Genomic DNA, 70,789 nt, shown 5'->3' with positions numbered 1-70,789 from the left:
ACTTTTAGAAGGCATCTTAAGGCAGCCCTGTTTAGGAAAGCTTTTAATGTTTGATGGATTTCTGTATTTTAATATTTTGTTGGAAGCCACCCAGGGTGGCTGGGGGAACCAAGCAAGATGGGCGGGGTATAAATATATTATTATTATTATTATTATTATTATTATTATTATTATTATTATTATTGGTGCTGTTATCCAGGGTCCCCACATCTTGATAAGGATTGGATGCTCTCCAGAATTGCTGCCACAATTAAGTTAGGGTGATGGCAAACCATGTCTGATCAGTGTTACATACGTGGGAGAGTGAAGGATCTCCCAAATTAGGAAGTGGGGAAAGGATGGAGCCAGCTCAACTCAAGATATCCTGCCATAGCAAGGAGTGAACTAGATGACCTTGCAGGTTCATTCCTTACCTATGGTTTTGTGGTGTGACAGATATACTTACAATGGCAGATCCAGCTTCCAGTCTACCAGCTGTGGGAATAGAAGTGTTTGGATTAACCATCTGCAGTCTGGGTTCAGACCATTCCTCCTTGGCTCGGAAAAATGGTGAACACTGCTTTTTTACTGGAAGCCGAATCACAGGTCAAAGTGATGGAGTGACTTTTGGAAACTGTGGGATACCGCTTCTCCCAGGGCATGATGAGAACAATCAACAGCTGTAGGAATGCAGGATACAATAGCACAGGCATGGCCAACAGGTAGATCGCGATCTACCGGTAGATCCCCAGGACGTTTCTGGTAGATCCCGGGTAGATTGTGGGTTCCTTAGTGATCGCCAGCCTAAAGAAAAGAAAGAGCTCTCCCCCTAAAAAAAACCCTCAAGAACTCTTGTCTCTCCCCCACAAAAAAACTCAATAACCATGGGCAATTGCAGGGAAAGCTCCTTCCCTTTTTCCGATACAGATCTTACCAGTATGTGTGTGACTGTTAGTGCATTGCACAGAATGGCTGGATTGCTCCCCATCCCTCTTGCCTGCCTGGAGCTCCCCGGCTCCTCCTCCCTCATGCTGGCAGAGAGGGAGGGGTGTGTGTGAGTTTGCATGCGTGCATGGCATGGCTCCACTTTCCTCAGGACGTAACAGGGCCTGAGTGAGTAGCTGGTGGAAAGCGGGAGCCCCGACTCACAGAGGGATTCCCCCCCCCCTGCCCCTGTCTCTTTGAGCCACTGGGAGAGAGAGAGAGAGAGAGAGAGAGAGAGAGAGAGAGAGAGAGAGAGAGAGAGAGAGAGAGAGAGAGAGAGAGAGATGTTCCTAGCTGGCTCCCAGCTAGGGGGGTGGGAGAAAGAGAGAGGGGGGTGGATGGGTGCCCCTAGCTGGCTCCCAGCTGTTGGGGGGCGGAAGAGATGGGTGCTCCTAGCTAGCTCCCAGTGGCTCAAAGGGGTAGGGAAACCTGGTATATACCAGCCCCACACGTCAGCACATTTGCTTTCATGGGAATAAACTACCTCCCAGCTCCCCACCACCACCAAACAATAGCCATAGGTATCAGGGCTGAAATAAGTGCTGGAAATCATGATGACCTCTGAACTTGAAAGTGCAGCTGTTAGAACAGGGCCTACCGTGTATGAGGGCCTGGGGGGAAAACCCAGAAAAATGGGAGGAAAAACAGGTCCCCCCCCCATTTTCCTCCAAAGCAGTTTTTTTAGAAGTCCATGGGAAAAATGACAAAAAGGAAGAGGAAGAGAAAATGGAAAATGATAGCAGTAGTTCAGAAAATGAGATAGAATAAACTGCATGTATATGTTGTGTCTTCTGTTTCTTTTTTAAAACACTACTCAAAGGGTAGACCTTCTATGTAGCTTAAATATTGAGGTTTTCTTTTCCCAAGCAGAGATAATGTGTAAGCGTGGTGTCAGCTCCCTAAAAAAAGGTCAACAACTCTGGGGAACCTTTCCTTAAAAGTCAACAACTTTGGGGTCCCCCCCCCTTAAAAAAGATGATGAGTGGTTGTTTGATCTGGCTTTCCTTCCTGATTTCACAGGTAAACTTAGTGATATGACCCTTGAGCTACAAGGTAAAGGTAAATGCATTGGCGGCATGATTAAAATAGTTTCATCCTACAAAACAAAATTTAAGCTAATGATGGCTGACCTTACAATCAAAATTTTTGATCACTTTCCTAATATGCAGGACCATCTGGGGGGGAAATCCTGACTTTGTTTTTCAAACAGAGAAGTATGTGGCTGAAATTGGTTCTGTTATTCTGAAGTTGGAAAAAAGATTTGGCGACTTCCAAAAAATTGAATTAATTGTAGAGTACATGTCATTTCCATTCAAATTTGATTTGGACATTAAAAAATTGCTGTCATTCATTGTGGAAAATATCTTTGAAAATGAGATATTAACTCTGAAAAATGACATTTTTCTGAGGGCCCGTGCAGAAGAAGAATCATTTTGGAAGTTTGTGCCCAGACAGAAATTAATTTTACACTCATGTTTTGGTTCTACTTATTTGTGTGAATCTGCATTTTCATATTTAAAAATGACAAAGAGTATGCAACATTCAAACATGACAGATGAGCACCTTAAGGATTTCCTGAAGCTGGTCCTGACACAGTACTCACCTGACATCGAACAGTTGGTTAACAAAATGGTGATGCAGGTGTCAAATTAACAATGGATGAAGGCATGTATTTTTTAAGAAATCTTGATAGGTAGGTTAATGGAGTGGGTAAAGGAGTTTGTGAGTGCTTTTATGCAACTCTCTCCCAAGAAATCTCTAAAAGTTTCTGTGGTCCCCCGTAAGAAAAGTATTTGGACAGTGCTCCCCCCAAAAAGGTTACCAAATCTGGTCACCCCCCTTTCTTTCTGCCTAAAAAAGCTCAACAACTGAACCCCAAAAATAGGGGTAGATCACCACCAGATTTTAATTCTGAAAGTAGATCACAGTCTCTTGGGAGTTGGCCACCCCTGCAATAGCATATATGGACGGGAAAACATCATGGGGAAAACCTGTCACATGCAGAAAAGAATAAGGAATACAATTGGAGTTCCGCACTTGAAACTTTATATAAATTACCCAATATACCAAGACAAATAGAAATCACAAGACTGTAGCTATAAGGGATTATATTTTTTTTGCATGGAATGTACGGTAATGAAAATTATTAACATAGTGGAACACAAACAGAAAACGAAGAACTGAAAATCAAACAAGCGGACCTTGAAGATCGGAATAGACGCTGCAACATCCGCTTTCGCAACTTTCCGGAAAAAGCGGAAGAGAAAAGCCCAGCGCACCTAATAGTAAGCTGGCTAAGAGACACAGTGCCAAACCTGAAAATCGAGATAGATGACCTGGAGAGGGCACACAGAGCTCTAAGACCCATGCCAGAACCCGGCGAACCCCCAAGGGACATCATCGTGTGCTTCGCACGATACAAGAAGAAAGAAGAAATCTGGAACCACCTTAGAAATTCGACCAACCTTCAATACAAAAACAACAACATACTGGCCTTACAAGATCTGTCCCAAGATACCCTAAACCGGAGGAAAACCCTACGCCCATGCACCCGAAGTCTCCAAGAAGCAGGGATCAAATACCGATGGGGCTTCCCCTTCCGCCTCATTGCAACAAAAAACGCAAAACAACACACAGCTACCAACAAAACGGAAGCCAGGCAGCTACTGAAGGACCTCGGACTCAACATCCCACTGGAATGGCTTCAAGAGGACCCACCAAGCGACAGCCAAGACCAAGACAACGAAACAACAGCAAATGGCTGGACGAAAGTCCAGAACAACAAGAAGAAAAAGGCAAAGAATCAAGAGCAACACAAAGCACGCAAATACAACCAAACAACACCATCATGCGCGAAACCATCCGGCCGACCATACGACACAAGAAGCCTGACCAAGACCGACTAAGTCAACACAGCACAGAGGAATGACCCTACTGCAACAACAACTGCAGCAAAATGAAGCAGCCGGAAAACATCTCAAGCGGAAGGACTGGTGACTCTCCCCTCCCTCCCCCCTTCCCTCTAGGCTATGAAAAGCACTGACACCAACAACATTCCCCCCCAGCCCCACACCCCCACAGAAACCGCCACTCCAACACCAGTCCAGACAATCTCAACCACACACCCCACCACCCAACAACTCATAACACACACCCTCAACACACACACCCAATCCATTCTAAGGAAAAATAACAAATGCAACCTACACTACCCAACCTACGATCAGGCTAAAAGATAAAACCCAATCAGCACAATGGTGGCACCAGAGAGCGCACCAACACTCACACCGACACCCTAACACAAAAATGATGTTGCTATTAATACTGGCAACATTGTTCCCAAACCCTATGCCTGACATCCATGCCACAAGGATGCTTTACATCGTCTCGCTGATCACCCCCCCTCGTAATCGACAAGGGGGAAGGCCTGTCTCTGGACACGGCCCTCCACATCAGCTGAGACCCAGGGCCAACAGGCCAAGGGCCGAACGGCCCAAAATACCCCAAACGAATGCCTATAAACCTACACATAGGAAACTCTATACAACTTACCCCCCACTCTCTAACCCAAACCTAACTCCAACCCCATTAGCCCCCTACCCACCACACCCTAGGTCAGCGAAACCCCAATGGTTCAGCAAACAACACATAGTGAGAGACACAGGACAACCTGGACGGGTTGGCAAGGATTTGCCTTACACAAGAGATAGACATGATGGCTAACTTAAAAGCGATTACATTAAATGTGAGGGGGTTGGGAAACCCCATTAAAAGAAAACGCATTACCTCATACATAAACACCATGAAACCACACATCACCTTCCTACAAGAAGTACACAACCCCCCCAAAGGGAACAAACTTCTGAGCGACCCCCGCTTCAGTCAACAATGGGTGGCACAAGGCTCAGGAAAGGCTCGTGGAGTTGCTGTAATACTTAATAAAGACCTAAACTTCAAAGCCACAACAGTCCTGAAGGACAAAAAGGGCAGATTCATTTTCATCAAAGGAACACTAGATGGCAAAATTAAACTGACAATCGGCTCTATATATGCCCCAAACTCAAAACAACTAGAATTCTTCCAGAAGACATTGAACAAACTTCTCTCCTTCATGGAAGGGGAAGCCATCCTAGGAGGCGACCTCAACCTAAATATGAAAGGCATATCCCTAAAAAACATCCAATCTACAACCCCATGGGCAACTTTTCTTCGCGGAAAACCCCCAATAACTAGGGACTCTTACAAGTTAATAAAGCTGCTAAAAGACAGGGGTCTCTACGACATTTGGAGTGAACAAAACCCGGGAGACACTACACACACATTCCAATCTGGACGACATGGCACAACGTCCAGATTGGACAGCATTCTGCTCACACAGAGTCTAATCCCTCAGGTGGAATCATCAAACATAGGCAACATTAAAATCACAGACCATGCCCCAGTAGAAGTCACCATTAAAATAGGAGAGAGAACACATAGTACCCCATCATGGTCCTTTAGCCCCATCCTAACCACAAACAAACAAATTAGAGAAAGTCTCACAAAAACCCTTCAAAATTACTTCAAAGAAAATGATGTGAACAACATAACAACCCCCCTCCTATGGGACGCAATGAAAGCAGTCACCAGAGGAGCTTGCATAAAAGAGAAAACACTCCTTAAAAAACAAACCTCCACAAAGATTAGTACAATGGAACAAGACATTACAACCCTCTCATCTTGCTACAAACAAACAGGATCCAAAAAACTTCTTAAACTCATAGAACAAAAGAGAAGGGAAATAGACTCCCTAGAAATCAACAAAACAATGATCAGCATTCTATATTCTAAACAACGCTTCTACGAATATGGAGGGAAAAACTCCAGACTATTAGCAAATAGATGTAGGAAAAGAACACTCAAAACAAGAATACACTGCATCACCAAAAAAGACGGCAACACAACATTCTCCCCCAAAGAAATAACTTCAGAATTTGCAGAATTTTACTCCAATCTATACACTTCCTGCAACCCACCTGAGAAGGAAATAAAAGAATTCATAGCAGGAATGACCATGCCTACCTTAACAGATGAAGAACAGGAATACATGGACAGGCCCATCACCCCAGACGAAATAGACGAGGTCCTCAAAAACCTGAAACCACACAAAGCCCCAGGCCCAGACGGCTTCACAGCAGAATTCTATAAGAAATTCAAAGAACCCCTAATGCCACACATGACCCGCCTATTTAACGACATCATGAAAGGGGGGCCCATCCCCCAAACCTGGACCCACTCCAAAATAGTCTCCATCCCAAAACCACTGAAGGACAACCTCAAAGTTGAATCATATCGCCCAATCTCATTAATAAACCAAGACTACAAGATATTCACATCAATCCTGGCCAACCGCCTAAAAAACTTCTTACGCAACTTAGTAGCCCCAGATCAGACCGGCTTCGTCCCCGGTCGCAATATCACAGACCCCATCAGGAAACTGCTGAACCTAATCGAACACAGCAAGGCAACCAAAACCCCACTGACAATTATGTCTCTAGACATCCTCAAAGCCTTTGATTGCCTAGAATGGAAATACCTGTTAGCAGTACTAACTAGCATGAAATTTGGCCCAAACTTTCTACAAATCCTCAAACAAATATACTCCGAAGCCTCAGCAAAATGCAGAATCAACAACATAGACTCGAATAACATAGAAATCCAAAGAGGCACAAAACAAGGATGCCCACTATCCCCCTTCCTATTTATACTAGCCCTAGAACCGCTAGCAATCCGAATCCGCGCGGCCACAGACATCAAAGGAGTGGAAATAAAAGGCAGAACATATAAATTAGGGCTCTTTGCAGATGACCTAATGGTCACAACATCAGACCCCTTAAACACAGCACTCTCCCTAACCAGAGAACTCAACACATTTGCAACGGTGTCAGGCCTGCGAGTAAACTTTGCAAAATCAGAAGCCATGTGCTTCAATACCCCTCCCCACACCCAGAAAGAACTCACTAATATCACCAAAATAAAACTCTGTCACACCAAGTTCAGATACCTAGGGGTACAAATAACCAAAAATCTCAACAAATTATACCTACACAACTATAAACCCTTGTGGCGACAAATAAACAAGGACCTAAAGAAATGGAACAACAAGAACTTCACCCTCTCAGATAGAATGGCAATGATCAAAATGATCACTCTCCCCAAACTAACCTACTTATTCCAAACCCTCCCAATCTGGATCCCCCCAATCCAACTCCGCAGATGGCAGAGAAAACTACACTCCTTCATCTTCTCACATAAGAAACCAAGAATAAGCACCAAATACCTGCACCTCCCCACCTCACAAGGAGGATGGGGAATCCCTAACATAGAAACATATTACAGGGCCAACCAAATTCGACATATAATCCCATATATACTGGAAGACGAGACAAAACAATGGATACACCTAGAGAGAGACACAATTGAAAGTACCTGCACCACAGCATACCCATTTCTCCCAAACAAACTAAGAAAGATCCCCACAACACTTAATAGGTACACACAAACCATGTTCAAGGCATGGAAAACAGAAACGGACAAATTATCCCCAACCACATCCCCACTACTCCCCCTGGTCTACCATCCGTTATTCCACCATGCAGCACAAAACATCCAAACTAAAACTTGGCAAACCAAAGGCCTATACCGCCTAATAGACTTTTACAAAAATAACACACCTCTGACAACACAAGAAATACAAGATAAACTAGAAGACACCCAAATACCCTGGTTAGCACAACACCAATTACATGCCCTCTTAAACAAGCCAGCAATAAAACTAGCAGCAACAAGACCCCTGACACCCTTTGAAAATCTCCTCCTAACAACAAAGGGTCACGGCAAAGGGATGGTATCTGCAATATATAAAATACTGCTCCAAAATCCCACAAACCCCCCAGACACAATAAAAAAACAATGGGAAGACGACATAGGCTACGAGATTAACCCCACTCAATGGACCAGAATGTGGTCTAAACCCCCCTTTAAATCCATATCAGCAAAAAGGAAAGAACTCACTCTGAAAACCATCTACAGGTGGTACCTAACACCACGAAAACTAGCACTAATACGCCCAGGAACCTCATCAAAATGCTGGAGAGGATGCACCTCAACAGGCACATATTTCCACATGTGGTGGGAATGCCCCAAAACCCAACAATTCTGGAGAACAACCGTAAGAGAAATAGGTAAAATAACCCAACAAACATTAGAACTTACCCCAGAACTGGCCCTGCTAAACATCTTCCAGGACAATAACGCCTATCTACATCACAAAGAACTCATAACCCACTTACTCTCAGCAACCAGAAGCACCATAACCAGACACTGGAAAGACCTGTCAGGAGTAAGCATGGACCAATGGTACCAGGCGGTATGGGAAACAGCCCTACTAGAAAAATTAACCAATAAGTTGAAATTGACACGGGGACAAATAGAAGAAGACGGCTTCACACCAATATGGCTCCCCTTCATCACATACACAGCCCAACAAGAAAATGACAGAAATCCACCAACAGCATACAAATCAATTTGGCTAACCTGACCCAGAACACCCACCCACCCCACTCACATAAAACAGACCACCACAGCCAACCACAAAAGAAAACTATATCCTAGGCCAACCCCAACAACTCTCACCACCAAAGGAAAACAAATGCACAACAAAGAACCTGCACAACCGACGCTGACAACCCCCCCACACACACATTAAGTAAAACAGAAACATTGCCACACCCCCTTCCCTTATCTACCGCTCCCCCCTTTTCCTCCCCAATGTCTCAACAATTGAAACTGATCTGTAAAAATGTTATGAGAGACATTGTACACGTCTTTGTAAACTGAGAAAACCGTTAATAAAAATATATGACATCAAAAGAAAAGAAAAACATAGTGGAACACAGAAATAATGAAGAAGAATGAAGCCATCAGATCTAGAAAGCAAGGGGGCCAGTTTAATTAAATTATATAATTTGACATTTGAAAAATTGGCATTCTTAATTGCATTAATTAGATAAAATTGGTATTGTTAAAATGAGGCTGCTGTTGGAACAATACTGGTAAATCAAGAAAATATATATTTAGAAAATAATAATAGTTATATTTTGGCAGTTCCCCTACTACTGATGCGCCATAGAAGAGAAAAACACTGCACAAGTGATTTTCTCCCCTATCATTGTGAAAATTACAATAATTAATCCGCCTCACAGAACCTCCAGATGTCAGAGTAGAAAAGAAGAATCAACAAGCAAGCCTGAAATGATTATAAGCTCCTCAGTGCTCCATAGACAACTAGGCTGGGCTCTGTTACTTATCAGTTATCAGTTTCCCTCTTTCATATCAAATCACTGTATCTTGTTTGGCATCCAAGGCATTCTGTTGTGACAGTGTTCAAGTTAACAATAAGGTGGATACGTGTCCCTTAAAGTGCTAAATTGACAGAGTCAGCTGCCACCCAATTTGTTTTATTCAGATCAGGTAGAGGAGAGTAATAATACTCTAGGGAGAACCAGGGGAGTCCATGCACACAAGAGTATTTGCCATCAGGATGTTGCTCCTGCTGCTCCTGCTGCTCCCCAATCTGGTGTCCCAAGTACAAAGTGTTAAATGCACAACTAATAATCCTGTCCATGTTCCACATGAGTGGCATGAGCCAGGTGACCTGGTCATTGGGGCAATGGCATCTCATATCTATTACGTAGTCCGTGAATTATTCTTCAAGAAACACCCTTCCAAGGACTTCATTGATTCTCCACTGTAAGTAACCAGTAATTAATATTATTGTAATTATTCCTTATATGCTATATCTGACTAAAAATAACATTGATTGATTTGAAGGGGGGATAGCTTTATAACTTTATTTTTTTAATGTGTGGAGAGATTTTATATATTTTATATATCAGCATACTGTCAATGAACAATAAGCTTTTTTGAGTCTAATTGTGTAAAGAGAGATAGAAAAGGGAATAGGAGAATGAGAAAATAGATGGTATAAAAAATAGGAAAAGCATATAGCCAAATAGTATGGCACTTAACTTTGTTGATGATACCCAAATTTTCAAGCTGGTGAAAACAAACATGGGTTGCTGAAGATATAGAAGAAATGCGCAACAGCTTTTTTAGTGGCACAGTATTATTCTATTGCCTAAATAAATAAATAAACTTTGCAGGCTTCATCCTCTCTTTATAGGCAGGCAGGTGAATTTTTCATATCTAGATTCTGTGTCCTGTTTAATTTCCCCATCAAACAAAATCTCACTTCATTTGCAGGGAGGTGACAAAGTTCTACCAGCACATCCTGGCTTTGGTGTTTGCTGTTGATGAGATCAATGAGAATCCCAGGATGTTGCCCAATGTCTCTCTTGGGTTCCACATCTATGACAGCTATTTTGATTCAAAGATGACCTACCGAAACACTCTGGACCTGATATTTAAGTCACATCACTTTGTTCCCAACTACAGATGTGGCATCCAGAAAAATGTAATAGGAGTCATTGGGGGACTTAGCTCTGATACTTCCTGGTGCATGGCAAACGTCTTAGGTCTTTTCAAGATTCCACAGGTAGAATGTGGCTTTTGAAAAACAGATTTATTTATTTCCTTGCATTAGGAATCTACAGATTCATATATATGGGAAAATGTAACTCAATGTAAGGATGAATGGCAGAAGAAGCTAATAGAATTTATGGAACTGTTTGAGCTGACCGGGAGACTCCGGGATCGGAGTGAAGCAGCAGTGGAAGAAGATTGGAAGAAATCTAAAATTTATTTAAAGAATAAGCGTATAATAGAAGAGAATCAGTGGAAATGAGTTAGATATAAAGAGGTTGTAGATAATATAATGGTGTGAAATAAATATTGTTAGAAGATAATGATAATTTAATTAAGAACTAAGATATAGATAGAGTGTAAAAGGATAAGATGTAAAAGATAGAGAAATAAGGTAATATTAAAGTAATAATTAGAGTTTATATAAGATGTAGAGATTACTAAGGATGATATGCAAAGAATCGCAGAAGGAGGTGGAATGAGGAAGTCAATAGATTAGAGATAAGGGTTATAAGTTAGAATTTTTGTTTTTGTGTTTTTTGTATTTTGTATTTTTTGTGTTTTGTATTTTCTTTTTATGTTTTGTATTTTTGTTGTTTGAAAAATCTTTAATAAATACATTTTTTAAATCTAACTAAGTGTAAGTAACAGGGGCATTATATGCATCTCCAACAATGTGTGTAAGAAGGGTAATTTGTTTTTAATAGATGTAATAGAAGATTACTGTAAAGCTGCCAAATTTGTAAACGAGGCACCTAGACTGATTCATATACATCACTCCACTTGGAAACATTTGGCTTCTGCTTTTTCCAGATTTCATATGGTTCATTTGAACCAGCCATAAATGATGGAACCAAGTTTCCTTCCTTTTACCGCATGGTCCCCAATGAGGACCTTCAGTATTGGGGAATTGTCCAGTTACTTCTGCATTTCAGATGGAAATGGGTTGGGCTCATCACTTCAGCTAACGAAGCAGGGGAACGTTTCTTACAGACAATTGAAAAAATGTTTTTCCAGAATGGAATCTGTTCGGCATTCTCAGAAAGACTTAACTTCAATATAAATTATAACAGTAACTATCTAGAAATGCTGGAGGAATCAAGGATTTTGTTACCAACTTTCACAACCAGTAGAGCCAATGCAGTTCTTTTATACGGAGAAAGTAGATTTATTTTATGGTTGTCAAGTGCTTTAAGCATAATGGAGTTTACTCAGTTACTATTTCCTCAGAAGAAGTCACATGAAGGAAAAGTATGGATTACAGCTACCCAAATTGATTTCACATTATATAGCCTTCCAATACAAATTAATTCTAATATACGAATGTTCCATGGTGCTATATCCTTTGCTATTCACTTCAAGGAGATTCACAGCTTTAAAGACTTTCTTCAGAGTATACGTCCTCATTGGACAGAGACAGATGGTTTCATCAAAGATTTTTGGGAAGATGCATTCAGTTGTTCACTTTCAAATTCCACTCTCTCAAAAAACATGTGCACTGGAGAGGAGATGCTGGAGAGCCTCCCGGCACCGTTTTTTGAAATGAGCATGACCGGCCATAGCTACAGTATCTATAATGCTGTCTATGCTTTGGCACATGCCTTAAATAGCAAGCAATTGGCTGGAGCAATCAGCAAAGGAAGAGATGCTAAGGGAAAACTTTCTCCTCAGTATGTAGAACCTTGGCAGGTATTGTTCCCTCCTACAAAGCATTCACTGCATAGATACATTATGTGAGTTGGCATTTAATCATCAGTAAAGAAATAAAGGAATAAAACTTAAGAAATTAAAAATAAACCTTAAGAAATTTTATCCTAACAAAAATGGGAATTAGATTATATCCTATAATGATACTAAACAGACTTCAGATGACACAGAAATTCATAAGCAAAATTCTACCAACAACTACAGGTAACTGCAGCTTTGCCAACCACCTTCTCCACACTGTAAACCCCTCCGTTTTCTCCCCATATCCCTCCAGAATTCTCTGTCTCTCTTACCAGTCCAATTACCCAGCAGTGTAAGATTGTAGGCCAGGCTCTTAATTCTGAGGGAGCACAACCAGGACCCCAACCCCAGGCACTGCCTTTTGCAGGGATCCTCATACCCAGGAGAAAACAGAAGAGCAGCCCATCAGGGAGCTGCCACTACCTGGGCACATCCTGCAAGGCCAAATCCCAAAATCCTCATCTTTCCCTGTCTGCTCACCACTAGGGGTTTCTGGGCCCTGAGGCCTCACTGGTAGGTCCCCACTATTAGGTTTTTCTTTAAGATTGACATGGTCAATGGTGCTACTCAGAGATGTGTGTTTGTAGCTAGCCCTGATCTGAATGACAGCACACCTGTGAGCTTTTGATAATTTGAAGAATTGGAGGTGGAGTTTCCTTGCTGCACTGAATGTGGCAAGGTGATTGGGTATTTGATTATTTTGAAAATTGTATTTAAGTTACCCAACTGTTTCATGAGTTTGTGTAGTGTGAGGTATAGAGGAATGGTGGTGTCTCTTTTGGTTTCCCCAACTTCTGTTTCCTACCACTCCACTGCATCCAGCAAGTCCATGACACCATGCTCAAGTCCACTCTATAAACTAAGGAAAGGTACAGTCAGACATTCTCATGTTGCCTTCCGATGTTTTGAATATTGAATATTGACAAAGGCTGTTCTCAAGCAAGCAGGTCTATGGTCTCATCTCTCCATAATATCATTATGCAAGTCTGTTGACTGTTGAATTGGCACTGATTCATGATTTCCTACTCCTCCTGTATGTGCAACTGAAATATGGATGCTCTCTGTTGTGAACTGAAGTGTTTAACTTTGATTCTCGTTCCACTTAGCTCCATGCATTCCTGCAGAGAATCTCATTCAACAACAGTGCTGGGGATGAAATTACATTAAATGAATATGGAGAATTAACAGCTAGCTTTGATATTACCAACTTAGTCACTTTCCCGAATAGATCATACATCAGAGTCAAAGTGGGAAGGCTGGATCCTCAGGCCCCTCCTGGCAAAGAGCTCACCATTAATGAAGACGGAATCAGATGGCACAGACATTTCACTAAGGTATGGGCATTAAATGCACAGTCCCTGAAAACCCATAATTGTGGTTATCCACAATATGGGATGCAACAAAAGCACTTCATACATTATTAATTTTGAAATTCATTAGCATCTGAAACCACTTCAGACTCTAGTGATGAGTTAGAATAGAGTAGTGCTCCCAGACCTCTTGCTTCAAACAGAATGCAACTCCCCCCAGAACAGGTCAGGCATAGGAACCACCCACACAAAGCATTTCTCTCTGAGACAGGATGTGGCCTAAGAGAAAACCACAACCCAAAAGACATGGAATGATTTCCTAGAAGAAGAGGAGTTTGGATTTGATTTCCCGCTTTATCACTACCCGAAGGAGTCTCAAAGCGGCTAACATTCTCCTTTCCCTTCAAGAAGTACTATTTTCTTGTACTGACCCTGCAGGTAGGAGCAGAACCACTATAATGGCTTACCTTTAATTCCTTGAGCCACCACAAAAAAACACCACTTGAACTCCTTGAAGCAAATGCTGTTAGGTAGTGACTCTATCAAAAGTCAAAGCCAGGGGTGAAATTACACCGAATTCTAAGACAGCTGTAAGGTCCAGGTTTGAATACTGAAATCTTCATGTGTTTGTATGATGCTTAGAACAGCAGCTTTTGACCACACTGTATGTGCCATTTGTGTACTACATATGGATCATTTCACGCTATTAGTCCTCCTATTTACTGTTAAATCACCTGATATTGGATATTTGATAAATTCACAAAACAAGATCTTAATATTAAACTCTTCCTATCTCTTTGTATAGGTGCCACCACTTTCTATATGTAATGCCAACTGCCTTCCTGGTTATGGGAAGAAAAAGAAGGAGGGGGAGAAGTTTTGCTGCTATGATTGTGATCAATGTCCAGAAGGAATGATTTCAAATGAGAACGGTTAGAGATGACATCTTAAGATAATGCAAAAGCTCTGGGCTCCTGTGAATATTTTTGACATTAAACTGCTGCAGGAGAGAAGTCTTAAATTATTATTATTAGTAGTAGTAGAAGTAGTAGTAGTATTGAGAGAAGACTTAAATAAACAGATGTGTTGTTCACATTGTTTATAAATAACATTGATATATTTTTATCTTTAAAACATCTTGAAGATTTCTTTTTTGAGTGGAAGCTAATGTATTTTATCTCCAAATTCTACAAAATTAGGGTGGGCTAGAAGTGGTGCTTTCTACTCTAAGAATTAGGTTGTTTGACAAGAGGGTGAAAGTCTTATTAAATGTGCCTTTCTGGGCTCCTAAAATTTCAGCTGTAATTTATTTCTTCATCTGCTGAACAGTTAATTTGGTTCTAAGAAAAAGCAGGGGAACTGTAAGAGCAGATGTCCTCCAAGTAGAAAATTCCAGATTTGATTCACGAGATTTATTTTTGATGCCTCTAGGTTAAAATCATTTGGGCTTGAAGCTCTTAAACCTTTTTAGGTAGAAAACACTATGCTAGATGGATTATTGATGAAGAAATTCTTTAAAATAGTTTTTGGTTACTTCAAATTGTCATGCATTTTTTCTTTGTTTTCAGACATGGAAACATGTATCAGTTGCCCAGCAGATGAGTATCCAAACAATGACCAGGATCTATGCATTCCTAAGATTCCAAACTTCCTATCCTTTGATGAAACCCTGGCCATTGTTTCAACTTCCTCTGCACTTCTATTCTCTCTGGTCACAATTCTGGTGCTTGGCATCTTCATTAAGCATCGCAATACAGCCATAGTCAAAGCCAACAACCGAAGCCTCACCTATGGTCTCCTATTCTCTCTCCTCTTGTGTTTCCTCTCTTCTTTGTTGTTCATCGGAAAACCTAATAAGGTGACTTGCCTTCTCCGACAAAACGCTTTTGGCATTGTCTTCTCTGTGGCCCTCTCAAGCATCCTAGCCAAAACCATCTTGGTGGTTTTGGCATTCATGGCTACCAAACCAGGAACCAATATGAGGAAATGGGTAGGCAAAGAACTGGCTTATTCCATTGTCTTTTCTTGCTCCATTGTTCAAGTAGGAATCTGTGTCCTCTGGCTGGCAACCTCTCCCCCATTCCCAGATGTGGACATGCATTTAATGACAGAAGAAATCATATTTCTTTGTAATGAAGGGTCAGTCCTCATGTTCTATTTTGTTTTGGGCTACATGGGCTTCCTGGCCACTGTCAGCTTCACGGTGGCCTTCCTAGCCAGGAAGTTGCCTGACACTTTCAACGAAGCCAAGTTCATCACCTTCAGCATGCTGGTCTTCTGCAGCGTTTGGCTCTCCTTCATTCCAACCTACCTGAGCACCAGAGGAAAATACATGGTGGCCGTGGAGATCTTCTCCATCTTTGCTTCTGGTGCTGGGTTACTGGTTTGCATTTTCGCCCCTAAATGCTACATTATTGTGGTGAGGCCTGACCTGAACAACAAAGAGCACCTAACGCAAAGAAAGGTATAAATGAAAGTGGAATTTGTAGTTCTGTTGGGTCTGAGAATACATGGACCTGCTGGCTGGTATCACTTTCCAGGTGCCTACTCCGGATATTTGTAGAGTTTGGTCCTTACCTTTTTCATGTCACAAAGATTTTTTGAAGGCAATGGGTACAGATTCATTCTTAGGCTCTACTGCCAAAGCCCTTTTCACAAAGGAGTAAAGCTGTAAAGCAGTGGTGGTTTAAGTCCAAAGTTTCCTTCTCCTAGATGGGCTCCCTTCCTAGGTTTACGAGACCCATCTGCCCCTCATTTCCCTCTGCAGCACCTGCAGTAGCCACCTTTTTGAGCATTCGACCCACGTTCACTCTCACCCACTCAATCAGTCTGAACCTGGTTTTGCATGCAGAGAAATTCCCTAACTCACTGAGGATTTGAAGCCCATTGTCTCCCCTCACCTGGTTTAGGCAGCCAGTTGGATCTGTTTTGTGGGGTGTGGCTGCTGTTGCATCTTGACAGCTTCTAGGATCCACAGGTGAGAGCTGAGTGCAGGGTGGGGATCAGAGGTAGACAAACTACCCCAGAAGGAGCATGACCTGTTCCCCACTAGAGTTATTCTCCATCCCCTAACACTCTATACACCCTTGATATGTATTACTGTGTATTTAAAGCAAATGGAATCTCAATAGCAAAACTGTCAGCCTTTTAATTTAGAAATGGTTCAGTTGGTGTATGTTGTACATATATGGATTTTGATTGTTAATAAAAAGTCTCTTATTAGTTACTTCGTGGAATCTGCAAATTCATTTTGAAGACAACATACAATAGGGTACCATAATCAAAATGCATTGTGAAATAGTTGAGGGCTCTACAATCTTTATTTTTCTCACACCAGGTAGTTGGGGAATAGACGAAGGAGAAGTTTAAAACAGCCTTTGTCCCCTTGTTTTTTTTAAATAGCTTTAACAAGGAAAAGTAACAGATATATGCAACAATATCTGGACAGAAACACATTGGATATTACTAACCCTAATAGGACAAGCCTTTTAGTTTTCTGAAATACACTTCTAATGAGACTCATAACTTATGCCAAATTGCTTCAGAGAATATAGATATGTTGTTTCTAAAGTTGTTTGTAAAGTATATTAATGCTTTTATCCAGGGTCGCCACATCTTGATAAGGCAAGGATGCTCTGCAGAATTGCTGCCACAATTCAGTTAGGGTGATGGCAAACCATGTCTGATCACTGTCACATAGGTGGGAGAGTGAGGGATCTCCCAAATTAGGAAGCGGGGAAAGGATGGAGCCAGCTCAACTCTAGATATCCTGCCATAGCAAGGAGTGAACTAGAAGACCTTGTAGGTTCATTCCTTACCTATGATTTTGTGCTGTGACAGATATACTTACATTGGCAGATCCAGCATCCAGTCTACCAGCTGCAGGAATAGAAGTGTTTGGATTAACTATCTGCAGTCTGGGTTCAGACCATTCCTCCTAGGCTGGAAAAAATGGTGAACACTGCTTTTTTAGTGGAAGCCGAATTACAGGACAAAACGATGGAGTGACTTTTGGAAACCGTGAGATAACCGCTTCTCACAGGGCATGATGAGAACAATCAACAACTGTAGGAATGAAGGATACAATAGCATATATGGATGGGAAAACCTGTCATGCAGGAAAGAATAAGGAATACATTTAGAGCTCCTCACTTGGAAACTTTATATAAATTACCTTATATACCAACACAAATAGAAATCACAAGACTGTAGCTGTTTTATATGGGATTTTTTTTATTTGCATGGAATGTAATGGAAATTATTATCATAGTGGAAAGCAGAAATAAAGTAGAAGAATGAAGCCATCAAATCTAGCATGCAAGGGGGCCAGTTTAATTAAATTATATCATTTGACATTTGAATTATTGGCATTCATAATTGCATTAATTAGATAGAATTGGTATTGTCAGAGGCTGTTGCGGCTACTCTAGAGTAACGACTCGGCACCTGCTTGTCTGTAAACAATCTTTATTGGTGCGCTCTATGTACAGTGTAATGGGATGTCAAGAAACATGTCTCCTCAGTCCGATGCAGAATCCGGGACTGCACCCCTGCGCCCCCTTTTCCAACATAAAAGGCGCGGCGCGGACAGTCTCCTCCCTTTCCGTCTTTTCCTTAATTCCGGAACCGGGGGGGGGGGGGGACAGGTCTGCACTCCATGTTTTCCCTTCCCCCCCTGCTCTCCTCCCTCCGTTCCTGGCTGTGCTGCTCATGCTCTCCCAGGCTGTCAGAGCCCCGGCCCCCTCTTCCTATTTCCTGCCTAGCCTCTGCCGAGACTGCGCTCTCATGACTACTAGTCGATGAGCTGCTCCTGATTAGAGGAGGGGGTTCCCTGTACTCCCTTCCTCTTACAGGTATTGTTATAATGAGGCTGCGATTGGAACAATATAGCAAAATCAAGAAACTTTTTTTTTAAAAAAAGTAATATTTTAGCAGTTTCCCTATTGCTGATGCGCCACAGACTCCAAAAACACTGCACAAGTGATTGTCTCCCCTATCATTGTGGAAAATTACAATAATCAATCCACCTGAGGGAACCACCTGATGCCATAGTTGAGAAAAAGAATCAACAAGCAAGCCTGAAATGATTATAACCTCCTCAGTGCTCCACAGACAACTAGGCTGGGCTCTGTTACTTATCAGTTATCAGTTTCCCTCTTTCATATCAAATCACTGTATCTTATTTGGCATCAAAGGCATTCTGTTGTGATAGTGATCAAGTTACCAATAAGGTGGATACGTGTCCCTTAAAGTGCCTAATTGACAGAGTCAGCTGCCACCCAATTTGTCTTGTTCAGATCAGGTGGAGGAAAGTAAGAATACTCTAGAGAGAACCAGGGGAGTCCATGCAGAAAAGGGAATTTGCCATCAGAATGTTGCTCCTGCTGCTTCTGCTGCTCCCCAATCTGGTGTCCCAAGCACAAAGTGTTAAATGCACAATTAATAATTCTGTCCATGTTCCACACGAGTGGCATGAGCCAGGTGACCTGGTCATTGGGGCAATGGCGTCTCATATCTATTACATAGTCCCTGAATTATTCTTCAAGAAACACCCTTCCCAGGTCTTCATTGATTCTCCACTGTAAGTAACCAGTAATTAATATTATTTTAATTATTCCTTATATGCTATATCTGACTGAAAATAACTTCGATTGATTTGAAGGGGGGATAGCTCTAGAACTTTTTTAAAAAAATGTGTGGAGAGATTTTATATGGCATATAAGTGCCTACAGGCTATCTGCATACTGTCAATGAACAATAAGCTTTTTTTGAGTCTAATTGTGTAAAGAGAGATAGAAAAGGGAGTAGGAGAATGAGAAAAGAGATGGCATAAAAAATAGGAAAAGCATATAGCCAAGTAGTCTGGTACTCAGCTTTCTTGATGATACCGAAACATTGCTAAAGACATAGAAGATATAGAAGAAATGGGCAACAGCTTTTTTAACGACACAGTATTATTCTATTGCCTGAATAAATAAATAAACATTGCTGGCTTCACCCTCTCTTAATCAGAAGGCAGGTGAATCTCTCATATCTAGATTCTGTCCACTGTTTGATTTCCCCATCAAACAAAATATCATTTCATTTGCAGGGTGGTGACAAAGTTCTACCAGCATATCCTTGCCTTGGTGTTTGCTGTTGATGAGATCAATGAGAATCCCAGGATGTTGCCCAATGTCTCTCTTGGGTTCCACATCTATGACAGCTATTATGATTCCAAGATGACCTACCAAAACACTCTGGACCTGATCTTTAAATCACATCACTTTGTTCCCAACTACAGGTGTGGCATCCAAAAAAATGTAATAGGAGTCATTGGGGGACTTAGCTCTGATACTTCCTGGTGCATGGCAAACGTCTTAGGTCTTTTCAAGATTCCACAGGTAGAATATGGGTTTTGATAAACAGAGATTTCATACTTTCCTTGCAGTAGGAATCTACTGATTCATATATATGGAGTGAAAAAATAGACAAAGGGGGCATAATATGCATCTCCAACAATGTGTGTAATAGATATAACAGAAGATTTCTGTAAAGCTGCCAAGTTTGTAAAGGAGGCATCTAGACTCGTTCATATACATTAGTCCTGACTGCACTGCACTGGCTTGCTGTGAGCTTCTCAATATGTGATTTTGACATTGGCTTCATAGCCAAAAATAACTGAGAACACATTAACTAAAAATGTTCCTCCCCTTAAAAATCAAGATAGTCCTTTCCCAAAGTATGATGTTAATCAACATTGTTTACTTTCAGAGGCTAATTGAAAACACTCTTTTCTTGCTATTGTTCTGGCATTTGTCACCTGTCATTTCAGACAGTTATATACATAATGGTGTCACTATTGTGCTGCATTGTTGGATTTACTTTTAGTTGTTTTAATTAGTGCTGGCACAGTATTTTGTATTTTACTGATATTTTATATGATTTGGTTTATCGTGCTCAGAGAAGAATAGCATATACTATTTAGTGCAAATCTTCAGGATTTCCCAGGAAATCTTCCCAAGAGAGTTCTTAGTAGATAGAGAATCAACCTACCCCTACAATGAGCAGAGCAAAAGTACATGATCAACAATTTCTATCACTCCACTTCCATCTTGGAGTTTTGTTTAATCATCCACTTAGTATATTAACATTAGCCATGATAAATCCTCTCCTATTCCTGGATACAGAGGGTCGTCGTGGCTACTCTAGAGTAACTCCGCTTGAGTCTAGTTTGTCTTTAAAGACTTTTATTGTGCATAGTATTTACAGTGCATGACCTCTCAGTCCGAACCAGAATCCGGAAATTGCGTACGTCTCTTGGGGCACCCCAAAACGCCTCCCCCTTGACCTGCGTCACGGTCCTCTCCTTAACTCTTGCGCCGAAAGGAGCGATACCCTCTCAGCCTCCTCCTGGTCAAAGCGGTGTAATTGCTCTCCAGCATCCTGGAGCCCTTGCCTACATCTCTCCTCCCCTGAGCTTTCCCATCGTTCTACACGCTTGCTTCTCTCTCCCTCCGACTCCGAGTCTCTCCCTTCCCCCCTGGCTGCTTCAGACCCACTGCTGCTCCCTGTACTTGGCGAGGTGGATGTTAGGATGATGGGGGCTGGCTCCCTGTGGGGAATCACGCTTACACAATCCATATGTACAAGAATGAAGCTGTGATGATTCCACAATAATAACAATAAATATCTACAGAAACATTGAGGAAGGTTTTCTGTGTTTTCCTATAAAAGTTGGGGTTGGTGCTGTCCCTAAACTTGGTAAACGTTGGATAATAGATTCAATATATATCCAATATTTAAGTCTGTGCATGTGTGTGTGTTTATATTTGAATAAATTGGAATATCATGAGTTCTTGTTTCCACTTGGAAACATTTGGCTTTTGCTTTCTCCAGATTTCATATGGTTTATTTGAACCAGCCATAAATGATGGAACCAACTTCCCTTCCTTTTACCGCATGGTCCCCAATGAAGACCTTCAGTATCGGGGAATTATCCAGTTACTTCTGCATTTCAGGTGGAAATGGGTTGGGCTCATCACTCCAGCTAATGAAGCAGGGGAACGTTTCTTACAGACAATTGAGAAAATGTTTTTCCAGAATGGAATTTGTTCGGCATTCACAGAAAGACTTAACTTCAATATAAATTATAGCAGTAACAAACTAGAAATGCTGGAGGACTCACAGATTTTGATACCAACTTTAACAACCAGCAGAGCCAATGCGGTTCTTGTATACGGAGAAAGTAGATTTATTATATGGTTGTCAACCACTTTAAGCATAATGGAGTTCACTCAGCTACTATTTCATCAAAAGAAGTCACATGAAGCAAAAGTATGGATTACAGCTACCCAAATTGATTTCATATTATATAGCCTTCAAAAACATGTTAATATACGAATGTTTCATGGTGCTATATCCTTTGCAATTCACTTCAAAGAGATTCAGAGGTTTAAAGACTTTCTTCAGAGTATACATCCTCACTGGACAGACACAGATGGGTTTATCAAAGATTTCTGGGAAGATGCATTCACTTGTTCATTTTCAAATGCCACTGTGTCAGCAGGTGTTCGCGAATGTACTGGAGAGGAGATGCTGGAGAGCCTCCCGGCACCATTTTTTGAAATGAGCATGACTGGGCAAAGCTACAGTATCTATAATGCTGTTTATGCTTTGGCACATGCCCTAAATAGCAAACACTTGGCTGGAGCAATCAGCAAAAGAAGAGATGCTAAGGGAAAACTCTCTCCTCAGAATGTAAAAGCTTGGCAGGTATTGTTCCCTCTTACAAAGCATTCACTGCATTGATACATTATGTGAGTTGGCATTTAATCATCAGTAAAGAAATAAAAGTATAAAACTTAAGAAATTAAAAATAATCCTTAAGTAATTTTATCGTATCAAAGATGGGAATTATAATATTTCCTATTGCATGTTGAGGTACCTAAGACTTCCCACCAATAACTCACACTTCACACGGAATTTAAGTTTAAGGTTTTTGGCATTAGTTTTGGCCTCAACTTTATTTAAATACAACTGATGTGAGTGGTTGCTTAGGCATTGGTTCCCATGCCATCTGTCCCCCGCCTGGGACAGATCTGACTCCCCTAGCATACTGGGGAAGTCAGGATAGGTAAGCACCCTCTGAGAGAGGCCGGGGCAGGGTCACCACGCCCTTGACCTCTCCCCCAGATGCTGCCCGAGGCTCATGCGCAGTTCTAGCCCCTACTGGGGGTACGGACAAACATGTGGAGCCCTAGGATTCCTTTAACGGAATACCCCTAAAGGCAGCAGTAATTTTGAGGGGCAGGCCTAGCCAAATCCGTACCCCTCCACCATCCAATTTGAACCAATGCCTAACTGCCAACGACCTCCTAGAGCACGCCGCCAAACCACTCGCATCCCTAACCAATTCCTCAAGCTCCTAACTATATCCTGCAACCAAGCATCACTCCCCTTAGGTGACAGATGAACCCCATCATCCTGGAAAACTCCTTCAGCCTTATCTGAAATCTGCGGATGCTGAATAACAGACCCCCCTAATTCTAAGACACGCTTGGCCGCCGTGCTGGTGGTGCGCTTCCTGGCCTTTTCTGTAGCAGCTGGGCAATGGCTGCCCCGCCATTCTTTCTGTTGCAAAAAAAATGTGACCAGAGAATCTTAGCATCAGGCAAGATTGTGGTGCACAAGGAAAAACAATTGAGAGCAGGAAAATCATTCTCCCCCAAATGAATCACTATGGCAGCAGTGTGACCCTCTAGGACCACTTGATTCCGAATCAGCGGGAGAAATTCACCCCACTGCATCCTGCAAGTGGCCATCCAAGACACTTTTATGTGTTGTGGGAAGCCGAGACCCGGTCCCAGGCTGTACTCCCTTACTCGAATGCCAGCCCAGTGAACGATGCTGTGCCCCATAATCCAGATCAGCATTGGTGCTAAGCCTGAAGAAATGATAAAGCACAAGAACAACAAATCAACGACTCTTCTGCCCATAACGTTTATAAGCATCCGACTTCCTACGCCCCATATTTTTGATCCTGTCAACAGAAAGGCCCCAATGAGCAGCCGTTGTGGCCGCCCCAATACGAAACGAATGTGGAGCATAGTCTGAAGCAGGGAAACCACAGGCAACAATTACCTTGCACATCACCCTAGCAAATTGTTGGCACCCCAAAGCCCGCCCATTTTCATGTTTGAAAAATGGGCCATCGCCTGGAGGTCTCAAGGCCAAATATCGGTGGACATGCTTGACAGGACAGGGGCTCTCCTGACCAGTGGCTGGCAAGCGAATCAGCGCGCCTCTGCCAATCTGGTCTGTTTTTGAGCGCCGGACAGTAAGGGAAACTTCCGACTGAGAGATGCAAACATCCTGAAGGAGCAAGCCCCTGGGGGGGCCCGCCCTTGACTCCTCTAGTACCACCTCACCTACCCTCAGGGCTCCAAAAAATGCTACAGAAAAGGCAGCAGAGAAAAGCCTGGCCTCATATTTAGACCAACAAACGACTTTTAGCTTTGACCGCATCTTCGACAGCAAATGAAAAGTTGCCTGGCCGGGGTCCGAGGAGAGCATAGCCTACCCCAACCTTCTAACGCATTGCGCACTACAAATTTGGAGCATGGGTCTTTATTTAAAAAGGACTCAGAGAAAAAAGAAATAGCCACTGACTGAATTCTCAGGGTCCTCACAGACCGGTCCAACTGAAAAAGGTGTGCCAAATATTGCAACACCTGAGCCATGGATGGGCGGGAATCGACCCCCACGGCTGAGGACCGCGAGCGAAACGCCAATAAATCAGCCCAAGCCTTCTGATAGGATCTAAGGGTAGAAGGGGAAATTGAGGCCGCTACTCCCTGCAAGACTAATTGCTGCCAAGGTTCCAAAGATGTTCCGGGAAATACTCCAGTTGCGGTTGGGCATCCGGAGCCAGGGACCAGAATTGCTCCATCTGAAAACGGGACAGAGCATTGTCAATCTCATTAGACACACCCGGAATGAAATGAGCCGAAAACACTATATTGCAGCGCAAACATTGCAGCACAAAAGCCCGTAACAGTGCAGAGACCCTGCCCGACTAAGTGGACTGCTTAGCCAGCACATTTACCACCGCCTGGTTATCAGACCAGAAACACACGCGATGGTTCCTGAAGTCCTCTTCCCAAATATGAACATCAACTGCAATGGGGAAAAAACTCGAGAAAGGTTAAATCCTGCGTGACGGCCCCGCCCTGGCACTCTGCAGGCCAGCGCTGGGCACACCATTTCCCATTCCAGAACAACCCAAAACCCAAAGATCCAGACACATCAGAATGAATCTGAAAATCAGCATGCAGATTCAAAGTGTCCTGCCATAGGGAAATGCCATTGAAATCCCTCAGGAACTCAAGCCACATTCTAAGGTCTGCCTTCTCCCCACTGGACAGGCACGCCCTATGGAATGGTGCCCGAAGCCCAGCCGTACGTCTGCTCAGGCGGGTGCAAAAGGGGCGCCCAGGAGCCAACACCCTACAAGCAAAGTTTAAATGGCCCAGCAAGGACTCAGGGTCACCTTGGGGAGCAGGAGTGTTTCTTCAATCACTCTTTTCGAAGTTCAGATCTTATCCTCGGGCAATCGCGAAGTCAGGGCCACTGTATCCAACTGGATACCTAAATAAACCAGGAGCCCATCCAAACCGGATCCAAAGCGAGCCAAGGCTTCCGGGTCCCCGGCAAGGCTCACAATGAAGGACTCGACCCAACACAGGAACCAGGGGTGCGGGCAAACGCAAGTCCTGTGATGGACCCCTGATTGGTCTCTTCCCCAAACTAGAAGCCGCAGGCTGAGTCACAGCCTGCTTCAACACCATACTAAAATATATAATAAAAAGGGTTAGGCTAGCAAAGCAATCAAGCCAAACTCAGAAACGAAGGAGCCAACCGTCAACCATAAAGAAATACAACAGATCATGCTTCCCCAAAACTCCTACCTAAATCCAGGAACCAAAACAAGTTAATTTCTAGAAAAAGGTGCAATAACTCAACTTGCCACCAGGTGGTACAATGTGACTCCAACAGCACAAAAGGGCGCTCCCGCCAAAACTGCCCAGCAGGGTGACTGAGCAGAAGCCAGCAGACCCAGCCAGAGGCCCCAAAATGGCGGAGCCCCGGATGGCCAAGCAGGAGGGGACAGAAGGCCTCAAGGAGGGGGGGGAAACCCTTTTTCTTTCTTTAAAGCACAGAGGAGCAGGAAGAAGAGCTCCCCAACTGGCTGGTGCGTGCGTTCGCCGAAGCCTCCTGCACGCCCCACAGAGCTACCCGCGACCCCTGGGTGCAGTGGGGGGGTGGACTAGCTCAGCAGAGCCTCCACAGGCGACCCCCCACCCCCAGGAAGCCTCAAACCCCATCAGGGGCTCAGGGGTGCAGGAGAAGAAACAGCGCACGGCACCAAGGAATGCAGCCGCGTGCTCGCCTTCTGCCCGGTCAAGCCCCGCTAAAACAGCCCAGGAGGGCCAGAAAAGCCCCCGGGTGGCCCCTCTACCTGGTCAGGCTCCAGATGAAGGAGCCCTGAAGCAACCCACCAGCCGGGTAAGCGAGCCGGGGGCAGGGGGGAAGGGGTGAGGAAAGGTCCACAGAGAGGGGGGAAAGGCAAACTCAGACTTAAAAGAAAGCCTAAATTTTGAAATAAAAGAACCAAAGGAATTGGGTATTATTTTAATTTAATAGGGAAAGAGGGAAGGCAATGCACGGGTAAATTGCAATCATTGCAGTTACAATACATCCATCTCCAGTAGAAGCAATGAGATCTGTTGCAAGCACCAAAAGCGAAAGCTGCTTGCCCCAGTATATATAGGCTGTGGCTGTCAATCAAATAATTGCAACATAACATTCTCCCCAGCAACAATACCCTCAGTGGCCATCCAAACTGACCCGCCCAACAAACCAGGGAACGTCTTATTAACCCTTCCGCAACCCATGCTCTCCTTAAGGGGAGAACCTGCTTAATGATACTAAACAAACTTCAGATGACACAGTCTTTCAGAAGCAAAGGTCTACCAACAACTACAGGTAACTGCAGCTTTGCCAACCACCTTCTACACCCTGCAAACGCCTCCGTTTTCTCCCCTGTTGCCTCCCCATATCCCTCCAGAATTCTCTCTGTCTCTCTTACCAGTCCAGTTACCCAGCGGTGTAAGGTTGGAGGCCGGAGTCCATGGCCCCAGGCCCATAATTCTGAGGGAGCACAACCAGGACCCCAACCCCAGGCACTGCCTTTTGCAGTCTTCCTCATACCCAAGAGAAAACAGAAGAGCAGCCCATCAGGGAGCTGCCACTACCTGGGCACATCCTGGAAGGTCCCGTCCCCAAATCCTCATCTTTCCCTGTCTGCCCACCACTAGGGGTTTCTGCGCCCTGAGGCCTCACTGGTAGGTCCCCACAAGAGGCTAGCAACTGTGTGATCACTGTCTCTAGACCCTGATTTTATCCTCTTGTGCCTCTAAGTCTGGATTGCAGTCTTCCACAGCCTCTTCCTGCTCCCTTAACCCTGTTGCCTCTTCTGTTTCTGACACCTCCACCTCCCAGTCTGCTCCCCCTTTCCCACTGAACACTCCTTGTCATCCCACCACCAATCCCCTGGCTTTGAGCCTCCTTTCCTTGGGGTGTCCCTTTGGGTTTCCCCAGCTTCTGCTTCCTACCACTCCACTGCATCCAACATCCAACCATGCACAAATACACTCTATAAACAATGGAAAGGTCCAGTCAGATGTTCTCATGTTGCATTCCTGTCCTTTAGGATTATAAACTCCCATCTCTTCTCTTACATGACTTCTCAAATTCCTTCCCTTTCTTGGATATTGACAAAGGCTGCTCACAAGCAAGCAGGTCTATGCTCTGAGCTCTCCATAATATCATCATTATGCAAGTCTGTTGATTTTTGAATTGGCACTGATTCATGATTTCCTACTCCTGCTGTATGTGCAACTAAAATATGGATGCTCTCTGTTGTGAACTGAAGTGCTTAACTTTGATTCTCTTTCCACTTAGCTCCACTCATTCCTGCAGAGAATCTCATTCAACAACAGTGCTGGGGATGAAATTACATTAAATGAATATGGAGAATTAGCAGCTGGCTTTGATATTACTAACCTGGTCACTTTCCCAAATAATTCGTATGTCAGGGTCAAAGTGGGAAGTTTGGATCCTCAGGCCCCTCCGGGCAAAGAGCTCACCATTAATGAAGACGGAATCAGATGGCACAGGCGCTTCACTAAGGTATGGGAAATAAATGCACAGTCCCTGAAATGCCATAATTTGTGGTTATCCACAATATGGGATGCAACAAAAGCACTTCATACATTATTAATTTTGAAATTCACTAGCACCTGAAACCAGTTCAGACTCTAGTGATGAGTTTGAATAGAAGAGTGCTCCCAGACCTCTTGCTTCAAATAGAATGCAACTCCTCCCAGAACAGGTCAGGCATAGGAACCACCCACCCAAAGCATTTCTCTCTGAGACAGGATGTGGCCCAACAGGAAACCACAGCCCAAAAGTCATGGAATGATTTAGAAGCAGAAGAAGAGGAAGAGGAGGAGGAGTTTGCATTTGATTTCCCGCTTTATCACTACCCGAAGGAGTCTCAAAGCGGCTAACATTCTCCTTTCCCTTCCTCCCCCACAACAAACACTCTGTGAGGTGACTGGGGCTGAGAGACTTCAAGGAAGTGTGACTAGCCCAGGCTCACCAAGCAGCTGCATGTGGAGGAGCAGAGACGCAAATCCAGATCCTCAGATTACGAGTCTACCCCTCTTAACCACAACACCACACTGGCGCTCCTAGTACTAGTTTCTTGTACTGACCCTGCAGGTAGGAGCAGAACCACTATAATGGCTTACCTTTAATTCCTTGAGCCACCACAAAAAACCCCACTTGATCTCCTTGAAGCAAATGCCGTTAGGTGGTGACTCCATCAAAAGTCAAAGCCAGGGGTGAAATTACACCGAATTCTAAGACAGCTGTAAGGTCCAGGTATGAATATTGAAATCTTCATGTGTTTGTATGATGCTTCGAACAGCAGCTTTTTACCACACTGTATGTGCCACTTGTGTACATATGGATCATTTCACGCTATTAGTCCTCCTATTTACTGTTAAATCACCTGATATTGGATATTTGATAAATTCCCCAAAACAAGATCTTAATATTAAACTCTTCCTATCTCTTTGGATAGGTGCCACCACATTCTGTATGTAATGCCAACTGCCTTCCTGGTTACGGGAAGAAAAAGAAGGAGGGGGAGAAGTTTTGCTGCTATGATTGTGATCGATGTCCAGAAGGAATTATTTCAAATGAGAAAGGTTGGGGATGACATCTTAAGATACTGCAAAAGCTCTGGGCTCCTGTCAATATTGTTGACATTAAACTGCTGCAGGAGAGAAGTCTTAAATTATTATTATTATTAGTAGGAGTAGAGGTAGATGTATTGAGAGAAGGCTTAAATAAACAGATGTGTTGTTCTCATTGTTTATAGATACCATCAATATATTTTTATCTTTAAAACATCTTGAAGATTTCTATTTTAAGTGGAAGCTAATATATTTTACCTCCAAATTCTACAAAATTAGGGTGGGCTAGAAGTGGTGCTTTCTACTCTAAGAATTAGGTTGTTTGACAAGAGGGTGAAAGTCTCATTAAACGTGCCTTTCTGGGCTCCTAAAATTTCAGCTGTAATTTATTTCTTAATCTGCTGCCCAGTTAATTGGGTTCTAAGAAAAAGCAGGGGGACTGTAAGAGCAGATGTCCTCCAAGTAGAAAATTCCGGATTTGATTCATGAGATTTATTTTTGATGCCTCTAGTTTAAAAGCATTTGGGCTTGAAGCTCTTAAACATTTTTAGGTAGAAAATACTATGCTAGATGGATTATTGATGAGGAAATACTTTAAAATAGTTTTGGATGCTTCAAATTGTAATGCATTTTTTCTTTGTCTTCTATCTAATATGAAATCAATTTGTTTTCAGACATAGAAACATGTATCAGTTGCCCAGCAGATCAGTATCCAAACAATGACCAGGATCTATGCATTCCGAAGATTCCAAACTTCCTAGCCTTGGATGAAACCCTGGCCATTGTTTCAATTTCCTCTGCATTTCTATTCTCTCTGATCACAATTCTGGTGCTTGGCATCTTCATTAAGCATCGCAATACAGCCATAGTCAAAGCCAACAACAGAAGCCTCACCTATGGTCTCCTTATCTCCCTCCTCTTGTGCTTCCTCTCTTCTTTGTTGTTCATTGGAAAACCTAATAAGGTGACCTGCCTTCTCCGACAAACTGCTTTTGGCATTGTCTTCTCTGTGGCCCTCTCCAGCATCTTAGCCAAAACCATATTGGTGGTTTTGGCATTCATGGCTACCAAACCAGGAACCAATATGAGGAAATGGGTAGGCAAAGAACTGGCTTATTCCATTGTCTTTTCCAGCTCCATTGTTCAAGTTGGGATCTGTGTCCTCTGGCTGGCAACCTCTCCCCCATTCCCAGATGTGGACATGCACTCAATGACGGAAGAAATCATATTTCTTTGTAATGAAGGGTCAGTCCTCATGTTCTATTGTGTTTTGGGCTACATGGGCTTCCTGGCCACTGTCAGCTTCACGGTGGCCTTTGTAGCCAGGAAGTTGCCTGACACTTTCAACGAAGCCAAGTTCATCACCTTCAGCATGCTGGTCTTCTGCAGCGTTTGGCTCTCCTTCATTCCAACCTACCTGAGCACCAGAGGAAAATACATGGTGGCTGTGGAGATCTTCTCCATCTTTGCTTCTGGTGCTGGGTTACTGGCTTGCATTTTTGCCCCTAAATGCTACATTATTGTGGTGAGGCCTGACCTGAACAAAAGAGAGCAGCTGGCCCAAAGAAAGGTATAAATGACTGAAGAATTTTTCTGTTGGGTCTGAGGCTACAAGGACTTGCTGGCTGGTATCACTTTCTGGGTCTCTACTCCAGATATGTGTAATGTTTACTCCTTTCCTTTTTCATCTCCCAAGGATGTTCCGAAGGCAACGGGTGCAGATTTTTTCTCAGGCTCTACACCCAAAGCCCTTTTCACAAAGGAGCAAAGCTGTAAAGCAGTGGTGGTTTAAGTTCAAAGTTTCCTTCTTCTAGATGGGCTCCCTTCCTAGGTTTACGAGACCCATCTCCCCCTCACGTCCCTCTACAGCACCTGAAGTAGTCACCTTTTTGAGCATTGGACCTGTTATTGCTCTCACCCACTCAATCAGTCTGAACCTGGTTTTGCATGCAGAGAAATTTCCGAACTCATTGAGGATTTGAGGCCCATTGGCTGCCCTCTCCTGGTTTAGGCAGCCAGTTGAATCTTTTTTGTGGGGTGGCCGCTGTTGCATCTTGACAGCTTCTAGGATCCACAGGTGAGAGCTGAGTGCAGCGTGGGGATCAGAGGTAGACAAACTACCCCAGAAGGAGCATGACTTGTTACCCGCTAGAGTTACTACCCTTCCCTAACACTCCATACTCCTCTGTCGTGTATTACTGTGTATTTAAAGCAAATGGAATCTTAATAGAATAACTGTCAGCCTTTTAATTTAGAAATGGTTCAGTTGATGTATGTTGTACATATATGGATTTTGATTGTTAATAAAAAAGTCTCTTATTAGTTACTTCGTGGAATCTGCAAATTCATTTTGAAGACAACATACAGTAGGGTACCATAATCAAAATGCATTTTGAAATAGTTGAGGGCTCTACAATATTGATTTCTCTCACACCTGGTAGTTGGGGAATAGAAGAAGGAGAAGTTTAAAGCAGCCTTTCCCCCCTTGTTTTTTTAAATAGCTTTAACAAGGAAAAGTAACAGATATATGCAACAATATCTGGATGGAAACACATTGGATATTACTAACCCTAATAGGACAAGCCTTTTAGACTTCTGAATTACACTTCTAATGAGACTGAAAATTAATAACTTATGCCAAATTGCTTCAGAGAATATAGATATGTTGTTTCTAAAGTTGTTTGTAAAGTATATTAATGCTTTTATCCAGGGTCTCCACATCTTTATAAGGCAAGGATGCTCTGCAGAATTGCTGCCACAATTCAGTTAGGGTGATGGCAAACCATGTCTGATCACTGTCACATAGGTGGGAGAGTGAGGGATCTCCCCAATTAGGAAGCGGGGAAAGGATGGAGCCAGCTCAACTCTAGATATCCTGCCATAGCAAGGAGTGAACTAGAAGACCTTGTAGGTTCATTCCTTACCTATGATTTTGTGCTGGGACAGATATACTTACATTGGCAGATCCAGCTTCCAGTCTACCAGCTGCAGGAATAGAAGTGTTTGGATTAACTATTTGCAGTCTGGGTTCAGACCATTCCTCCTAGGCTGGGAAAAATGGTGAACACTGCTTTTTTACTGGAAGCCGTATCACAGGACAAAGCGATGGAGTGACTTTTGGAAACTGTGGGATAACTGCTTCTCCCAGGGCATGATGGGAACCATCAACAGTTGTAGGAATGAAGGATACAATAGCATATATGGATGGGAAAAGATCATGGGGAAAACCTGTTACACGCAGGAAACAATAAGGAATACAATTGGAGTTCCTCACTTGAAACTTTATATAAATTACCAAATATAACAACACAAATAGAAATCACAAGACTGTAGCTGTTCTATAAGGGATTATTATTTTTGCATGGAATGTAATAGAAATTCATAGTGGAACGCAGAAATAATGTAGAAGAATGAAGCCATCAGATCTAGTAAGCAAGGGGGCCAGTTTAATTAAATTACATAATTTGACATTTGAATAATTGGTATACATAATAGGATTAATTAGATAAAATTGGTATTGTTAAAATGTGGCTGCTATTGATTTCCCTAACAATATAGGGAAATCAAGAAAAAAAATTAAAAATAATAATAGTCATATTTTGGCAAATCCCCTACTGCTGATGCGCCATAGAATCCAAAAACACTGCACAAGTGATTCTCTCCCAAATCATTGTGAAAATTACAATAATCAATCCACCTGACTGAGCCTCCTGATGCCACAGTGGAAAAAGAGAATCAACAAGCAAGCCTGTAATGATTATAACCTCCTCAGTGCTCCATAGACAACTAGGCTGGGCTCTGTTACTTATCAGTTATCAGTTTCCCTCTTTCATATCAAATCACTGTATCTTGTTTGGCATCCAAGGCATTCTGTTGTGACAGTGTTCAAGTTACCAATAAGGTGGATACGTGTCCCTTAAAGTGCCTAATTTACAGAGTCAGCTGCCACCCAATTTGTCTTGTTCAGATCAGGTGGAGGAGAGTAAGAATACTCTAGAGAGAACCAGGGGAGTCCATGCAGAAAAGGGAATTTGCCATCAAGATGTTGCTCCTGCTGCTTCCGCTGCTCCCCAATCTGGTGTCCCAAGTACAAAGTGTTAAATGCACAACTAATAATCCTGTCCATGTCCAGTACGAGTGGCATGAGACAGGTGACCTGGTCATTGGTGCAATGGTATCTCATCTCTATTACATAGTCCCCGAATTATTCTTCAAGAAACACCCTTCCCAGGTCGTCATTGATACTCCACTGTACGTAAGCGGTAATTAATATTATTTTAATTATTCCTTATATGCTGTATATGTCTGAAAATAACTTTGATTGATTTGAAGGGGGGATAGCTTTAGAATTTTTCTTAAAAAAATGTGTGGAGAGATTTTATTAGAAATCTCTGTACATATAGGCTATGTGCATACTGTCAATGAACAATGAGCTTGCTTTTTTTTTTTAGTCTAATTTTGTAAAGAGAGGTAGAAAAGAGAGTATGCGTAATAGAAAAGTAATGGCATAAAAAATAGGAAAAGCATATAGCCAAGTAGTCTGGTACTCAACTTTGTTGATGATACCCAAATTTTAAAGCTGGTGAAAACAAACATGGGTTGCTGGAGATATAGAAGAAATGTGCAACAGCTTTTTTAATTAGACAGTATCATTCTATTGCCTAAATATATAAATAAACTTTGCTGGCTTCATCCTCTCTTTATCAGATGGCAGGTGAAATTCTCATATCTAGATTCTGTGCACTGTTTAATTTCCCCATCAAAAAAATCTCATTTCATTTCCAGGGTGGTGACAAAGTTCTACCAGCACATCCTTGCTTTGGTGTTTGCTATTGATGAGATCAACGAGAATCCCAGGATGTTGCCCAATGTCTCTCTTGGGTTCCACATCTATGACAGCTATTATGATTCCAAGATAACCTACCAAAACACTCTGGACCTGATCTTTAAATCACATCACTTTGTTCCCAACTACAGATGTGGCATCCAGAAAAATGTAATAGGAATCATTGGGGGACTTAGCTCTGATACTTCCTGGTGCATGGCAAACATCTTAGGTCTTTTCAAGATTCCACAGGTAGAATATGGGTATTGAAAAACAGAGATTTCATACTTTCCTTGCAGTAGGAATCTACTGATTCATATATATGGGGTGGAAAAATGGACAAAAGGGGCATACTATGTATAATATGTATTTCCAACAATGTTTGTAAGAAGGGAAATTTGTGTTTTTAGTTGTTCTAATTAGTGCTGGTACATTATTTTGCATTTTACTGATATTTTATATTATGTGGTTTATTGTGCTCTGAGAAGAATAGCATATACAATCTAATGAAGAGCTTCAGGATTTCCCAGGAAATCTTCCTGAAAGTGTTCTTAGCAGATAGAGAATCACGCTCTGCCTACGATCATTATAAAGGTTACAGAGTAGAAGAGCAAGATCAACAATTTCCATCACTCCACTTCCATCTCGGAGTTTTGTTTAATCATCCACTTAGTATATTAATATGAGCCTTGTTAAATGCTCCCTATTCTTGGATACAATCAATGTGTACAAGTATAAAGCAATAATGATGACAAAATAAAAAGAAATAAATATCTACAGAAAACATTCAGCAAAAATATCTCTGTTTTTCTATGTAAGTCCCTAATCTTGTCCAATTGGGATATATATATTCAGTGTGTGTGTGTGTGTGTGTGTGTGTGTGTGTGTGTACGTGCGGGTGTGTACATGTGTGTGTTTATATTTAAATAAATTGGAATATCTTGAGTTCTTGTTTCCACTTGAAAACATTTGGCTTTTGCTTTTTCCAGATTTCATATGGTTCATTTGAACCAGCCATAAATGATGGAACCAAGATCCCTTCCTTTTACCGCATGGTCCCCAACGAAGACCTTCAGTATCGGGGAATTATCCTGTTACTTCTGCATTTCGGATGGAAATGGGTGGGGCTCATCACTCCAGCTAACGAAGCGGGGGAACGTTTCTTACAGACAATTGAAAAACTGTTTTTCCAGAATGGAATCTGTTCGGCATTCACAGAAAGAGTGGAATTCAATTTAAATTATAAGAGTAACAAACTAGAAATGATAGACAAAAGGGTTTTGTTTTCAACTTTAACAAGCTACAAAGCCAATGCAGTTCTTGTATATGGAGAAAGTAGATTTATTATATGGTTGTCAAATATTTTAAGTTTAATGGAGTTTACTCAGCTACTATTTCCTCGAGAGAAGTCACATGAAGGAAAAGTATGGATTACAACTGCCCAAATTGATTTCATATTAGATAGCCTTCAAAAAATTATTGATATTAATATACGAATGTACCATGGTGCGATATCCTTTGCAATTCACTTCAAAGAGATTCACAGCTTTAAAGACTTTCTTCAGAGTATACGTCCTCATTGGACAGACACAGATGGTTTTATTAAAGATTTTTGGGAAGATGCATTCAGTTGTTCACTTTCAAATGCCACTCTCTCAACAAACATGTGTACTGGAGAGGAGATGCTGGAGAGCCTCCTGGCACCGTATTTTGAAATGAGCATGACCGGCCATAGCTACAATATCTATAATGCTGTCTATGCTTTGGCGCATGCCTTGAATAGCAAACACTTGGGTAGAACCATCCATAAAGGAAGAGAGGCTATGGAAAAAATCTCTCCTCAATATGTAGAACCTTGGCAGGTATATTTTCCAGTTAATGCTTTGTATTTACTGCATTGGTCATTATGTGAGTAAGCATTTAATTATGAGCAAACAATAATAGGATAAAACTTAAGAAATTAAAAATAAACCTTAAGTAAATTTAAAAGATGGGAAATATAATATTTCCTATAATAATACTAAACAGACATTAGATGGCATAGACTTTCACAAGCAAAAGTCTACCAATAACTACACGTACGTGAAGCTGTGACAACCACCTCCTCCACACTGCAAACCCTCCAAATTCCTCCGCAATTGTCTCTGTCTCCTTATCCTATCCAGTTACCCAGTGGTGTAAGGTTGGGGGCCAGGAATGCATGGCCCCAGGAAAATAATCCTCATCCTGTCCAAGAGAAAACAGAAGAGCAGTCAATCAGGGAGCTGCCGCTGCTTGGGCACATCCTGGAAGGCCTTTTCGCAACTCCTCATATTTCCCTGTCTGCCCACGGCCAGGGGTTCCTGGGCCCTCAAGCCACATCTGACTTCACCACTTGCTCCTCAGAAGATGCTAGCAAAATGTGTGATCACTTTCTATAGACCCTCCTTCTCTCCATCCTACTCTCCTACCTCTGAGCCTGGATTGCTGTCTGCCTCTTCCTGCTCCCTTAACCCTGTTGCCTCTTCAGTTTCTGACACCTCCACCTGCCAATCAGCTCCTTCTTCTCCCACTGACCACTCACTGTCAACCCACCACCAATCCCCTGGCTCTGATCCTCCTTTCCTTGGGGTGTCCCGTTGGGGTTCCCCAGCTTCTGCTTCCTACCACTCGTCTGCACCCAGCAAGTCCATGACACCATGCTCAAGTCCACTCTATAAACTAAGGAAAGGTCCTGTCAGATGTTCTCATGTTGCCTTCCGATGTTTTGAGAGCATGATCTCCTATCTCTTCTCTTACATGACTTCTCAAATTCCTTCCCTTTCTTGGGTCTTGACAAAGGCTGATCCCAAGCAAGCAGGTCTATAGGCTTAACTCTCCTCAACATTTCTTTATAAAAGTCTCTTGGCTGTTGAATTGAGACTGATTCATGGTTTCCTACTCTTCGTGTACATGCAACTGAAATATGGATGCTCTCCATTGTGAACTGAAGTGTTTAACTGCTACACGGAAAGGGTTTGATTCCATCTAAGGATGCTATCCAACCATCTTAATCAGACTATAGAGTTTTTGATTATCTTTCCACTTAGCTGCACTCATTCCTGCAGAGAATCTCATTCAACAACAGTGCTGGGGATGAAATTGCATTAAATGAAAATGGAGAGTTAGCAGTTGGCCTTGATATTACCAACTTGGTCACTTTCCCAAATAGATCATACATCAGAGTCAAAGTGGGAAGGCTGGATCCTCAGGCCCCTCCTGGCAAAGAGCTCACCATTAATGAGGACAGAATCAAATGGCACAGAGCCTTCACTCAGGTATGGGAAATAAATACAGAGTCCCTGAAATGCCATAATTTGTGGTTATCCACAAAATGTGATGGAACAAAAGAACTTAAGACATTAGTAACTTTGATATTCACTATTGAAAATATTTTCTAAAATAAGAAGATTTCAATCTACATGAATACTACTTTGATGGAGAGATACTCTATTGGTAAGAGTGTCTTTTCCTCTATGTTTGCATCCATCATCTTCTAAGGCCCTGCCTGTTCGACTGCATACATGATAATATATTGCATGTGAGACTGAAATTCCCCGTATTTTTATTTTACACCTATAAACCATCTAGGAGAAAACATTGTTTTATAAGAAGTACTGTAAGATCTATCAGTACATATTTTTTTTAAATCAGCCACAATACCAAAAAATCAACAGGCACAGAAGACATCTCACACTAAGAAGGAAGAATGGCTATCAGAGAGTCCAGCATTGGCCAACATGACTGTTTGTGGAATCCCTGAGGCAAATCTTCAGTTAGTGGCATTAGATTGAAGACTAAGTTAGGGCTGAGAAGGAACATTAAAATCTGCCTGAGTTTGTATGATGCTAATTTCAGGGTGCATACATCTTGGAGCAGTTGTAGCTGGTGAACAGGTTTAAGGTGGAAGTCAGCCCTCCTAGCCACAGAAGCCACTCAAGACTCTAATGGTGAGTTAGAATCAAGGAGTACTCACAGACTTAAGAACCTCTGGCTTCAGAATGAGTGCAACCTCTCCCAGAACAGGTCAGGAGTAGGAACCACTTACCCAAAGCATTTCCCTCTTATCAGGATTCAGCCCCCATCCAATCCATCACTCTCTTCAGACAAATGTACAGTACCTTCACCACCTCCTCTCCTTCCAATGGAATGGAGAGATAGAGCTGCAGATCATCAGCATACAGATGACACTGTGTTCCGGATTATTATTATTATTATTATTATTATTATTATTATTATTATTATCCCACCCATCTTTTTTTAAATAATTTTTATTGGTTTTATATAATAACACAAAAGAGACAAAACATAAAAACATGTCCATCCACCTTCCCTCCTTCCCCCCCACAAGTCCCCTTCTGCCACAAGTAGGTCCTGTGGGTGTTGGGAGTCGAAGGTAGTCCATTTTATAGCTGGGTTTGTCCTCCCCCCCCTTCCTTGACCCCTGATCCCCCCCTGCCACCAAGAGGCCCCAGGATACAGCTATTTATATATAGTCCGCCAACATAACACACAAACAAACAGACAGTTAAAAATATCAATTTCTTATTTGTTAAACATTATATTTGTGACTTCCTCAGATCCCTTCTTCCTGGTTTTCATAATTTCTTAATATAGTTATAGCGGGTTTCTTATTCTTAATTCCAATTCTTATTCATTAAAAACAAAATTATTCTCCACCTTCTTCGTGTCGCCTCCCCACATCTGACATCTCCCACCCATCTGACTTGGTTTCCCAAGCCACTCTGGGTGGCTCCCAACAAAAACTAATAATTATAATAAAATGATAAAACATCAAACATTGAAAACTTCCATAAAGAGGGCTGCCTTCATACATCTTCTAAAAGTCAGATAGTTGTTTTAATAGTATAAAAAAAATTTATAAAAGACAGAATGGGTCCTAATGGGCCCAGAGTGACCCTGCAGGTAAGAACAGAACCACTGTAACGGGGTACTTTAATTCTCATCTTCTTGAGTCTCAACAAAGAACATATATAAAATCCTTAAAGAAAATGCAGTTAGGTTGTGAGGTCAGGTTAGACTGAATTCTGGTGCAGCTGAAAGGGTGGATAGTCTAGGTATGAATGTTGCAGTTTTCTTGAGTTTGTATAATGCTTAGAGGAGCAGCTCTTTAGCGCACTGTATGTGACATCTGTGCGCATATGGAAGATGTATTTCACACTATTAGTCCTCATATTTACTGTTAAATCACCTGATATTGGATATTCAATAAGTCCCCCAAAGCATTTATCTCTACCTACCTCTTTGGATAGGTGCCACCCCCTTCTATATGTAATGACATCTGTCATTCTGGATATGGGAAGAAAAAGAAGGAGGGGAAGAAGTTTTGCTGCTATGATTGTGATCCATGTCCAGAAGGAATGATCTCAAATGAGAAAGGTGGACAATGTTATCTTAAGACAATACCAAACAATGCAATTTATTTTTTTAAGCAGTGGGCTCACTGGCAATTCCGTGGTTATTAAGCTGCTGGAGAAGGACAGGTTTAAATCAAATTGATGTGTTGATTTCAATGTATATAGCGTAGATAACATCAAAATATTTTTATCTTGAAAACATCTTGAAGAATTTTTAAAAAATATATTTTACCTTCAACTTCTACAAAATTAGCATGGAATCGAAGTGGTGGTTTCTCCTCTTAGAATTAGGTTCTTTGACAAGAGGGTGAATGTTTCATTAAATGTGCCTTTCTGGGATCCTAAATTTCAGCTTTAATTTATTTCTTAATTTGCTGTACAGTTTATGTGGTTCTAAGAGAAAGCAGGGGGACTCTAAGAGCAAATGTCCTCCATGTAGAAAATTCCAGATTTGATTCATGAGATTTATTTTTGATGCCTCTAGGTTAAAAGCATTTGGGCTTGAAGTTCTTAAACCTTTTTAGGTAGAAAACTCTATGCAAGATGGATTATGGATGAGGAAATTCTTTAAAATAGTTTTGGATGCTTCAAATTGTCATGCATTGTTTCTTTGTTTGTTTTCAGACATGGAAACATGTGTCAGTTGCCCAGCAGATCAGTATCCAAACAATGACCAGGATCTATGCATTCCTAAGATTCCAAACTTCCTATCCTTTGATGAAACCCTGGCCATTGTTTCAACTTCCTCTGCACTTCTATTCTCTCTGATCACAATTCTGGTGCTTGGCATCTTCATTAAGCATCGCAATACAGCCATAGTCAAAGCCAACAACCGAAGCCTCACCTATGTTCTCCTTATCTCCCTCCTCTTGTGTTTCCTCTCTTCTTTGTTGTTCATCGGAAAACCTAATAAGGTGACCTGCCTTCTCCGACAAAACGCTTTTGGCATTGTCTTCTCTGTGGCCCTCTCCAGCATCTTAGCCAAAACCATATTGGTGGTTTTAGCATTCATGGCTACCAAACCAGGAACCAATATAAGGAAATGGGTAGGCAAAGAACTGGCTTATTCCATTGTCTTTTCCAGCTCCATTGTTCAAGTTGGGATCTGTGTCCTCTGGCTGGCAACCTCTCCCCCATTCCCAGATGTGGACATGCACTCAGTGATGGGAGAAATCATATTTCTTTGTAATGAAGGGTCAGTCCTCATATTCTATTGTGTTTTGGGCTACATGGGCTTCCAGGCCACTGTCAGCTTCACGGTGGCCTTTGTAGCCAGGAAGTTGCCTGACACTTTCAACGAAGCCAAGTTCATCACCTTCAGCATGCTGGTCTTCTGCAGCGTTTGGCTCTCCTTCATTCCAACCTACCTGAGCACCAGAGGAAAATACATGGTGGCTGTGGAGATCTTCTCCATCTTTGCTTCTGGTGCTGGGTTACTGGCTTGCATTTTTGCCCCTAAATGCTACATTATTGTGGTGAGGCCTGACCTGAACAAAAGAGAGCAGCTGGCCCAAAGAAAGGTATAAATGACTGAAGAATTTTTCTGTTGGGTCTGAGGCTACAAGGATTTGCTGGCTGGTATCACTTTCTGGGTCTCTACTCCAGATATGTGTAATGTTTACTCCTTTCCTTTTTCTTCTGCTGCATTCCCATGGGTGTCCCACATTTCTGCTCAAAAGGCTCTGTGTCTTTGTGCTATGCTCCAGTGTAGCCCTGCTCTCTGCTTGCCCTTCAGAGCCAGTGTGTCACAGGGGAATGGGCCTTGGCTGCAGCCGCCTCTCCTCCTTGCCCACTCTCCAGAAACTGCTACAATCCACCCAAGGGAGGAGGGTGGCAGCAATGGAATGCTCCCTCACAGCAGCTCTTGCTCAGGACAAGCGCCAGCTCATTTTCCTCCCAGAGCTTCATAGCAGCAGCTCTGGCAAAGGAAATAGGGATATTCTAGGATCAAATCAGAAGCCAGGGTGGTGTGTGGTTTTTTTTTAATTCCAGGATTGTCCCTGGAGAATCGGTACACTCAGAGGGTATGCATATGGATGGAACAATATTCCTTCTCCCAATAAGTGCTCAGAAGAACATCATTGCAAAGGGCATAACTATAAGAAAACTGTTAAATGTGATTTAAAATTGAAAATCAGATAGAGGGGAGATCGGGGAAGCCTATATAAAAACAATGTTTATGAAAAATGATTAGCTAATAATAATTTTTTCCTTTTCTTTTTTCTTTTTTTCTTTTTTTTTCTTTCTTTTTTCTTTCTTTTTTGGAGTGTGTATTAAGCTTGGATAGACGGTTGGATGGATATCCACTTGCGTCTCTCCTGCCAACCTGGAGCCTCTTGGTGGCAGGGGGGGTTCCTGGGGTGGGAGGGAGGGGGGAGAAATTCAATCATAAAATGAACCACTGTCAACTGCCCGCTTTTCGGGGGACCCTCTTGTGGGAGAAGAGGGCTCTTGGAGGGTGGACAGAAGTAGGTGAAAAATATGTTATGTATGTTTATGTATGTTCTTTTTACTATGCAAAATCAATAAAATATATTTTTTTTAAAAAAAAGCAAAGGGCATAACTGGACACAGGGTGGTTGCATCATGGAATTGATCATTTTGTATACTTCCAAATCAGCCATGTTTTAATGAGGGCCTCTTGAGTTTGCCATTATCATCATTAACTCAAAACAACCTAAGTCTCATAGGCATAACTTCCCATCACTTGAGGAGTGCAATTTGACTAGAGAGCAGAGGGGAAAGGAGAAGTAGGAAATACACAGGGTATAAATATGAGGGGTGAGAATGAGAGGGCAGGTCTTTAGGAGAATGTCAATTTCATGGTATTTTCCTTGCAAAGCTAGAGTTGCCATTTCTTTCAGGTGGGTCCTGCCTTTGAACCTGCCCAGCTATTTCAGACGAATACGTTAGTTCTTGATAACATGGTAAAGCTTGTTGTTGACAAAGTCGTATCTTCCTAAAAGCTGGGAAAGGGAATTTGGGGAGTGATCAGAGGGTAAAAGAATAGGATTCATATGCTAAGGTATCTCAAGTAGAAATGTTATACTGATGATGGATAAAATCATGCAGATTGCATTAAAAAAACTTTCTAGATTTATTCCCATTGTTGTCTGCACCGAGATCTTCAGCTGATTGTCCTTGTAGCCTTGCTTTTACCCATATTGGGTGTGCACCATCACAGACTGGTTCATCCGTAGCCATAAGAGGAGGCACAAATAACACCCGTCCTGGGGGGCCACGCTTTCGTTCAATATTGCAGTCATCATTTGCTACTCCCCTGCTGGAGATAATATTATGTAGTGATGTAGGATGTAGGATATGTACTGTCTGAGGAGTATTTCAACTAACAGTCAGTTCATAGCATAGTTTTCAAAATTAGGAAGTGTACGCTATTTTGATCTCCAGAATAGAACAAGACATTAGGTTGGAAGCTTCTGTGAATCTTTCACCTCCTTATGTATTATGGGTTGTATGCAATGTTCATCATGCCCAGAATAGACCTATTGTAAGTAATAGGTATGCTAACTTAGCTACATTCAGTGGTTCTACTCTGAGTAGAAACCATACAAATCCTAATTTTGCTGTGTTTGGGAGCATTAGGGTTTCTATGCAATGGTAGAACACCATGGTAGAACAATGGGAGTAGACAAGGAACAGTATTTTTTATTTTTTTTATCACAAAGATTTGTGTGGTGTATAAAGAACCGCAGGTGAATAATGGGTTTCAAGACTTGTGAATTCCCATACCTTAGCGTGGTAGAGGGAACTATATAGGTTAGGAAAATGCATTGATTTCAATCCAGAAACAGATTCTCTTCAGAGCAGCATGAAAACTAAGTGTATAGGATTGCTGTATTAAAGGGGTTGTTAGACTACAAGTGTCTTAAAATGACATTTCTATATTTTTACCTCTAAACATTACCCAAAATAGTTCACTCTGGGGTAACATCTCAGGATAAACTGGTCTGAGTTGACACATCCGGCCAAGAGATGCTGACTTGGTTGCCCTTCAATCTGTGACCATCAACGCCATGTATTTTGTTCTCCCATGCTGCGTACTGCCTGAATGGTGTGTGGAAACGTAACATCAGTACTTGAACATTTTGAACTTCTAGGATTCCTGTACCCCAAAGACCTAAAGTCCATGCTGCTCATCTTCTTCTTCCTCATGTACATATTGTGTCTTTCCGGAAATGGCTTGATCCTCTTAGTGGTAGGACTGGAGCCCCATTTGCACAAGCCGATGTACTGGTTCCTCTGCCACCTGTCCATCATAGACATGATGGTCTCCTCAGTGGTAGTGCCCAAGTTGATTGTTTGGCTGATGGGAGGGAATGGGGCCATCTCCTTTGCAGGGTGTGTAGCCCAGCTCTTTTTCTTCCACTTCCTGGGCTGCACAGAATGCTTCCTGTACACCGTGATGGCCTTTGATCGCTTCCTGGCCATCTGCAAACCACTACACTACAGCACCATCATGAGCCACCGTGTGTGCTTCTACCTTTGTGCTGGCACCTTAATGGGAGGTGCCCTGCACTCTGCTCTAGAGACTTCCCTCACCTTCCATTTGCCGTATGGACGGGGAAACCAGGTGAACTTCATTGTCTGCGACATCCCAGCTGTGCTGAAGCTGGCCTGCGTGGACACATCCCTCAATGAGATGGTGACTTTCATTGATGTGGGGTTGGTTGCCATGGCTTGCTTCCTCCTGATCCTGACATCTTACATTTATATCATTTGTGCCATCCTGAGAATTCCCACTGGCAAGGGGAGACACCGTGCCTTTTCTACTTGCACAGCCCATATCACCTTGGTGATGATTTATTATGTGCCTGTTGTTTACAACTACCTGAGGCCGGCGTCTCAAGAATCCTTTGACGGCATCATCGCCATGTTTTATGCAGCAGTGACCCCCTTTTTAAACCCTCTCATATACACTCTGAGGAACAATGAGATGAAAGTGGGTTTGAAGAAATTTTGCAGTACAAAATGACAGGGTTCTAACAAGTTGGTTCGAGCGTGGTGCTGATAATGTCAAGGTTGCAGGTTCGATCCTCATAAGGGACAGTTGCATATTCCTGCTTTGCAGAGTGTTGGACTAGATCAGGGTTTCCCAAACTTGCATCTCCAGCTGTTTTTGAACTTGCAGACCCACGTCTGGGAAACCCTGAACTAGATGATCTTTTCCAATTCTATGATTCTATGATGGTTTTAAGTAGGGGTTTTGCTGAAACCAGGAGGAAACAAATATTTCATGCCTTTTGGTTTGCTGTGTGTGTGTGTGTGTGTTTAATTTATTTATTTTTAAAGAACCATGCAGTCCAACTATTATGTAGATCTTGGCTGTTTATGAGCATTTGATTTTCTGGTCATTGCAAGAGAAGACAGACACCATGGTGCACATCCTGAGCAATGAATACCCACCTTGCTCTATTGTAACCCTTTATGCCATTTACAATGTGTTGTGCACATGATAGGAAATAACCATCCATGACCACAAAGTCTCCTTTGGTTATACCACACATTTCTACCTCTATCTGTGCACATGGATTCAAAGTCCAATTTATGTAGTAACTGTGCAGGTGGTACCTACCTATGGATGCTGGTTTTATTTTTTTATTTTTTATTTTTTTTAAAAAATAAACTTTATTATGTATCACAACAATTACAATTGATCACAATCAATAAAAACAAATTGCAGTCATAACATTGTTACAGTTGTCTTATTTCCTTCCCTCGACAACCCCCTCCCACCCTCCCAGCCTCCCCTTCCCTACGACTTCTCAACCTGGTCTGAACTAATCCCTTTTTTCTTCCTTTTTCTTTTTTTGATCTACATACCTTACTTTAACATTTACAATAATTTCATATCATGGTTGCTGGTTTTATGTGTGCCCCATGCCATATGGTCAACCTGCAAGGGGCAGTAAAGAACTTTCTGGACCAATACTTTCTGGACTGCCAGGGGTGTACCCAGGATCAAAACTGGGGGGGGGGGGTCAAGCCATGGCCATTCAGGTTGTGACATTTCAGCACGGAAAAGGCGAATGAAACCAAAATTTTAAGAAAATTATATACCGTGTGTCTCCGAATATAAGACACCGTCTTATATTTATTTTCCTCAAGAAAATAAGCTTATGGCTTATTTTCGGGGGGTGTCTTATGGCGATTCCTGCCTAAAATAAGCAGAGCAAAAAACACCTGACCACGTACTACAATGTACTCTTAAAGCAAACAATTTAGGCTACCACAAACAATAATACAAACGCCTCCCTCTAGAACAGAGAAATAGCCACAGATCGCAGCGAACTGCGCCAACTGCTGCCCCGGGAACAGAACACAATTATTAGATGGAGTAACGGCTCCCGCCAGGGAGCTAAGGACCTTCAGGCGCTCCCCCCCCCCAGCAAACACCCCATTTCCTTACACCAAGCCCCCAAACCAGCAAATCAAAACAATGGCAATGAACAAACGTTGCAGAGCAAATATCGATAGCAAGGAGAAACTCGGGCTATGAATTAGAGCAGGGGTGGCCAACTTCCAGGAGACTGCGATCTACTCGCAGAGTTATAAACTGGAGGTGATCTACCCCGTTTTAGTGGGGTTCAGTGGGCTTTTTTTAGAGAGGGGAAATGACCTGTTTCATCACCCATTTTATTGGGGTGCAGGGTTAAAACTTCAGTTTGGGGGGGCCGCCCAACTTTCAGGGGCAAGGGGATTACTTGTTCACCAAAATATCGCTGCAAAAACTCCATTCTTCATTTCACGGAACAGGATAAAATGCAGGGAGGGGAGAGGGGATGGGGCCAGGTGCAATTTAGACAAAAGCAAAGGAAAAGGAGCCCACAATCTAGCCACGAGCGATGGGAGAAAGATAAGGGTCAGGGAAGAGATGGAGGGGAGGGTCAGAAGGGAAACCCACCAGAGTTTCTGGGTCAGTTTCAAGGGCAGCCCCGCGTAGAGCGAGTTACAATAATCAAGCCTAGAGGTGACCATCGCATGGATCACTGTGGCCAGGCCAGGCTGAGAAAGGTAGGGGACCAACTGCTTAATGCGGCGGAGATGGGAAAATGCCACCTTGGCTGTGGTTGCAACCTGCGCCTCCATGGAAAGGGAGGCATCCAAGGCCTCACCCAAGCTCTTGACAGAAGGGGCTGACACTAATAGAGCCACAGCGAAAGATGGAAGTTGCCCCCCCCCCATGTCATCCCGACCCAACCAGAGGACCTCTGTCTTCGAAGGATTTAGCTTCAGCCGACTCCCACGTAGCCATCCAGCCACAGCTTCCAAGCACTTGGTCAGTGTGTCCGGGGCCAAGGCAGGACGGCCATCCATCAACAGATAAATCTGGGTGTCATCAGCATATTGATGACAACCCAAAACTCCGGACAATCTGGGCGAGGGGGCGCATGAATATATTGAAAAGCATCGGGGAAAGGATTGCACCTTGCAGGACTCCACACACCAAGAAGTGCCGCGGCGACAACCCCCTGATGTTGTTTTCAGCTGGTAACCAGAGGATTCAATTGTGCAAGATGCAGGGTGCTCCTTCCCAAACATCTTCTGCGCTTGAAGTGAAAGGAATCACAGCATCTATTTCTTCCCCTGCATATTTCATGATTGAATGCTTCATTTTAATGGCACTGGTCATCATTTTAGTCTCCTCAAATGAATTGCCCTAGCATGTTGCCATGTTGAAATGTTTGTGTCAATCATTTCAATATACCACTCCTGGACCCATCTGAAACGGATTAATTCACTTTCCATTACTTTCAGTCTGCCTGATGTGGGTGGGAGAGGAAATCCCTTACAGTCTTTAAGTGGAGACAGGGAAGAGGAAGGGGGCAAAGAGCACTATGAGGGCTGACTGAAACAAAGAGACTGAGAGCAGGGCTGGTTTCTCTGCTCTGAGACCAATGGGAGAAGCAAGAAACCCTCTTGCAATGTGAATGCTCCACACACTCTCCATCTAGACTTAGGTTGTTTATACAGGTGAAACTCGGAAAATTAGAATAGCATCGAAAAGTGCATTTATTTCAGAAATGCAACTTATTATTTTTTAATTTTTCTTTTAATTTTTACAAATGCTTTCTTTTGGAAATTCCACAGTAATAAAACAAATAGTTACAATAATACAAAAAATAAACATCGCTATTACATTTCATTAATTACATTCCATTCATAATTGACCCGCCTAATGACAAATAATTACAATTACAACAAATAAAGGCTTGACATATCTTGCTTTGCATGTCATGCATCTATCTCATATTTTGGTTTCACCTTTTAAATTGTGTTACTGAAATAAATGCGCTTTTCGGCGATATTCAGATTTTTTGAGTCTCACCTGTACAGCCCAGTGTTATCGAAGCTACGAACATGAGTCTGACCAAACTGTGGGAGGCAGTGGAAAACAGGAGTGCCTGACGTGCTCTGGTCCATGGGGTCACGAAGAGTCGGACACAACTAAACAACAAAACAACAAATTGTGCTATTTTGTGATATACAAATGACATGAGAAAACTTGGTATACTTATTTGTATAACATTATTCTTGTTTATAAAACCTAATAATGATGGTGATGATGATATAATAATAATAAATAAACAATTATGTCTTTTGCTACTGAAGTTGGCAATGTTTACTGTGGGTTGAGTGATGTAGTTCTCTACTATATGGCAGCTGGAGCTACAGTGGAGTGTTCAAATGGCCGCCTTGTTACCTCCACTTTCCGCTGAGCAATAATGTGGAAAGTCACATATGGATGGGACAACAACTTTCTCTCCCAAGAAGCGTTCAAATGAATATAATTGTGATGTGCATAAATATTCAAAGGGTTGCATCATGGAATGATTCCTTGATGTCCCCCCAAAGGAAGTAACACTTTAATAAGGGCTTCTGGGGTTTCAGCTCCTATCATCATTAACTCAAGATCATGCTTCACAAGCTTATGTCCCACGACATGCCAAATGAGACGACAGTGTGGGGATAAGGAAAAGAAAGCAATGCAGGTAGGGGATAAATATGAGTACCTGAGGACAGGTCTTCAGGAGGAAGCCCATTGCCTAGGCTCCTCCGGTGCTTGCTTTGAACAACTATATCAGAAGAATATGCCCAATATTTTTGATAACTCATTGCCAACAAAGCTATCTCTTACCCAAAAGCTGATGAAGGGAATTTGAAGGAACCTTTATTTTAAGGAGGAGGGGGGGTGAGTAGGATGGGATATCTTGAATGCCAACTGGGTACTAATGACTGATAAAATAATACAGGTTGTATTTTGTTACAAGCTTTCTAGATTCACGCACATGGTGGTTATCACCAAAGATCTTCATCTAACTGACCTTCTTTCCACTCCACTGAAACCTACGTATCTGGTTTTTCTATATGTTAGGTGAGATCTGGATAGACTGAGTTGTTTCATTTGTAGGAGTAAGAAGAGTAAAAGGCAGCACTTCTCTTGACGATCCTCTGCTTTACAGCTCCAGTGGAAGGGAGATAAAATGATGTAATGAACAGAGATGGTTAAACTACTATCACAAGAGCATTCAAGCTAACAGCAGCCCGTTCATAGTCTATGTTTCAAAATCAGGATGTTTCTGCTAATTTTGCTCTCAAGGACAAAATGAAAAAAAATGTGTTGGGGGGGGGGTCTGCTATATAGCTGTCTCCTCCCTATATACCAGAGGTTTTTATCCAATGTGAGTCATGTTCAAAGCAGATCTATTGAAAATAATGTAAATGAATGTCAAGAGGTATAGTCTGAGTAGAACTTAATTGGGTACATCCCTGTGTGTTTGAAGTAGTAACGTCTTCCTGAGCATTTTGGTTCTTTTGGTTTCTGTTCAAGGACTACTGGAGTGGGGGGAAAGAGGGTGCTATAGGGAGCTAGGATAGTGGCGTTTGAAGCCGAAGCAGGCAGACGTTAGCTCTCTGGGTGATTGGCAGTAGATTTGCAAAGGTTTCAGAATACAGTGGAACCTCTACTTACGAATTTAATGCGTTCCGAACGCACATTCGTAAGTAAAAAAAAATTGTAAGTCAAATCCCATAGGAATGCATCGGGAGAAAAAATTCGTAAGTAGAACAAATCCTATGTAAACCGCATCCAAGATAGCGGACGGAGCTCCATTCGTAAGTAGAAACATTTGTAAGTAGAGTTATTCGTAAGTAGAGGTACCACTGTAATAAGCATTGCCTGAATGGAGTGTGGAAATGTAACATCATTGCTTGAACATTTTGAACTTATGGGGTTTACATATCCCAAAGAGCTAAAGATCCTGTTGCTCACCTTCTTCTTCCTCGTGTATATATTGTCTCTTTTTGGAAATGGCTTGATCCTCTTGGTGGTAGCACTGGAACCTAGTTTGCACAAGCCTATGTACTGGTTCCTCTGCCATCTGTCCATCATAGATATGATGACCTGCTCAGTGGTGGTGCCCAAGATGATTTCCTGGATGCTCAAGGGCAATGGGGACATTTCCTTTGCAGAATGTGCAACCCAGCTCTTCTTCTTCCACACCCTGGGCTGTTCAGAGTGCTTGCTGTACACTGTGATGGCTTTTGATCGCTTCCTGGCCATCTGCAAGCCACTCCACTACAGCACCATCATGAACCATCATCTTGGCACCTGTCTTTCTGTTGGCGCCTGGTTTGGAGGCTGCCTGCACTCTGTGGTAGAGACTTACCTCACCTTCCGTTTGCCATATGGACGAGGAAGTCAGGTGAACTACATCTTCTGCGACATCCCAGCTGTTCTGAAGCTGGCCTGTGCTGACATATCCCTCAATGAGATGGTGATTTCGGTTGACGTTGAAGTAGTGGCTGTTACCTGCTCCCTCCTGATCCTGACATCCTACGTGTATATCATTTCTGCCATCCTGAGGATTCCCACTGCCACAGGGAGACAACGTGCCTTCTCCACCTGCACAGCCCATATCACCTTGGTGGCTATATATTATGTCCCTGTGGTTTACAACTACCTGCGTCCACCATCTCAGGACTCCCTTGATGGTATTGTTGCTGTGTTCTACACAGCATTGACCCCTCTCTTAAACCCTCTCATATACACTCTGAGGAACAATGAGGTGAAAGTTGGCGTGAAGAAATTGTGCAGTAGGAAACACAGTGCTCAGTTAACTAACTGAGATCTTGTTATTGCAATTAGTTTTCCTGAAAATCAGAGAAAATAAATGAGATTTTCTAAAACCTACTCTTGCATTCCAACGGTTAAGAACATCTCCACTGTTTGTAAGCAGCTCTTGAGCATGGGATACTCAGCAGAGCTCTACTGTCTTTTGTTCTGTCATTTGCAACCTGGCGTCTGCAAGATGAAGAATAACAATCTGTAACCACAAATTCACATTTGTTTGCACCACTCATCTGTTTCCATGCATGCATTTAAAGCTCAATCTATACAGTCCTTCTCCAGGCAACTGCTGCTTATCCATGGCTGCCTTCCAGACTGCCACATAAATGTCTGAGGCTGCAGATCTAAACTCATTTACTACAGAGTACAGATGGGGAATAATTTTTATTCACTTTGCATTTGAAGGCAAACTTACTGAAGTTGTGCTTTCTTATACAATAAACAGTGAACAAAACAATAAACAAGTACCATGGAGAGACCTGGTCTGAATAAGGACATTGGATTCTTATCTCATTATACATGATAAAGCTTTCTTTAGCACCTCACCCCTTGCTTTTTCCTGCAAGGCCAATTGCAGTCATTAACAGTCATCAACAGGTTTACCACTCCTATCAGCCAATCACCCATTCCCACCACCCTTCTGAGTAATACCCCTCCCCACCCTCTGACTATACATAAGGGTCTGGTGACTTCTGTTTCAGTGTATCTGAAGAAGTGTGCATGCACACGAAAGCTCATACCTATGACAAACTTAGATGGTCTCTAAGGAATGATTTATTTATTTTTTAATAAACAGTGTTGTTAGGGGAGTGGTAGTACCTCTGGTGGGGGACATGTCATGCTCCTTCAGGGTAGTTTCTCCACTTTTGGCCCCCACCCTGCACTCAGCTTTCACCTGTGGTTCCTAGAAGCTGCCAGCATGTGACAGTGTCCACACCCCGGGAAACGGCTTCAACTGGTTGGCTAAACCAGGTGAGGGGAGCCAATGGATCTCAAACCCTCATTGAGTTATGATTCTTGTTGAGAGCTCTCCTGGGGAACAATTATTTGCAAACAATGTTGTTTGTGGAAAGGCTGAGTTTCGGGCAGGGATCTGGCGGGCCTCAGCAGCCAAAAACCAGGAGCTATGAGACGGGCTATTGGTCAGGACTGAAAACCCAGCAGGACTGAAGGAGAAACACATCAGAGCTGACGAAGAACAGGTTCAAGATGATCCAATGAGCAGCCAGTCCAGAAAGCTATTCGCTGCCACCGGCGGCTCTTTGGTTGAATACATGGAGTAGACACTAGGGTGATGACTTTTTCAATTTCTTTCCTCAAAAATTATTTCCTGTAGCACAAATGGATGAACTTTTGCCTATTAATGACTAAAATGAGGTATATTCCATTGAAATATTTAAAAAGGTAACGCACAAACCGTTTTTTAAAAAAAATTGTATGCCGTTTTACCATTTCATAAAATTGTATTAACAATTCTATATATATTTCGTACCAAATTTGGACACAACACCACATTCCACAATGGGGGGTGTTCTTAGCAACATAGGGTATACAAATGGCACACCTGTGCAAGGTAAAAAACCCTTTTGGGGACCTCAAAACTCAGCCAGCAGACCCTGCTGGGCATGCTGGGAAAAGAACCTACAGGAGAGGTAGCAAAACATTGTCCTCTATACTGTTACTGCAGCTAAAAAAAGCTTCCTTGTGTGTTTGATGACCCTATATAATGTTTGTATATATGTGACTCTAAAGCTTGGGTTCAATTTTATTATCTGCTTACAGTGACTTCAAAAATGGTTTAAAAAACCTGATAAATAATTTTTTTAATCATTTTGTGCGTGAGGTTTTTTTATCAAATCTCTTTGAAAGTAAGATTTTATCTAATCTTTAATGAAAGCTCATCAAATTATGATACAAGGAAATGAGGTTGTAAAAAAGTCATCACCCCAGTAGACACATACACTCACAAAATTCAGCAGCTCCTGACAGTTGGTTTATATCCAGTCTAAGTTCAGTCCCACAGAAATCAATCTGACACCATTACTCATGAGTTATATCTTGTTGATTTAGCTCTTTGGGATATGTGCCACTCATTTAATCTAAGCAGGACTGAGTGGAATTGTGTCTCCTAGAATTTATTTCTGCAACACCTTTCAGCCAATCCCCATACCTACCCCCACCTTCATATAATCCATAGTTCTCCGGAAAGGTGGGCTGAAGGAGTTGTTGTTGTTGTTAGTCTAACCTGTCACTCAAGGAAAATAAGCCCTGCTGGATCAGAACAAAGACTCATCTAAGTTCAGCATCCTATTCTTACAGTAACCAATCAGATGCTTTTGCCTTGCCTACAGAAGGTCCAAGGTTCAGCCGCCGCCACCCCTTTTTCTCCAGGTAGGATAGAGAAAGATTCACTGCCTGAAACTCCAGGGAGCTGCTGCCAGTCAGTGTTGACGATACTTAGGCAGATGGGCCAATGGTCTGACACAGTATATGGCAGCTTCCTGTATCCCTGTGGATCATGGTCTCAGCATGTGTTGACATAGATTGTTGCGCAAAACTAGATTTTGGCTCAAACATTTATGACCCAACGAGACATCTTCAGGCTGAAATAATTTTCAATCACTTAGACATATGTTAGATGTTCTTTGTCTAATCACTAAGTGAAATAAATGGGCAGGTGATGGAGAACTGGGAGGAGAGCTAGGGATTTTATTTTATTTTTACCAGTGAGGCAGCACTGACTCACAGCAATTGGACAGTTCTATGGAATGCAAGAAGATCAAACCTATCCACTCTGAAGGAAATCAGCCCTGAGTGCTCACTGGAAGGACAGATCCTGAAGCTGAGGCTCCAATACTTTGGCCACCTCATGAGAAGAGAAGAATCCTTGGAAAAGACCCTGATGTTGGGAAAGATGGAGGGCACAAGGGGAAGGGGACGACAGAGGACGAGATGGTTGGACAGTGTTCTCGAAGCTACGAACATGAGTTTGACCAAACTGCGGGAGGCAGTGGAAGACAGGAGTGCCTGGCGTGCTCTGGTCCATGGGGTCACGAAGAGTCGGACACGACTAAACGACTAAACAACAACAACCTACTTTCCATTATGGGATAGCCTTGCGGCATGGCCCTACCCCACCTCTACAGCCACATTTTTCCAGCAGTTCGATAATTTGAATTCAAGCCACCTTTGGATTGATCAATGGCAGGTGGGCTTAGGGACGGGCACACCCAGGGGTGGAGCTGACTGAGTCTTCATGTGGACTTCCCTCAGGTCTGCTTCTTGGGAATAAAATGAGTGTTCGTCCCTCATTCAGCTCCATTGTACCTTTGGACTGTTGACTGGGGACTGCAGCCAATGGTGGAAGGAGTCAGGTCAAATGGTGGGTGGAGCCTGGGAGGGCAGGTCCCTGATAGACTCCAGCTACAAAAGTGGAGGCTGCTAAAGAGGCTGGAGACCATTTTGACTGCATACCCAGGACATCAATCTCAGTTTCTTATTTTTCCAAATATGATTTCCATGTTCCCATGTCAGTTTCCAATTATTATTTTTAAATAAATAAAAACACCAGAAAATTCACAAGCATATTAACGTGGATTTATTGTAGCATTGTGCCTTCAGTTTTCCTCAGTTTACACCTCTCTACAAAGCATATCACCCTTAATATGACGCATTTTGCATGTTATTTCCACCAATCTGTGCATTTATGCACACATCTCAGATGTCAAAACCAAGGTAAAGAGAGATGTATTTAGCATTTGCTACCAGCTGCATAGTGAAGAAGCCAGGTGCACCTCTGTTGGGATGGAATCCCACAACTTAGGGGCAGTCACAAAGAATGCCCTCTCCTGGGCTACCACCACCCAAACTTCTCAGGGAAGTGGAACTGCCAGGAGGGGCCCCTCTGTTGATCTTCACATACAGTAGGGTAAAGGTAAAGGGACCCCTGACCATCAGGTCCAGTCATGTCCGACTCTAGGGTTGCGGCGCTCATCTTGCTCTATAGGCCGAGGGAGCCGGCGTTTGTCCGCAGACAGCTTCCGGGTTCATGTGGCCAGCATGACAAAGCTGCTTCTGGCAAACCAGAGCAGCACACGGAAACGCCGTTTACCTTCCCACTGTAGCGGTTACCTATTTATCTACTTGCACTTTGATGTGCTTTCGAACTGCTAGGTGGGCAGGAGCTGGGACCGAGCAATGGGAGCTCACCCCGTTGCAGGGATTCAAACCACCGACCTTCTGATCACCAAGCCCTAGACTCTGTGGTTTAACCCACAGCGCCACCTGTAGGGTATGTGCAGATAAAGTGAGCACGCTCCATATTTAGAGCCTAAGTCATTTAGGTTGTTAAACACTAACATGGGCACCCATAAACATACTGACAGTCAATGAAGCTGTTTTAGAACAGGGGATATATGAGTTCTAAAGGTAACCCCAGCCAATAGCAGCTGCATTTTGGACCAATTCTGAGTCATCTTCAAGGGCAGTTCCAGATAATAATCCAACCTGGAAATTACCAGAGTATGGAGTACTGTAGCCAAGTCATCTCTGTCCAAATTGGGCTGTAGCTGGTGAAACAGAAATACCTGGATAGAGGCACTCCTGGTCACCAAGACTACCTGAGCTCCAAATGTCAATGTTGGATCTAGGAATATTCCCAAGCTAAGAATTGGCTACTTTCAGGGTAATGTAACTCTACCCAGAAGAGGCTTCAACTTGTTGACCCAAATACAGGTGAAACTCGGAAAATTAGAATATCGTCGAAAAGTGCATTTCATTAATTACATTCCATTCATAATTGACCCGCCTAACAACAAATAATTACAATTACAACAAATAAAGGCTTGACATATCTTGCTTTGCATGTCATGCATCTATCTCATATATTGGTTTCACCTTTTAAATTGCGTTACTGAAATAAATGCACTTTTCGACGATATTCAGATTTTCCGAGTTTCACCTGTACAGCCCATCACTGCCTCCAAACACCTGTCTAGCAAGTCAGCTGTCTCTCCAAATTCAGGTGGAGAAGAGAGATAAGAACTGAGTGTCACCTACGTATTGATGGCGCTTCACTCCAAAACCCCTGATCACAACTCCCAGCAGCTTGATGTAGATGTTCAATAGCATAGGGGACAAAACGGAACATCTGGTGGTGTTGAAAAATGATATTAAAGTGTCAGGTGTGACTTCAGCCTGAACGTAGCGAGTGTTGCGCAATCCGGAGGCTTCTGGTGGTAGTAATGACTAGACGTCTGGGTGCAGAATAACTATTTACAGGATTTATTAAATAAAAGAAATCCAGAGTTTCTATGTACAATTTTAGAACTCAAAAGCAAAGTAAAATAAATCCTTTCCTCTCTGTCTCTCTCTCACACACACAACCAACTGTTACAGCACTTCTCCTCCTGCACTCACCACACCACATACCGTGCTAGCTTTCTCTGATAACAGGACTCAGTGCTAATCTTCAACCAATGAGAAAGCAGTTGCTATGGCTGAGGCAGACCTTGGCTTTCTGCCCAGTGTTAATTGCTTGTCCCAGCGTTAATTGTGTGAAGAAGGAATCTGATGGTTTCTCATGCTACCAATTTAGCAAAACCCGAACACTTTCATAACTACTTTCTGGAAACAGTCCTGGAGGTAGGAGCAGATCAAATGAATTAAAATGCCCCCAACATTCACCTCTGTGAGCTGTTCCAGAAAGATACAATTGCCAATGACATTAAAGAAATAAAAATAAAAACTGTGAAAGATCAAGAAGAATGAGCAGGGTCACACTTCCTTCATCTCTCTCCCACCAAATGCCATCAACCAGAATGACCAGAGCAGTTTCAATGCCATGACTGGGCCTTAAACTAGGCTGAAAGGTATTCAGAAATTCAATCTCCTCCAAGCATGCTTGAAGGTGGACTGCTGCAACCCTCTATAGCTCCTTACCTAAAAGGGGGAAATGAGCCACTGGGGAATAGTTGTTTAGCACTTGTGGGTCCAGGGAGGTCTTCTTAAGGAGGGGATGGACCGCAGCCTCTTTCAAGGCAGGTGGGTAGTCCTGCCTCCTCCAGTGAAGCATTGATCACTCCCACATGGTGAAGTCAATCAGACTTGATCAGGGTTCGAGACTCGCATTGTTCTAGGCACATTTTGCAACAAGGAATTTCATTAGTGTGAGCAGTTTCCAAGCTCTGGGCGCTTTACAGCACCTAAGATTTCAGATTAAAGCTGCAGAGTGGAAGGAAAGGAGGACCTTTTTCTGCCTCCCCACTTCCAGCCACTCTCTGAAGACTGGAGAAGGGACCCTCTTAAGAATATTAGGGTGGTGGGCAGGGGAAGGACTAGGCTATGAGAAAAATGAACATAATTTTTTAGCTGCAGTTCATTCATTTTCAACTTTGTATTCTTGTTATAAAAAAAGTACGCCTAGACATTCCGTTGTTCCACCCATAACCTAGGTTTAGGGTGACATTTAGCTCCTAGCTTTCATATCTCAGTTTCTAACACAGGACTTGATGTGTCAAAAGGAACAGAAAACAGCACTGCAAACATGGGTTTTCTTTACACGACATTCCCACCCCACCTTTTCACCAGAGCAGCCTTCATTTCCTTATTTCTAAGTGTGTATATGAGCGGGTTCAGAAATGGTGTTATTGTGGTGTAGAACACACAAACCACAGGATCCATGGAGTCCTGAGACGCTGGCCTCAGGTAGTGATAAACCACAGGTAGGTAATATATTCCCACCACAGTAAGATGGGCTGTGCAGGTTGAGAAGGCCCGGCGACGCCCTTCCCTGCTGCTGATCCTCAGAATAGCTGAGATGATATAGACATAGGAGGTCAAGATAAGCAGGAAGCAAGACATTGCCACACTGCCAATATCTATCAACACCATCATCTGATTTGTGGGAATGTTCAGGAATGTGGATGAGGAGATATTGTTTAATATATCCTATCCCCGCTTGCGCTAGCAAGCACAAAACTTTAGCAGAGTAAAACATTCCCCTTTTTGCAAAATACACAGCAGAAGAACGTTTGCGCAGGCTTGATTTAAGCCACTAAAATAAAGTGTATTTTCCTGGTATTTCCCCTTTTTCCCTCTTAAAAGAAAAGACACAACACAATGCTCTTAAAAGTATAAAAGATGTTTACTTACAAGCATCTCGAGGTACAGCACACTCAAGAGGTAGACTTGCTTAGTTAAAAGGTAATATATACATTGTGAAGTTCACTTATAAGAAGTGAGACTCCATCTCATCTCTCTCTCTAGGCTGGAGGCCTTGAGGGAGAGACTCACTAAGATGTGTGTAGTCCAAGAGGTCTGGTCCAAGAGAGGGAAAATGGCTGTTTCCTTCAGGATTTATCTGCCACTTCCTCAACTCATTTGCATGTGAAGGAAGAGGAAACTACGCTTAGTCATATCCTCCTCCTCAGTCCTCCAAGTGGACTATCTAGGGATTGTTGTGACTTGACTGCACTTAACCCTTTGCATCCCACAAACCCCTTCTCAGGCAATTCACAACATACACAAAAACATACATAAATAACTTTAATCAACCACCCAAGAGTCCCAGCTTGCCACGAAGATCCTGGAACTTCTCTCTTGGCAGGGGCTTTGTTAGGACATCTGCAGTCATCTGGTCAGTGTTGCAGTAACACATTTCAACAAGTCCATCCTCGATCACCTGGCGTATGTAGTGGTACCTGACCCCAATGTGTTTGGTGCGTGCAAGGAACTTTTCACTTTGTGTCAGCTTCATACTGCTCTGATTGTCCTCCATCAAGCTGACAGGTCCCGTTCTTGGCACGCCAAAGTCCTTCAGGAGCTGATCCAGCCAGGGGATCTCTCTGCAAGCTTCCGAAGCCGCAATGTACTCAGATTCTGTGGACGATAAAGCTACACATTTCTGTTTATAGCTGCCCCATGCAATAGCTCCGTCCCCATACATAAAAACATAGCCACTTGTGGATTTATAATCCTTATTGTCCCCAGCCCAATCCGCATCAGTGTACCCAAGCAGTTTAGGGTCTCTGACAGCTGGCAGTTTTAATTTACAGTCCATGGTTCCCTTTAGATAACGAACAACCCTCTTAACTCCAGCCCAATCATGCTCAGTGGGACAACTTACTTTCCTACTTAGGATCCCCACTGCACTTGCCAGGTCAGGTCTGCATGTGGTAACCAAATACAAAAGTTTGCCGACCGCTGACCTGTATTGCGTGTTGTTTGGCAGCAACTTCGAACCTTGTTGATTCTTCAAGAAGTCTGTGGCCATCGGTGTCGCAACTGGGTGTGCGTCCTGCATCTGCATGCTTTCAATCAGTTCAGTTATCTTTTGCCTTTGGCTGAGTAAGAACGATCCATCCTCTTCTCTCTCAACTTGAATTCCCAAGTAGTATTTCACTTTTCCAAGTTCCTTGACCTCTACTTCCCTGTTGAGGTGTTTGACTATGTCTTTATAGTCTTTCTCATTTGACGTAGAAATTAAAAGGTCGTCAACAAAGGCTAAAATGTACGAAAACTGTCCATTCCTTTGTTTGGTGTACAAGCACTTATCAGCAGTCCCTTGCTTGTACCCAAGCTGCACCAGCATCTCATGGAGTTTCTGGTTCCAAGCCCTCGCTGCTTGCTTCAAACCATAAAGTCCTTTCTGCAGCTTGCACACTAGATGTGCCTCATTTGGTTTAATGAAACCTTTGGGCTGCTTCATATAAATCTGCTCAGAAATTTCGCCGTGAAGAAAAGCTGTCGCAATGTCAATATGGTAAACTGACATTTGCTTAGATGCTGCAATACTTAAAAGTAGTCTGACACTGCTGTATCGAACTGTCGGTGCAAACACTTGATCGTAATCCTCTCCATACTTCTGGGAAAAACCTTGTGCCACAAGCCTAGCTTTGTAGCGTTGCACCTCCCCTTCTGAACCCTTTTTAACCTTGAACACCCATTTACTTCCAATTGCTTCCTTACCAGGAGGTAGTTCTGTGAGTGTCCAGGTCCTGTTCCGATGAAGTGCATCTATCTCCTCCTGAGCAGCTTTCCTCCAGAGACTGGCTTCATCTGGTGGCATCCTCTCTATCTCTTCCCATTTGGAAGGTTCCTGTGGAGACGCCGACCTTGTAAGGTAGGACAGCCGTAATGGTGGAACACCTCTGTTGGTTCTGGATGAGCGTCTGACCTCTGGTCTTTCGACTGCATCAGCTTCCTCATCCTCCTCCAGCAGTGGCATATCCCCATACAGCTGCTCGTCATCATCTTCGTCTCTGGTGCTGCCAGGGGCCTGGACCTCCACGTCTTCTCGGGTGTCACCTATAGGGGGTGCTACGACACTAGAAGTTGGATTAGTACTTTGTATTGGTTCAAAAGGAAAAATCACAAATTCCTCATCCTGTGGCTCCTTGGAACAATCAATGGCAGTGTCCTTTGTATCAACTTTGCCTTGCTCATCGAAGTAAATTACATGCTGCGAACTTGTCTTGCCAGTTTGCGGATCCAAGACTCTATATCCTTTTCCTCCAGAAGCGTACCCAACTAGGATCCCTGCCTTCGCTCTGGAATCAAGTTTGTGTCTGTGCTCCTTGGGCACATGATAGTAGCACAAACTTCCAAATACACGTATATGTGACAAATTTGGGGCTTTTCCATGCCAAAGTTCAAATGGTGTGCGCTCTGCGCCTTTTGTGGGCAGTCTGTTCTGAAGATAGACTGAGCAACGAGCCGCTTCACCCCACAGCCTGTGTGACAAGTTAGCTTCCTTTAGCATGCACCTTGTCATTTCCAAAATGGATCTAAATTTCCTCTCTGCAATTGAGTTTTGTTGGGGTGTGTAGGCAACTGTGGTCACGTGTGATATGCCTTCTCTAGCCATGACGGCCTGCATCTCATGTGAACAAAATTCCCCACCATTATCGGACATTAAAATGGAAGGGGCTCGCTGGAACTTGTTCTTGACCATGTTAAGATAGTCCCTGAACAATTCCACTGTCTCACTCTTCTCCTTGATAAAGTAGGCTACGCAGAATCTCGAGAAATCGTCCAAAAATATCAAAATATATTTATTACCTCCTAGAGAAGACACATTCATTGGTCCACATAGATCTGTATGGACAATGTCCAATACTTTAGTGCTTCTCTTCTCTGCACAACGTGGGAAAGAAGGTTTAGTTGCTTTCTCACTAACACAAGTTATACATTTTGATGTTGGTGTATTTGTGTTGCTTTGCTTTACCTGCAGACCTCTCACAAGATCACCTTTCTGTAGTTCCAGAATAACGTTGGTGTCTCTGTGTCCAAGTCTCTTGTGCCAGAGTTCCAGACTTCCTTCGTCCTTTTGACTTGGTTGCGCCACCTTTGCAGACTGGTTCTGCTGGTTCTCTGAAACATTAAGCTCATATACACCATCCTTTAGTGTGCCTTGAACATAAACTTCATCATGCTTAGTCACAATACATTGTCCTTTTTCAAATGTAATTTTAAAACCTTTCCTGTCCAAACTGGACACGCTGAGTAAGTTGCAATTAAGCTTTGGTGCAAACTTAACTTCAGTTATCTTAGTATTAATTGTTTCATGATCTACGTTGAATTTCAAATTCACAGTTCCTGAACCAATTGCCTTTACAATGTTGCCATCAGCAATCTCAATTTCAGAGGTTTCATCCCCATTAATCTCATTAAAATACTCCTTTTCATAACAGAAATGAGAACTCACTCCACTGTCAAGAATCCACTTATTGCGCTTATTTTCACAATCCTGGACAGCTAAACTCCTCTCCTGCATCAACATGGTTTGCTCATGACTCCCCTTCTTAACACCTTGTGGTTTTGAGGGGTGGGATTCAACTTTATCCCCATTTTGACTCTTGCAGTTCCTTGCTATGTGGTTTTTCCCATTGCATTTAAAACAAATTATTTCTCTAGATGTCTGTCTGGACTTTCCAAAATGCTTGGATGCATAGCTGCTATCCTTCCTCCTTGGATTCCTTTCTTGAGAATCAAGGCTATCTCTGCATTCCTCTCTTAAATGGTTGATAAGCTCATTAAAAGTTAAATCCTTTGTGTGATCCATTATACTTTTAAATGGAGCAAACGTAGGTCCCAATGATGCAAGCATAAACGTTACTTTAGTCACATCATCAAAGGCTCTGGGAGTAAGGGCAATTCTTTGAACAATCTCAGAAAAATTCTTAAAATGCTCTGTAAACTCTTCTCTAGAATTCATCTTCAACTTGAGTAACTTATCCAACAAGTATCTATAGGAACTCTCTGTAGATTGTGCATAAATGCGTTCAATGTCCTCTAGGATCTTAGATGCATCATCTTCAAAATTTATCATTGATAGATGCTCATTCCTCAAACTGCTCAAAATTATGTGCTTGGCTTCATCATTTTTAATACTCCAAGCTTCTATCTTAGCTAAAGCTTCTGCATCGGTTCCTGTAGGCTTTTCTTCCTTAATGGCCTGCAGAACACGCCTAGCAGCAAGATAAACTAAAACGCGCTGCTTCCACTGCACAAAATTATTGTCATCCAGCAGCATAAAACTTGGTCTTGCCTCACTATCAAAACTGGAGCTTGCCATCTTAAAACTTCAAAAATTTCCAAAATTCAAAAATCTTTCAAAAATCAAATTCAAAATCTCAAAAATATCTTCACTACCTCTGAGCTTTCTCAGTGCTGTAAACTCTGAGGGAGGGGAGGGGTAGTTAATCCCCCAAGCACACTGCAGAACAAAGAGACCATGTGCTCAACCAGGAAATCCTAACTGGAAAAATCCTACAGAGTTCAAAATCACAATCCAAATCAATCCTTCAAAAATACACAAAATACGCAACTCTGGGCCGCAATAACCCTATGTGGGAATGTTCAGGAATGTGGATGAGGAGATATTGTTTAATATATCCTATCCCCGCTTGCGCTAGCAAGCACAAAACTTTAGCAGAGTAAAACATTCCCCTTTTTGCAAAATACACAGCAGAAGAACGTTTGCGCAGGCTTGATTTAAGCCACTAAAATAAAGTGTATTTTCCTGGTATTTCCCCTTTTTCCCTCTTAAAAGAAAAGACACAACACAATGCTCTTAAAAGTATAAAAGATGTTTACTTACAAGCATCTCGAGGTACAGCACACTCAAGAGGTAGACTTGCTTAGTTAAAAGGTAATATATACATTGTGAAGTTCACTTATAAGAAGTGAGACTCCATCTCATCTCTCTCTCTAGGCTGGAGGCCTTGAGGGAGAGACTCACTAAGATGTGTGTAGTCCAAGAGGTCTGGTCCAAGAGAGGGAAAATGGCTGTTTCCTTCAGGATTTATCTGCCACTTCCTCAACTCATTTGCATGTGAAGGAAGAGGAAACTACGCTTAGTCATATCCTCCTCCTCAGTCCTCCAAGTGGACTATCTAGGGATTGTTGTGACTTGACTGCACTTAACCCTTTGCATCCCACATGATTGAACTCTGTATCAGCACAAGCCAGCTTCAACATTGCAGGAATGTCACATAAGATATAGTCAACATCATTTCTTTGCCCATATGGCAAACGGAAGGTGAGGGTTGTCTGTATAATTGAGTTCAAACAGCCTCCAATCACTGTCCCCAAGGAGAGGCCAAGGCAGGCTTTCCAATTCATGATGTTGCTGTAATGGAGAGGCTTACAAATGGCCAAGAAGCGATCGTAAGCCATCAAGGTGTAAAGGAGGCTTTCTGCACATCCGAGGAAGTTGAAGAAAAATAACTGAGAGACACAACTTGCAAAGGAGATGACCTTTCCACCAGGGATGAATCCTGCAATCACTTTGGGGAAAACGACAGAAGAGAAAGCCATGTCCAGGATGGACAGATGGCAGAGGAACCAGTACATGGGTTTGTGCAACTGGAGGTCAGAAGCCACCACCCAGAGGATCAGGGAATTTCCAGACAGGGTCAGTAGGAACATGAGCAAGAAGAAGAGAAACAATGGGACCTTCATTTCTGGTGGGTATTGGAACCCAGAGAGGACAAACTCTGTTGGTGCTGTTTCATTTGCACACTCCATTGGTAAGATATTAATATCAGTTAGATAAGTTTGATTAACATTTTGGAAGTGAATGAGAGGGCGAGATATCACTGCTGATGACAATGTTTTCCAAAAGTAGGTGACACCTATACAGTTCTAGGGAAGGGCATGATCTATAGAAGCAGTTGTTGGCCTCCTCCCAGCACAATGGAAACAAGTCCATTAAAGTGAATGGAGCACTGCCAAGCCTATCTCAGTCTGCTCTCAGCCAACACCCACCTGCCTGCCTTCCTAGTCACAACTGATCCAAGGTCCTGCCTGCTTTCTCTGTCTTGCCCAGAGGAGTTCTAGGGAAAACTTGCATTAGTTCGCTCTTTCATTGGCTCTGGTACCAACCACTGTCTGTCTTCTTGCCTTTCCCCCTACCATTTCCAATAGGCACCAGCCACCACTGTCCCAGCAACAACGTAGACCTTTGTTAATATCTTAATGCCGATCAGAAGGTCAGTGGTTCGAATCCCCGCGACGGGGTGAGCTCTTGTTGCTCAGTCCCTGCTCCTGCCCACCTAGCAGTTCAAAAGCACATCAAAGTGCAAGTAGATAAATAGGTATCGCTCCGACGGGAAGGTAAATGGCTTTTCCGTGCGCTGCTCTGGTTTCGCCAGAAGCGGCTTTGTCATGCTGACCACATGACCGGGAAGCTGTACGCTGGCTCCCTCAGCCAATAAAGGGAGATGAGCGCCGCAACCCCAGAGACGTCCGTGATTGGACCTAATGGTCAGGGGTCCCTTTACCTTTACCTAATATAGTAATGAACCCTGGTAGCAGATCATTGCTGAACAGCACAGGATTTGTGGTGGTAACTGCGCCACAAGAGACGAAGATGTGTTGCTTTCCACTCTTGTTTCCCTATGTGTTGTTTGAAAGGAGGAAGGAGAGTTTCCTTTCTAACTGTGGCAGACAACAGAACAGAACTGAAAGGCTCTCTACATTCAACTGTAGAAACTAGCAACAGGCACTAGGAAGAGCCCACTTTTGAAATGCTGGAAAAAATATTGGCTTAATAGGAAGGACATCAACGTCAGGTGAACAATTGGCAATAAATCTCCTTGTCAGAATCAGCCAGACATAAAATCCATCATGCAGTTAGGAAAGCAGTTGTCAGATTTGGTATGGAAAGATGCATTCACCCAAGGCTTGGAAATAATGTGGTTCTGACATCCTTTCACCAACTTATGTATCCATTACAAACCACTTTGTAACAAATGTGGAAAAAATAGCCTGGCTTTTCCATTGGAGTTCAGTGGGCTTCTGCATCTATAGGGCTCACTCCTCAACAGTTATTTCCTGCCCTGAACACCTTGAGTCAGCTTATTGGAGTTCAGTGATAAACCAGGGGGGGAAACAATGCATACGAGTCACATATAATCCAACATTAGCATACTAATGCTTTTGCCATGATACAGCTCTTGAAAGACTATTCTCAGTTTTTTTAGTCTTATTATTTATTAAATGCATATCCTGTCCTTCGTTCCATCTTCTTCCATAACTGCAGTTGGGAGGAGCTATTCAATGCAGTTTTCGGACAGTTGTTGGCAAAATGGGCTCTTTGTTGACACGCTTGCTATAGAACCTGGTGATATTTCCAAGAGGAACGGTGAGAACTTCTGGAAGAAGTGGATTTGTTGCTGTTAACCTTAAATCATTTATATCGTTTCAGTTTGTTTCTGTTCAGAAGACTCACCTGATGTTTTACCAGCGGCCGAGGTGGCCCCCTCAGTGCAAGCTATTTCACTGGAATTGCCCCAGGTGTACCTTCACTCAAACATAACTTCAGCAAATGAGTGGGCAGAGGAAATCCTGAATCTAAATCCCCTTCCAGAGTGGTAGCTGTGTGATCTGCTGTAGGAGAGTACCTGGAGGGTGTTGGAACACCTTAAAGGCTTTCAGCTATGCTGTGACTAGGTCAGCCCACAAATCAGATTTCCTTTCATTCATATTTGTTTCTTCTGAGACGCAGAAAGGAAAAAAGTTGGCGCGAGGCATAGAGGATAGCTGCAGGGGATAATCAGCTCAATGCTTTTCACCCAAAGAGGCACAATTTCATCTCCCCCTGTATCTTTATAATGATGCAGCTTCACTGAATTTAAGGGCAGGTCCTTGTTCGTTCCCTCTGGAGCGAATGTGCACATCGGGGACATGTTTATGCCCTAGGGTTTCATTAGATTCCAGTCAGTGTCTTTTGTAATATGGTTTATTTTTGGGGGGGGGGGAGAGAGAGACTGATAGTTATTATAAATTCCACTGGGGAATAATTATTTGCAATCAATGGTTTTGGTGTCGAAGCTTGGTCATGAGCAAAGAGTCTGGGGTGAGACAGCGGCTAGAAACCAGGACCTATATGAGACAGGTGATTGGCCAGAACTGATGAGCTGGAGAGGACAGTAGATTAAACCAGGGCTCAACGTGGAAGAACCACCAAGAATCATGAGAGCTGAAGAAGAACTGGGCAATATCAGTCCAGAAAGTTCTTCACTGCCACAGGTGGCAGCCATACACACACAAACATACAAACAAGGAGCCCCTGACAGTTGGTCTAAGTTCAGTGCCAATGAAATCAATAAGACACATGACCGGCTTATCCCTGTGATTGCCCCCTCATCCCCCTCCCTCATCCCTGTGAATCTCCCAACTCTGTCCTGATCCATGACCTATTATGCCCCCTCTTCCCCCCACCTCGGCTTATCCCTGTGATTTCCCCCCTCTCCTCCCCCTAACCCCCCCCACTTACCCCTGTGATTTCCCTCCTCTCCTCCATCCAACCCCCCCTCCCCGGGTTATCTCTGTGACCCGTTCATTTTGCACACAATCATTCCCCCAATGCGGGTGTTCTGTAAAATTTTGCCCTGTCCCAACCCTGACTCCCCTACCCACGTGTGTTATGTGAAATAACATTTATTCTACCCAAAGGCACGGCCCTGTAAAAGGCCCGTATTCAGTTGATTCTATGCTGCGGGCTATTCACCGCCCCTCATCCCCCACCCAGGCAGGCCCCTAAATCCACTCAGCCTGGTCTGCAAAGCTGAGGTGAAATACTGCGGAGAGGGCAGGTTTCATCCCTGTGTCTCCCCCAACCCTGTTCTGACCCATTACCTATCCCTGCCCCCTATTCGCCCCCCCAAGGCAGGCCCCTACCTCCACTTCGCAATGTTGGGCCTTGTTGCTGCAAAAGGCCTGTTTTTAGTTGGTTGGGCCTTGTTGCTGCAAAAGGCCTGCTTTCAGTTGGTTGGGCCTTTTTGCTGCAAAAGGCCTGTTTTCAGTTGGTTGCTGTGGAATTTTGTGGTGTCATCTGGTGGCGCGGCTTTTGAGGCAGCAGTGGGCGATCTGCCTTTCTATTGGATGCTGCTAGAGTCTTCAGAGCTTCTGCTGGTGACCTCTAATTTGGGCACCACTTTTTGTGTTTAATCATTATTTTAGGTATGAAAGGGTTGCTTTGGGGGGGGGGATTATGCCAGATCCCTCACTGATGGGCATGGAACGTTGTTGCCAAATTTGTTACATTACAGTTCAGCAGATATAGATATAGATAGATAGATAGATAGATAGATAGATAGATAGATAGATAGATAAGAAAAACTGCTCCCTTTCCCTTATGGGGTATTCCAGAGCCCATATACAGTCCTTAGGTGGGTTCCCTATCATTAGGAGAAAACAGAGTCCAGCCAGAGTATATTGAGAAGAAAAGTGGCTAGTAAGCCTGATCTTTATTAAAGTGTTGCAACAGGATCCCCACTCACCACACACAGGAGGAAGGAGAACCTTGAACAAAGGTGTGCAAGCCCTTATATATATTTTTAAAATTGCCCACCCTGTAGCCAAAGACCACCTCCCAAAACATCATACACACATCACAGAAGGAGGCGGTCTACAGCAGAAATCTTGTCTGCCAGGATACTTGATAATGGTCACTGATTGCATTACCCAGCCATTCTTTTGTGATAGTTAATCCTTTAGTTCCTGAATCCAGGTCACAGGCTCACCCTATTCATACCCTTAAGACAGGATTTTCAAGCAAAAATACAATGGGAAGGCTTTCCCCATTTGCCTCCCTTGCTGCAGAGGAATATTTGAGTTCATCAGGAAAGTCAAAAATGGCTTCAGGATTGCTCTCCCATACTGTTTCAGACACATGGTTCATATATTTAGATATGTGTGCATTTATGAATATTTATTCTATATTCCAGACCTTGAAATTCTTATAGCATATGTGTCCTGAATCTTTCAACATCCAGCTTCATTTGATGTCTAAGAGTTCTAGTTTTATGAGAGAGAGAGAAAAAAAAACTTTTCTCTATCCACTTTCTTCATGCCTCACATAATTTTATAAACCTCAGTCATTGAAGAGGCTTTAAAACTCTAAACTTTCCCTGGACAGTACACAAATTCTAATGTTTTTAAAATCTAATTTCAAAAGCAACATTTGAAATTATTTCCCCTCACAGTTACCAAAAGAAAGAGAAAATATATAAAATGCACACCAGAGCCCAATCATTGCATAAGGCCTAACTAGTTGCTGCAAGAAGCAAGAATGGGGGGGGGGAGAGATCAATGAGCTCATGAACATTGAAGAACCCCTTGAGTCTACTCTAATCAATGTTTGTCTGGAATGTAATAAAAAAAACATGTTTAATTGGTCACCCCCTGGAAATCTTGGATTGGTAGCCCAAAGGACCATCACTGCAGGGAGCTGGGTCCTGATGGATTCAAACCAATTTAAAAGATGGGACTGCTGAGATATCAGGGTAGTGGAGGCTATGGAGGAGCACTGGAATTAAGCTTCTGTGTGAAATTATAATTGGGTGCAGCATTGAGTAGTCTGGGAACGGAGTCACCCTCGAGCTGTGCCCAGAGAACGTAAAAACGTAATGTATGTCTCTCTTCACTAGTGTAGATAATTGGGTTCACAGAGTAAATGGCAATTTTCTTTGCATGCCAAGCTGATGGGAACAGAGGGCAGAAGACATGGAAGAGGAATTGTCCTCTCCAACTACAGGCTAAGTTTTAATATTAAGGCTGTTCTCCTAAATTGACCATTAGGTCCAGTCGTGACCGACTCTGAGGTTGCGGCGCTCATCTCGTGTTATTGGCCGAGGGAGCTGGCGTACAGCTTCCAAGTCATGCGGCCAGCATGACAAAGCCGCTTCTGGCAAACCAGAGCAACACATGGAAACGCCGTTTACCTTCCTTTACCTATTTATCTACTTGCACTTTGACGTCCTTTCGAACTGCTAGGTTGGACGGATATGGGACCGAGCAACGGGAGCTCACCCCATCACAGGGATTCGAACCGCCGACCTTCTGATTGGCAAGCCCTAGGCCACAGTGCCACCCGTGTCCCATTTTGAAAATGCAGAGTGTGATGTAATTGGAGGGGGGAGGAGAGTTGGTGTGGGGAGCAGGCTGGAAAAAGCCAATAAATTGACAGTTTGGAGGAAAGAGTAGGTTTTGTTTTGTGCCCCAGGAAGAGGAAGGACAGAGCATGGTACTCTTATCTCTTCTGAGATCCCATTCAAGGACATTTGGGACTTTTTAGTTTAGAGGAAATGTGTGTAAAAAGGCAACATGAAGGGAGTGTTTAAAATTAAGGGTAGAAAGAAATCTTTCTCCCTCTCTCATAATGCCAGAACTTGTGAGCGTCCAAAAAAGCTGAATGTTGGAAGATTCAGATCAGATAAAAGGATGCTGGGGGGGGGGTCATCACCTCTGTCACATCTCATAGTTAAATGAAAGGGAACCTAATTCTATAGGGTTTTAATGGAATTGAAACATCTGCAGCTTTAGGTCATATGAGAGAAGGGGGGGAAACAATTCCAGAATTCTTAGCATTTTCCATTTCCCTTCTTAACAAAAAGAATAAAGTGTCATTTTTAGAATAATCAAGAGGGAATAGGGAGGAAAGAACCATTTTGTGACCATGTAACAGGTATCAGGCTGTATTCATACTTACAGAGCAATCCTAACCGTGTCTACTCAAAATAAAATAAAAATTCCTTCCAGTTGCACCTTAGAGACCAACCAAGTTTGTCATTGGCATGAGCTTTCGTGTGCATGCACACTGTGTATCTGAAGAAGTGTGCATGCACATGAAAGCTCATACCAATGACAAACTTAGTTGATGGTCTCTAAGGTGCTACTGGAATGAATTTTTTTAATTTTGTTTTGACTATGTCAGACCAACACGGCTACTTACCTGTAACATGTCTACTCAGAAGTACGCCTCACTGGGTTCAATGGGATTTATGTGCAGGAAGTGGAGTTAGGGTATCAGACTTATTTATTTTGTGTTGTTGTTTTGTTTTTTAAATGTGAACTTTTCTCCCTGCACGCTGGCTATACTGCAGAGTTTTAAATACAATGGGATTATTATTATTTTCTCCCTTGGGAAAATTGTCATTTTTATTTAACAAGGAGATCTTATAGATTGTATTTGCTAACAAGTTCTCAGTATGTCTCAGTTTAGGTTTTTCTCCCCTTAAAGTAGATTTTTCCATTTTTCTAACAGTTAAAATGTCTAGGGCACAATCCTGCCCAAAACACACAATCTAAATACAGTGGTATTGATTTCATGTCCTTAGCTTTTCTTATAAGTTTCATATTGCCTCACTGGAATCAAATGAACCATTTTCTTCTTCTTTTTTTTGCATTTGGGGAAAGGGAGATATTGTTGTTCTAGTAAGCCATACCCTTTTAATACTAAAATTACAAGCATGTTGTTACTCTGTCCGCTGTGGAAGAAGTAGGGGGGGGAGCTGGTCCTTTATTTATTGAATCATATGCAAATGGCTACTAGCTGAACCTGAGAAAAGCCAACAAATTAAGTACCTGTGCTATCATTGGCATGTGCCACTGGTTTCACTAACAGGACAATCCTAGACTTGTTTACTCCAGAAAAAGTATTATCTTCTATCTCCATGGGTCTTGATCCCTGGCAAGTGGCTTTATGATGGCAGCCTCCATGCTTCTTAATCTCTTCTCTGTTGTGGGGTATTCCCCCTTCTCTTCTTCTGTAGGGACAGGTCCCATGGAGACAACCTCACGGTGGTGACCCATTTCATTCTCCTTGGTATCCCCCATACAGAAGGTCTCCAGAACATCCTCTTCCCTGTCTTCTTAATCTTCTACATGTGCACTTTGCTGGGGAACCTATTGATCATGACCGCTGTCTTGACCGACTCCCGTCTTCACACCCCCATGTACTTCTTCCTTTTCAACCTCTCCATCCTTGACATCGGCTTCTCTTCCGTTAGCACCCCAAAGATGTTGGCCAACCTTTGGGGGCAAAGCAGAGTCATACCGCTGGGCGGATGTGTATGCCAGGTCTTCTTCTACCATTTCCTAGGGAGCACAGAATGCCTCCTTTATACGGTCATGGCCTATGACAGATACGTCGCCATCTGTCACCCACTGCGCTATCTCATCATCATGAACTGGAAGGTATGTGCCATCTTGGCTGCTGGCACATGGGTCACCAGCTCCTTCCA

The 70,789-nt window shown here is 42.8% G+C and overlaps 8 protein-coding genes across 8 annotated transcripts in view; 7 read left to right on the top strand and 1 right to left on the bottom strand.

The window, feature by feature from the left end:
• Positions 1-11,421: 11,421 nt before the first annotated feature.
• On the top strand, positions 11,422-16,053 carry LOC148684068 (vomeronasal type-2 receptor 26-like). Its single transcript, XM_088654817.1, has 4 exons — positions 11,422-12,234; positions 13,380-13,607; positions 14,389-14,515; positions 15,152-16,053. Exons 1-4 carry the CDS (start codon positions 11,422-11,424, stop codon positions 16,051-16,053), a joined length of 2,070 nt encoding a protein of 689 aa, XP_088510943.1.
• A 5,471-nt stretch (positions 16,054-21,524) lies between these two features.
• Positions 21,525-30,464, top strand: LOC132592992 (vomeronasal type-2 receptor 26-like). The gene is made up of 4 exons (XM_088654816.1): positions 21,525-22,337; positions 27,588-27,815; positions 28,774-28,900; positions 29,563-30,464. Exons 1-4 carry the CDS (start codon positions 21,525-21,527, stop codon positions 30,462-30,464), a joined length of 2,070 nt encoding a protein of 689 aa, XP_088510942.1.
• A 2,439-nt stretch (positions 30,465-32,903) lies between these two features.
• On the top strand, positions 32,904-36,972 carry LOC132592991 (vomeronasal type-2 receptor 26-like). The gene is made up of 4 exons (XM_088654815.1): positions 32,904-33,139; positions 33,674-33,965; positions 34,703-35,575; positions 36,904-36,972. The coding sequence occupies exons 1-4, from the start codon at positions 32,904-32,906 to the stop codon at positions 36,970-36,972; spliced, it is 1,470 nt and encodes a 489-aa protein (XP_088510941.1).
• A 2,763-nt stretch (positions 36,973-39,735) lies between these two features.
• LOC148684067 (vomeronasal type-2 receptor 26-like) lies at positions 39,736-40,635 on the top strand. The gene has a single exon (XM_088654814.1). The coding sequence runs from the start codon at positions 39,736-39,738 to the stop codon at positions 40,633-40,635; it is 900 nt and encodes a 299-aa protein (XP_088510940.1).
• Positions 40,636-43,178: 2,543 nt separating this feature from the next.
• LOC118095107 (olfactory receptor 10G6-like) lies at positions 43,179-44,102 on the top strand. The gene has a single exon (XM_035136089.3). It carries the CDS (start codon positions 43,179-43,181, stop codon positions 44,100-44,102), a length of 924 nt encoding a protein of 307 aa, XP_034991980.3.
• Positions 44,103-49,311: 5,209 nt separating this feature from the next.
• Positions 49,312-50,256, top strand: LOC118095595 (olfactory receptor 10G6-like). Its single transcript, XM_035136842.2, has one exon. The coding sequence runs from the start codon at positions 49,312-49,314 to the stop codon at positions 50,254-50,256; it is 945 nt and encodes a 314-aa protein (XP_034992733.2).
• Positions 50,257-56,813: 6,557 nt separating this feature from the next.
• LOC118095594 (olfactory receptor 10G6-like) lies at positions 56,814-63,236 on the bottom strand. Its single transcript, XM_060281336.2, has 2 exons — positions 62,700-63,236; positions 56,814-57,152 (listed from the first exon to the last, which is right to left on the bottom strand). Exons 1-2 carry the CDS (start codon positions 63,219-63,221, stop codon positions 56,814-56,816), a joined length of 861 nt encoding a protein of 286 aa, XP_060137319.2. The 5' UTR covers positions 63,222-63,236.
• Positions 63,237-70,337: 7,101 nt separating this feature from the next.
• The window catches only part of LOC118094812 (olfactory receptor 10D3-like), a 933-nt gene continuing 481 nt past the window's right edge, over positions 70,338-70,789 (top strand). The window contains exon 1 of the mRNA XM_035135501.2: positions 70,338-70,789. This exon is cut by the window's right edge and continues 481 nt beyond it. Within this exon, the coding sequence (XP_034991392.2) occupies positions 70,431-70,789 (359 nt within the window). The 5' untranslated portion in view covers positions 70,338-70,430.

The sequence above is a fragment of the Zootoca vivipara genome, chromosome 12 (assembly GCF_965207765.1).
Source record: "Zootoca vivipara chromosome 12, rZooViv2.hap1.1, whole genome shotgun sequence".
Taxonomy (NCBI): Eukaryota; Metazoa; Chordata; class Lepidosauria; order Squamata; family Lacertidae; genus Zootoca; species Zootoca vivipara.
This window is presented reverse-complemented; position numbering and strand designations above follow the sequence as displayed.

Bases quoted from the DNA above. Each gene is read 5' to 3' on its own strand.
- LOC132592992 (XM_088654816.1), top strand. From the start codon at position 21,525: ATGGTCCCCAATGAAGACCTTCAGTATCGGGGAATTATCCAGTTACTT. The intron at 22,338-27,587 runs GTATTGTTCCCT...CTTTCCACTTAG, and splicing joins AGAATGTAAAAGCTTGGCAG to CTCCACTCATTCCTGCAGAG. The intron at 27,816-28,773 runs GTATGGGAAATA...CTCTTTGGATAG, and splicing joins GGCACAGGCGCTTCACTAAG to GTGCCACCACATTCTGTATG.
- LOC118095594 (XM_060281336.2), bottom strand. From the start codon at position 63,221: ATGAAGGTCCCATTGTTTCTCTTCTTCTTGCTCATGTTCCTACTGACC. The intron at 57,153-62,699 runs GTGGGATGCAAA...CCCACAAATCAG, and splicing joins CTGATACAGAGTTCAATCAT to ATGATGGTGTTGATAGATAT.
- LOC118095595 (XM_035136842.2), top strand. From the start codon at position 49,312: ATGGAGTGTGGAAATGTAACATCATTGCTTGAACATTTTGAACTTATG.
- LOC118095107 (XM_035136089.3), top strand. From the start codon at position 43,179: ATGGTGTGTGGAAACGTAACATCAGTACTTGAACATTTTGAACTTCTA.
- LOC148684068 (XM_088654817.1), top strand. From the start codon at position 11,422: ATGGTCCCCAATGAGGACCTTCAGTATTGGGGAATTGTCCAGTTACTT. The intron at 12,235-13,379 runs GTATTGTTCCCT...CGTTCCACTTAG, and splicing joins AGTATGTAGAACCTTGGCAG to CTCCATGCATTCCTGCAGAG. The intron at 14,516-15,151 runs GTTAGAGATGAC...CTTTGTTTTCAG, and splicing joins AATGATTTCAAATGAGAACG to ACATGGAAACATGTATCAGT.
- LOC148684067 (XM_088654814.1), top strand. From the start codon at position 39,736: ATGGAAACATGTGTCAGTTGCCCAGCAGATCAGTATCCAAACAATGAC.
- LOC132592991 (XM_088654815.1), top strand. From the start codon at position 32,904: ATGCAGAAAAGGGAATTTGCCATCAAGATGTTGCTCCTGCTGCTTCCG. The intron at 33,140-33,673 runs GTACGTAAGCGG...TTTCATTTCCAG, and splicing joins GTCGTCATTGATACTCCACT to GGTGGTGACAAAGTTCTACC. The intron at 33,966-34,702 runs GTAGAATATGGG...TGCTTTTTCCAG, and splicing joins GTCTTTTCAAGATTCCACAG to ATTTCATATGGTTCATTTGA.